Source organism: Peromyscus eremicus, chromosome X, assembly GCF_949786415.1.
Source record: "Peromyscus eremicus chromosome X, PerEre_H2_v1, whole genome shotgun sequence".
Taxonomy (NCBI): domain Eukaryota; kingdom Metazoa; phylum Chordata; class Mammalia; order Rodentia; family Cricetidae; genus Peromyscus; species Peromyscus eremicus.
Window position 1 is genome coordinate 114,447,953 of NC_081439.1, and position 71,370 is coordinate 114,519,322.

The 71,370-nt window shown below is 41.8% G+C and overlaps 3 protein-coding genes across 3 annotated transcripts; all 3 read left to right on the forward strand.

The window, feature by feature from the left end:
- Nucleotides 1-17,882: 17,882 nt before the first annotated feature.
- Nucleotides 17,883-23,063, forward strand: LOC131900204 (cancer/testis antigen 55-like). The gene is made up of 5 exons (XM_059251554.1): nucleotides 17,883-17,964; nucleotides 18,784-18,968; nucleotides 20,947-21,091; nucleotides 21,934-22,046; nucleotides 22,845-23,063. Exons 1-5 carry the CDS (start codon nucleotides 17,883-17,885, stop codon nucleotides 23,061-23,063), a joined length of 744 nt encoding a protein of 247 aa, XP_059107537.1.
- A 10,358-nt stretch (nucleotides 23,064-33,421) lies between these two features.
- On the forward strand, nucleotides 33,422-42,144 carry LOC131899274 (cancer/testis antigen 55-like). The gene is made up of 5 exons (XM_059250695.1): nucleotides 33,422-33,763; nucleotides 34,581-34,765; nucleotides 39,926-40,070; nucleotides 40,913-41,025; nucleotides 41,881-42,144. Exons 1-5 carry the CDS (start codon nucleotides 33,682-33,684, stop codon nucleotides 42,085-42,087), a joined length of 732 nt encoding a protein of 243 aa, XP_059106678.1. The 5' UTR covers nucleotides 33,422-33,681; the 3' UTR covers nucleotides 42,088-42,144.
- A 6,255-nt stretch (nucleotides 42,145-48,399) lies between these two features.
- LOC131899837 (synaptonemal complex protein 3-like) lies at nucleotides 48,400-64,477 on the forward strand. The gene is made up of 9 exons (XM_059251307.1): nucleotides 48,400-48,540; nucleotides 50,081-50,218; nucleotides 50,632-50,698; nucleotides 51,279-51,313; nucleotides 56,533-56,650; nucleotides 58,048-58,147; nucleotides 60,947-61,045; nucleotides 63,448-63,555; nucleotides 63,778-64,477. The coding sequence occupies exons 2-9, from the start codon at nucleotides 50,128-50,130 to the stop codon at nucleotides 63,832-63,834; spliced, it is 675 nt and encodes a 224-aa protein (XP_059107290.1). The 5' UTR covers nucleotides 48,400-48,540; nucleotides 50,081-50,127; the 3' UTR covers nucleotides 63,835-64,477.
- The last annotated feature ends 6,893 nt before the right edge of the window (nucleotides 64,478-71,370 follow it).

The following is a 71,370-nucleotide window of genomic DNA, read 5'->3' on the forward strand; positions in this document are numbered from 1 at the left end:
TAGCAATGGATTTCACATGAATGTTGTGATTTAAAAACATAAATTTTTCCACTTAAAATTTTCCATGATTAAAAAAAAGTAAAAATGACGCTTGTAGACCTGTGAGTCTCATATAGAATTTTAGAAGAAAAAAATATATGGAGAAAATTTTACAATTCTTTCTATTCACAGACTAATAGTTCCCACAAGTGATTCTATGTATCAGGTTTTCATTTACAAAATTTATTTTGTAAGACTCTTGCTGAATTCCCTTTTCTGTGAAGGAGAGCATAATCCTGAAGACTAATAAAATCCTTCATTATTATTTGTTAAGATTTATTTTCTCTTTAATTATGTGTCTCTGTGTGGGGGTGTATGTCACATGTAAGTGTCTGCAGTGCTCAGAAGATGGTGTAGGATATCCTGGAGCTGGAGTTAGAGGCAGTTGTGAGCTGTATAACACGGAACTGGGAAATGGTCTCAAGTCCTCACGAAGAGCAGCAAGCACTTGTAACCACTGAGCCATCTCTCCAACCCCTGTATAATTACTTTTATATCCAAAAATGTGAGGGTACTGGAGAAATGGCTTATCAGTTAAGGCTGATTGCTTCCCTTGTAAATGACCTGAGTTCGGTTCCCAGCATCCTCATGGTAGCTCCTAGCCGTTTATAACTCCAGTTCTGGAGGATCTTACTCCCTCTTTGATCTCTGTGGGCACATACAAGTTATATATACATACATGCATGCAAAACATTCATGTACATCAAATGAAGAAAATCGAAAAAAGTTGTGAAAGGGAAAGATCTGAAATTTAAATACTGTTCATCAGTTGTATAAACTCCTTTTTATATAGTAGTTTGTTAATTCCTTTGTTAAGTTTGTGTATTGCTTCCTTGTTTTTAAGACAGGATCTTACTATGTAGTTCGAGTTGATCTGGAACTTGATCTGAAGCCCAGTCTCGGCTTAAACTGTAGATCTCCTGTGTCAGCTTCCTGGGTGCTAGAATTACAGGCATGAGCTACCACACCCAGTTTGGGAAACGGTATTCTTTTTAGAAGAGTTAATAATAATTGATTCTTTTGTAGGAATTACTGATATCATGAAATTTTCCCAGAGAGTTTTTTTCTGTTTGGTAGTGACAAAGAGTTTGTTTTCTAATCTGTTACATAAATTGAAGGTTATAGATCCTGAAAGTATAAAATTTTATGTCATAGTATGTATAGATTGATTATAGTTACTAAATGGTTACTATTTATGATAGAAAATATATATTCAGCAAACATTATTTAATATATTGAATTTTTATGCACTACTCTACTTAGTAGTAAAATTCCCTGTATAAAAAGCTCCATGAAATTATTTTAAACTATTCCTAAATTTTCTCCATATTTACATGAGTAGTTTTCACTTTTATTTGTGTGTATGTTATACAGGTATGCACCTGTATGAGCAAGTATGTGGATGCATGTGGCAGCCAGAAGTTGAAATTGGAATGTCGTCCTCAGTCACTTCATGGGTGTGTGTGTGTGTGTGTGTGTGTGTGTGTGTGTGTGTGTGAGAGAGAGAGAGAGAGAGAGAGAGAGAGAGAGAGAGAGAGAGAGAGAGAGGGAGAGGGAGAGGGAGAGGGAGGGAGAGGGAGAGGGAGAGGGAGAGGGAGAGGGAGAGGGAGAGGGAGAGGGAGAGAGAGAGAGAGAGAGAGAGAGAGAGAGAGAGAGAGAGAGAGAGAGAGAGAGAGAGTTTTGCGTTCATATATGCATGCACCACAAGCTTGCCTCTTGCCTTCAGAACCAGAAGAAAGAATTTATTCCTCTGGGAATGGAGGTATAGATCGTTGTGAGGCGTCATGTGTGTGTGCGGGGGGAAATGAACCTGAGTTCTCTGGAAGAGCAACCAATGTTGTTAACCACTGAGAAATCTCTCCAGCCCCTCCATTTTTTTGAGACAGGAACTCTTTGTATCTGGACCTCATCATTTCAGAGAGATTGAATGGCCAAGGAGTCCCAAGGAGCTGCCTGACTCTGCCCCTCAGTGCTGTTGTCAGGGACACACAACATCACAGCTGGCTTTTTTTTTTTTTAATTTTTATTTTGCAGTACAACTCAGTTCTACATATCAGCCACGGATTCCTTTGTTCCCCCCACCCACCCCCCTCACCTTCCCCCCAGCCCACCCCTCATTCCCACCTCCTCCAGGGCAAAGCCTCCCCCGAGGACTGAGATCAAACTGGTAGACTCAGTCCAGGCAGGTCCAGTCCCCTCCTCCCAGGCTGAACCAAGCGATCCTGCATAAGCCCCAGGTTTCAAACAGCCAACTCATGCAATGAGCACAGGACCCGGTCCCACTGCCTGGATGCCTCCCAAACAGATCAAGCCAATCAACTGTCTCACCCATTCAGAGGGCCTGATCCAATTGGTGACCCCTTAGCCATTGGTTCATAGTTCATGTGTTTCCATTCGTTTGGCTATTTGTCCCTGTGCTTTTATCCAACCTTGGTCTCAACAATTCTCGCTTATATAAACCCTCCTCATTCTCGCTAATTGGACTCCCAGAGCTCCACCTGGGGCCTAGCCATGGATCTCTGCATCCAGATCCCTCAGTCGTTGGATGGGGTTTCTAGCATGACAGTTAGGGTGTTTGACCATCCCATCACCAGAGTAGGTCAGTTTGGGCTGTCTCTCGACCATTGCCAGCAGTCTGTTGTGGGGGTATCTGGCTTTTATGTGGGTGGTGGGGATTCAAACTCAGGGCCTCATGCTTGGCATAGCAGGCATTTTAAACACTGAGCCATCTCCCCAGAACAAAGCGATTTTTCCATCTTTGGTATTTTGACAATTTTTATAAAAAATATATTTAGGCTTACCATTGACAATATTTTATACAAATATCTTATTGTTTTAAACATGACTTGGATTATAATATTCAAGAGAGTAATTTTATGTATTTTAAAACTTGAGTTATAAGACTATACTTCAGGATCATTTCTGTAATTAAAGTTTGACTTCGAACCACAGTTCAAAAGCTCACTAATATCATTTCAGTGGGACATTATTTTTTTTTAATTTAGAAGTATTTCCCTTCTGCTAAGCTGTTTGTTTGTGAAGTACTTAAAATTTATCCCCAACCTTTTTTCTCCTGGGTTCGTTATTATTGTGCCTAATTTTAAAATTATCTTCCATTAGAAAAATCAGAACTAAGGTAAGTTAGAACATTTCCCATCCAAAATATATAGGGCCAAAAATATTTCAGATTTCAGAGTTTTGTGTATTTTATTTTATTTGCATTGACTTCACTGGTTGTACATCCCTAGTCTGAAAATGCAAAATTCTAAATACTCTAAAGTATGAAACTTTTTGTGCACCATGTTGGTGATATATTTCAATTTAATTTTAAGTGTCATTGATATTGTTTAATAATCTTTAGCCATATCTATATATCTATATCTATACACTTGAATATTTAGGAACAATTGAAGTTATTTGAATATTAACCTTTATTTTCGATATAGATGGGATTAATAATTCTCTTCTTGAAAAGAGAAGAAGAATGCAAATGTACTCTGGAACTGTTTCCAAAAAGAGTAGCTACAAGATGAAACAAGTTTGGGGAACCAAACAACAGCGAATGTAAGTTTGCTGGCATTTTTAAGCGCCAAGTTTATATCATCTCTGAGTATATAGTTGGAATCTCCAGTGAAAATGTTTCAATTGAATTTACTCTAAGCGAGTAGTACTACAACTGTTGATTTTAAATACGGTGCTTTTACTCTGTGAGGAAAGGTCAGGAGGCATGACAAAACCCAGTCTCAGAACTTTATTTTGGGGCCGGACAGAAGAGAGCATGGCAGGCCTATGGAAGAGACACGTGAGGAGAAGGGACAGAGGTGGGAGGAGACAAGAGAGGGGAAGAATCTGTGACCAGCTTTTTAAGGATTTCCCTGCACATGCGCATGTGGGCTTAGGGAACTATGCCATGCATGTGCAGATTACCTGACAGCACTGCACACATTTGTGTAATCGCGCAGCATAGTGATGATGTAAGTCCCCTTGCTTAGCTACTGAACTGCGCATGTGTGGTCATACAACTGGAGGAGTGGCAGAATCCTAACAATAATCCCATGCCTTCATAGAATTGAGACATATTTCTTGGAAGTCAGTGAAGATTACATGCTCTTCCTTCCAAATAACAATTGAGAGAGTTATTATTTTAAAAGTAATTCATGTTCACTCTGGAAAAACATTTATTAAGTAAATGGTAGATGACACAAAAACTATTAAATGTCTTTTAGTTAACTGTGTGGACAATGTAAAATATAGTTCATTTTACATCAAAAATAATTTGTGTTATTTTAATTTACCTAACTGTTCTTTGTACTGAATCGTATCTGTCAAAAGGGCTTAGTAAAATATTTCTACTTAGAAATAATTTATTTTGTGGTTTTTTTTTTTTTGTTATTTGAAACAGGGTTTCTCTGTGTAGCCCTGGCTGTCCTGAAGCTTTCTCTGTAGACCAGGTTGGTCTCGAACTCACAGAGATCTGCCTGCCTCTACCTCCTGAGTGCTGGGATTAAAGATATGTGCCGCCACCACCCAGCTGAAGTAATTTGCTTTTTATTGGAACCTATAGAAAACATGAAAAATTATTTGGAGATGAAATTAATCTTCCCTTGAAATATGTGTGTGTTTATATGTATATGTGTGTATGTATATAGGGATATATATATGATATATGTATCCTTATATTTTATATATACATATATATGATAAAATTTCCTTGGATTTCAAGAGGGAAACCATATGAGAAGACTTTTGTAAGGAAAAGAAGTATTTTTAGAATCTATATTAATCTACTTTTATTTCTTGGGTTCCCACCAGAATATTTAAACTGTTAAACTGTTATGATTTCCTTCTTTTTCATAGTATAAAATATGCCAATTCAATTTTGTTTTAATTATTTTTATATTAGTATAAAATGTGAGCCTTTATTCTTATGTTTTACAGGCTGGAAGTTAACAATAAGTATTACCCGCAGTTTATGGATCTGTTTAAGCAGTGGGATTTGGAGAAGCAGAAATACAAGAAACAGCAAGAAAACCTAATTGTTGGTATCGCAATTAGCTTCATAATTAATCTTTTATAGCAAGATTTCAAGTAGGACTCTAGATGCTTGCCTTCCATTAGGCCTGGGGAACTAACCCAAGGTGCATTACCCACTGTTACCCAGTTCTTGTCCTGCAGAACCATAAACCACAGAAGTATAGGCAAATATACTCACACATTCCACTGGGCTCCTTATAGTAACTGGGATTCTTATCATTTCAAACAAAAGAAACTTTTGAGAGACTGAAGGTGGTTTACTTCTTGCTGTGAAATCAATCGTGGGTAAGTTAGATTCAGGTACAGTTGAATGGAAAACGGGGGGACTTGAGGTACTATCTTTCTTGACGATGTTGTTGCAAGTTCTTCTTGGGGTTACTAAGTTAATCCTTCCAATCCTGTGTTTACTCCAACATTAGAACATGCAGTGGACTGAGACAAACTTTCTCACTACTGCTGGTAGAGCAGCATCACCGAGTTCGTTGTGGTCATTTGCCCATTCCTGAAAAAACACACTGTACTTAGATTATGATTTGGTTTAGCTTTTCTTTCCTTTATTCCTTTCCTCTCTCCCTCCCTCTCTCCCTTCCCTTCTTCCTTTCTTTACTTTCTTTTTCTCTCTTTTCCATCTCTCTCCCTTCTCCATTGCTCCCCCATACCCCTGCTCCCCACTTCGTGTGATTTGAAACTGAAGACAGGGCCTTTTACAGACTAGTGAAGCACACCACAGCCAAACCACAGCACCAGTCCAGAAAACGGTTTACTTTCAATGTCCAGAGCTGTAACACAACTCAAGTCCCACTCACACATTATATAGCTGTATTAGTTATTCTTTATATTTTCTTCTTTCATTGCTTATAATCATCAAAAAATTTATACCTAAGATCTGGGGAAACAGGTCATATCAAATAATTGTGGAGTTCATAGATCAGCTTAGTTTTGCAAATGTTCAATTTGAGGTACACAAGAAAGTTTGTCTAGGAAGATGTTGAACAGGCCACTGGTATATGAATCTGAAATTCAGGAGAGAACGCTGAACTAAAGCTACAAAGTTAAAATTCTCAGCTTAAATGCAGGTTTTTTAACCATAAACCTGGATGAAATCACCAAGGGAGTGACTAAAAATGTAAATAGGAAGTCTGAGGATAGGCCATTAGAGGCCTAGTTGGTAGTAATTAAACTACCCCAAATGAAGGAAGTATTAATAAAGAAAAGACCCTTAGATGTGCCTTACACTGCTTATAGACCACGTAAGCTAGATTTAACAACAGGAAGTCATTAGTGTATTGATATAATGATTTGGTTTTAAAAATGTGTACAAAACTAATTAGAAGCAGGTGTGACAAGTTTAGTTCCAACACTTGCAAGGCCAAGGCAGGTAGATCTCTAAGTTCCAGGCCAGCCTTGTCTACAGAGTGTGCTCCAGACAAGACAGTAAGACTGTCTGAAAAATAAAATGAAAACGAATTAGAATGGGTACAGGACAGAACAGGAAAGAAAGGACTGCTTAGAAGGAGAACAAATGAAACAGAGGTTTGTAGAATTTTTTGTTTGATTTGGCTTTTTGAGCTAAGAGAGAGAACGCTTTTGTGTGTTAATAGGAATAATCTTTTTGTTGTTGTTGTTGTTTTGGTTTTTTGAGAGAGGGTTTCTCTGTGTAACAGCCCTGGCTAACCTGGAACTCCCTCTGTAGACCAGGCTGGCCTCGGACTCACAGAGATCCACCTGCCTCTGCCTCCCAAGTGCTGGCATTAAAGGTGTGTGCCACCACTGCCTGGCAATAGCAATAATCTGTAGAACAAATTAATCATTTACTTTTTTTGTGGCCCTGGGGGCCTGAAATTAGAACCTAGGGTTTCATCCATGGTAGCAAATGCCTCTTAGCACTGAGCTATATCCGCAGACATTTCTTACTTTTCCTTATGAGACAAGGTTTCATGAAATTTCCCAGGCTGGCCTGTGGTTCAGGCATGCCTTGTCCTTGTGATCCTCAGGCTTCATCCCCCCAAGCAGCTGATATGGCAGACTGAAGTTAGCTGGCCTGGCTAGAGAGTCAAATTACAAGTGTAAGGTAGAGGAGGTAAAAGCTGAATTCTTGTGTTTGAATGGGCATGAGACAGAAGTGGTAAAGAGCAAGTATGCTGTATCCTGAGAAATGAGAGCATAGACAGATGCAGGTTGGTAAAGAAGACTCGATGTCTTCTTTATGATGTTTCTGTATACGTAGTGAAATAAGGTCACCAGGTGGTGAAAATGTTTCCACCAAGTAGACTAGCTAGAGTTGAATTTTCCAGACTCGGGGTTTAGAAAAGTAACAGTGAGAGAGTTAAAATTAATTATATTGTAGACATTGAGATTTCAGAGAATGAGCTTTTACTTGGATATGAGGATTTTCTACTGGTTCTCGTGTGGTGGTGCATGCCGGTTATGCCAGATATTTGGGAGACTGAGGAAGAAGTACAAGTCGCAGACAGCATGTGCAATATAGGGTGGCCCTGTATCAAAAAGTTAAATAATTCCTTTTCCATGACTGGTAGGATCATTATATTGCATATTAATTATTTTTAAAATTGCTTAAACTTAGACATAATTTTTTGTCAAAGTAAAATGTTAAATGTATTCATTTTAAAATTATTTCTTTTGACTTCAGTATGGAATTATTCTTTTGCTTTAAGGATGAGAATGTAGCTTAGAGATACAGCGTTCACCTATAATATATAAAGCTTAGAAGAACAACAGAAATATTTTACCAAAATATATAAGCTTCTTTTATATTTGTAGAATATTTTCCACCAGCAGCAAGTGATGCTAAGGCAGTGCAAAATTAAACAGAACCAGAGAATGAAACTAATTATACAGATGGTTACACGATACACACAGGTATGTGGTACACAGAAACGTAACACCTCAGACACTATGTGTATAATGGTTGTTTTTTTTTTGCAATTTGATTAGGGAAACATTTTAATAAGAAATTTCAACTGCTTTTCAGTTTAAATTGTTATGGACAAAAGTGTTAAGTATAGCTGTGGAGCTTTAATTGTTTTGTGATGATTATTCAAGATAGGAAATGCAAATTAGTAATTTTACCTAACAATGTACTTGCCATGCATCATATTCATAGCTGATGAACACTTGAGTCACCATTTTCTGTTTATCTGAGACCAAGTCTGTGAATCATTTCTACATTGTCATCTGTATTTGCATCCCAGTGTTTGTTGAATAGGAAATACTGAATTGAAATTGTGGACTTTTTGTTTTCAAATGTATTGTAGAAGTGCTTTCTGACCTCCTCAGTTCTGGAACTGTTACACTGACCAAAAATGACTGTAATGCTACTTTGTAATCATTAGAGATAACCAGAAAGTACTAGACTGTTGAGGAGATTTTTAGATTGACAGTTGCCTGTTTATACATAAGCATATTACCAAACATGGGTCTCAGTATTAAATAGTTTTAAAAGGATTTTAAAAGGTATGTTTTTAAATTTTTTAAAATATCTTTCATGAAAACAAAAGTTATTTTAAGTGTTTTCAGGCAGAGGACTTGTCAGCTTTCCCTAATGTTCCCTAGGAACAGTTTTTTGATTGGTATCAATATTTGATAAAGCACTAATCAAGCTTTCGCCTAAATAGTATCATCACTAAATGTCCTCATTTACCATTAGGAACATTAGTGTAATGTTTAACTCTTCCATATCTTTTAGGTTCTCAAATTGAGCTTCTGTGCAGTGGCTCATCATTTCGTCAAATCTTTCCTATCGCTATTAACCTTAGTTCATTCTTTCTGCTAGTAAACCTTATCATCTTTGTACTGTGAAAACTCTTAACTGATTTCTGTTCTTCAGTCCATCCTTCATAGGTGTGTCAGGTTGTCTTTCTACAACATCTCTTTCTTCCTGCACATCCATCAGTCATTTCTCAGTTTTTATAAATTTCTTAAATACATTCTAGCTATTTAGATTCCCCATGACTGAGTCTCGTTTTAAGCACCATTTACTACATGTACCTACTATTCCCACCTCTACACAACTGCTTTGTCTGACCCTACAGACTGTACTCCTGTGCTTTGGGAGTGTTTTTCTCCAATATGTTTAATTCCTCCTTATCTATTGATGTCTTGTTCATTTGCCAGCTAAAGTAAAATCATTTACCAATCAATCTATACTCTGTATATACAGAAAGCTGCATTTCTATTTGTATTTTAACTTATTTGTACTGTTGTTTATGTTTTTCCTCATTGAAGAAAAACGAAGCAATCTCCTATTACTATTGTTATTGTTATTATTATTACTACATTAAGTACTTTTGGGGACAATAGGAAGTGGAATAATAGTTTATTGAGTGGATAGTAAAGGTTTAAAATTTATTTCTTCTGGCTGGATGTGATGGTACATGCCTATAATGCTAGTATTAGGGAGGGTAGGATAGGAGGATATCAAATTTGAGGCTTGACTGAGCTACAGAGTGAGACTCTGCCTTAAAAAAATGCTGTATATATATGAAGTTTTTAAGTATAAAAATCCCTGAATGATGAAACGTGATATTTTTGAGACAGGTCTCACTATACAGCCTTATCAGGCCTGGGGTTTGCTATGTAGGCCAGACAAGCCTTGAATTCACAGAGATCCACCTGCCTTGGCCCTCAAGTGCTTGGATTAAGGTTATGCACCACCATATACAGATTAAAAATGTAATTTTTAGTTTATGTAAATTAAAAAGATCTCCACAGTACAGATCATTTTCTTCCCTTAGTGAATTCATGTCACATTTACCACTAGTCCAAATAAAATATAACCTGACATTTGGAAACATACTAGAAAATTTCAAAATTATCATACTGATGGGACCTTGTAGTCTTAATCCTATATCTTTTGCCTTTGCTTTTCTTTGAAACAGGTCCCACTGTGTTGCTCAGGCTTACTTCTAGATCTCTGTTCTCCTTCTTGAGCCTCCAGATACCTAGGAATCATGTGAAACTGCACAGCATTTTTGTTGGTTATTTGTTTGTTTTTGCTTCATCTTGACCTTAACAGTTCATTAAACCACTCTTTGGGGGAAAAGTATGCTAATTTAGCCTCTTTAACAACATTTGATTCATGTCTGATGTATTTTACTTTGTTCTGTATTATTATTATTCATTTCTAATTTACAATGTTTTGAAAAACGGAATTAATAATAACCATTGATGAGTATTAATAAATTCTCACTTGTGAAAATGAATTACACAATTTAGAATCTAAGATGAAACACTATACATTATAAGTGAACTTGCCTTTCGTGTTTTAGATTTTGAAGAACATTGAGAATAAGAATAATAATGTTCAATCGACTGCTTCATTTGATGAACTTAAAAAAGAAATAGCTGAGTATCAAAAGAAATACAGGATGGAAACTGTAAGTTATATTTTAATCTTGAAGTTTTATATATATATATTTTATTTTGTATATTTTTATTTTATAAAATAAAAATTTTATTTTATAAATTTTATTTTATATAATTTTATTATATTATATAAAATTTAGCAGAAGCGCTGAAGTATTTTATTTACTAAACTATGCATAACAACTAAAAATTCATCGTGTTTATTTTCTCCTTCTATGAGACAGCAGCAGCAAGAGATTGCAAATATTCGAAAGTCTCTTCAATCCATACTATTTTCATGATTCTTTGAAGAAATCTTGGACCTGTGTGGAACAATATATTTCTAATGTTAGATGAAAAAGCATGTTTTTATGGTGGAAATTCAAGTTTAAATAAAATGAAAACAGGCACATAGCTAGCACCTATTCTGGTGTTTCCAGGGTTTAACTCTTTTGTTGTTAATTAGTGAGGTTTTTCTCTCCAGCAGTGTGAATTCACTTTTGTGAATAAAGATTAGTTTCATTGTTTTGCCATCAGCATATTGCTTCCTTTTATTTTGGAGACGTGATCTTACCATGTGACCCAGACTAGTCTCCTATTTCTGAGCTCAAGTGATGCTCACAGCTCAGCCTCCAAAGTACCTGTGATTTTTAATTTTGATTTGCTGATATATGTATAGTATTTATGTGTATGTACTATATGTATAATACTTATCTCAAAATTGAACATGTTTATGTGTCTCTTCATGAAAAGGCAGCAGCAAAAGATTGCAAATTCTCAAAAGCTTTTTAAATCTATTATTGTACTGTCCAAATAAAATATAAGAAGGCATGTGACTGGCAGCCGTTCCTCTGTAGCAAGGTTTCAACTCTTTTATTGTAAAAGTGAATTTTTTCTATAACACTGTCAAATCATTTTATCATCAATAAAGAGTATTTAAGTTTTGGCTTTCACATATTTTTTAATCACTCATAACAGGTACAAACGTACTATTATGGAATTTTAAATTGGGCATTGTATTATGTTATAGGTTTTTCTGTTTTGTCTCGTTTTTTGAGACAGATTCTAACCATGTTTCCCAAACCAGTCTTGAACTCCAGGGCTCAAGTGATCTTCACATCTCAGCCTTCTAGATACCTTGTACTACAGGTGTGTGTCACCGTACTGAGCTTCTTTTTTTTTTTTGTTTTTGAAGGAAAAAATTGAAGAACCCCATTTTCCATGTATTCCCTCTTTTTGTGTTTAGTAAAATATCAATCCAATTTGAGGGAAAGAAAATATTCTTCGATTTATAAAATTTACTTTAAAAAACCCTTAAATTGTGTCTAACAATAACTTAAACTGCCATGTGTGCCTGCATGCTGCCATGCTCCCTGCCACAATGATAGTGGACTGAGCCTCTGAAACTGTAAGCGAGCCCCAGTTAAATGCTTTGCTTTATAAGAGTTGCATGGATCCCCTGGGACAGGGAAATAGAGTAGAGTTTGCTGGTGGGGAGGGGAACAGGAGGAATCTGGTTGGGGGTATATGGAGAGAGAGATTGCAGGGAGAGGCAGCTGGAATTGGAGGGAACTTGGTGGGTAGTGTGGAAACCTAGTGCAGTGGAAACTTCCTGAAATCTATGAGGGTGACCCTAGTGAGGACCCCTAGTAATGGAGGATACAGAATCTGAACTGGACATCTTTTGTAGCCAGGCAAGGCTTCCAGTAAGGAGCTGGGATTGCGTTCAGTCAAGTTTTTTGGCTGACGGGGTTCTGTGGAAATCCCCAAACAACCCAGGCTCATGCTAGGACAGAAGGTCACCCTCCAAAAACAGATAGCAGGGTGGCCTTATTACCGAGGACAATATCCACACAGCTCATTGAATGTAGAGAGGTTGAGCTGGCACCTGCATGGAGCCATTACACCTATGGTCTAGTCTCTGGTGTGGGAAGGTGCTTTTCAGGCCACTGAAAGAGAAACGTGGACAACAACCCAGCCACAAAACCTTCAACCTACAATCTGCCTGCAAGATGTGCAGGGGGAGGGGGGAGGGGGGAGGGGGAATGATGGTGCAGAGCTTGTGGGAGTGGTCAATTAATGTCTGGTTTAACTCGAGGTCCATGTCATGAGCAGGAGCCCATGCCCAACAATGCCTGGATAGCCCAGAGACCTAGGATAGAACCAGACATGACAGGCTAAACGAATTCATTCATTCATTCATTCATTCATTCATTCATTTAGAAAAGAAAATAAATAAAATCAATGAAATGATTCTCAATGATATTCTGCTATACTCACCGGAGACACTTCCTCCAGCAGCAGATGGGATCATGTGCAGAGACCCAGAACCAGAAGTATGGATTCTAAATTGGAGGTCTCCATTGGGTCCCTTCCCTGGGAGCTCAAGAAACCCGGTAGAGGAGGGCAAGGAAAGACTGTAGGAGTCAGAGGGGCTGGAGGACACCAGGAGAACATGGCCTACTGAATCAACTATGCTGGGCTCACATGTGCTCACAGAGACTGAAGTGACAAGCACCGGACCTGCACGGGTCTGAGCCAGGTCTTTTGTGTACATGTTATGGCTGTTAGCTTGGTGTTCTTGTGGGACTTCTAACAGTGGGAGTAGGTTGATCTCTGACTCTTTTGTCTGCTCTTGGGACTCTTCAGCCTCCATGAAAGCTTTTGCCTTGGCTTACTGTATCTTGTCATGATTGGTTGTGGTCTCTGGGAGGCCTGCTCCTTTCTGAATGGAAACGGAGGGGGATTAGCATCTGGGAGAAGGGGAGGTTGTGGGGACCTGGGAGAAGAGGAGGGAAGGGAAACTGGTTGGGATGAATTGTATGAGAGATGAATCTACTTTCAATTAAAACAAAACAGAAGTCTTTAGACTATTTATGCACATCTGAAGCCAGTCAATTTTACCACTAATTTTATTGTTGCCCTTGAACATATTCTAAGATGCTCCAAGTTGTTTAATTTGATCATGGATCCCAGGCTTTTCCTTTGTCAATTTATCCAGAAATGGTAGGACCAACCAACCAGTATCATCATTTTCCTTGTTTTTCCACAAATTGTCAAACATTTTCTGTAGAGTCACCAAATCTGTTTCTGCTCACAGCTGGTGAATCAGAATAATGAAATGCATTTGTTTCCTTAAGTCACACCATGGGCTTTCAGAACTCTCTGAGCTTCCAGGAGAGGCTTCAGTGACTACAGGTGTTGACAAATTGGAAAACCTATGCCATATGCTTAAAAAATTATGCCAGGTGGCAGTGGCACATGCCTTTAATCTCAGTACTCAAGAGGCAGAGCCAGGAGGAACTCTGTGAGTTCGAGGCCAGCCTGGTCTACAGAGTGAGATCCAAGACCGGCACTAAAACCTACACAGAGAAACCCTGTCAAAAAACAACAACAACAAAATAATCCTTATATTTCTGTGGCTCTAAAACCTCTTCTGGTACCAAAATCGGCATTAATCATGGTTCTCTAGAGGATCAGAACTTATGGGGATATACATATACATATATTCATGTATATATATGATATATGTATGTATATATATATATATGATTTATTAGAATGGCTTACAGGCTGTGGTCCAGCTAGTCCAACAATGGCTATCTACCAATGGAAGTCCAAGAAGCCAGTGGTTGTTCAGTCCATGAGGCTGGATGTCTCAGCTGGTCTTCAGTATATACCAGAATCCCGGAGTAGTGGGCTCTAATGCCAGCGAAAGAATGGACTTGCTATTAAGAGCAAGAGCAAGCAGGCAAAGAGAGCAAGCTTCCTTCCTCCATGTATTTTATATAGACTGCCAGCGGAAGGTGTGGTCCAGATTAAAGGCGGCTCTTCTCACTCCAAAAGTCTGGATTAAAGATATATCTTCCCACTTCAAATATCCAGATTACTAGTGGGTCTTTACACTTCAGATGATTTAATTAATAAAAGTTCCCTCACAGATGTGCCCATCATTTAGGTCGTAGTTCATTCCAGATGGAATCAAGTTGTCTGGAAAGCAATGATCCTCCAACCACAACTGAGATGGATAGTGAATCAGGATGAAGGGACCAGGGCTCTACACTCTTCAGACTCTAAGAGCCCTTGGTTACTGCGACAATAGGAGGCCACACAGCTAAATTTTTTGTAGATGCTGGGGCAGAGCTGTTTTCATTGGTAACTGGACTTACTGGGTTTTTAAAAACCTGGTCCTCTGGCAGTAGGAGACTGAGCAAAGTGTAAGGATTTAGAACAGTAGGATGAATGATTTCAGTCCATTTATTTACCTCCCAGAGATCCTGAACTGTCTTAATTATCTGAGGTCCCTGGTTTATGGACAGGGAGGAAAGGCATATTCCAAGCCAGCTGGCATGGGGTGAGAATGTTAGCATCTAACAGCCTCTTGATACAAGGAGCAATTCCCAGTCTAGCCTTTTGGTTAATGGGATATTGCTGGATCCTTATAGGTGTGGCTGTAGTCATGATTCTTCCCAGGAGTGGTGGGCGGTGCTCTTCCAAGCATGGATGATTTTTCTCTGCCCATACTTTGAGAAACTGTTATTGCAAGTACTGGATCAGGATTTATTTCTGCTTTGGAGTCTGGAAAGTTGGGAAATATTATTCAGAGAGAGGGGTAGTTTATCTGAGTTGGTAGGCAGCTGCACAGGAAATTTTAGTTTCTTGAGGAGTAAAGGCAATGTTGGTGCCTAATTTTCAAAGCAGATCTCTGCCTAGAAGGTCGAAAGGGCAGTCTGGGACCACCATGAAAGAATGAGTCATCTGTTTGTGGCTCAGGTAAACTGTTATTATAAGTGTGCGGTGATAGTCCTTAATCATACCTGTGGCTCCCTGTCCAGGTCTACACAGTCCTGGACCTTAAGGATACTTTCTTTTCCATTCCCCTGGCACCAGTGAGCCAGCCCATATTTGCCTTTGAATGGAATGATCCAATGCCCATTGAGACTAGCCAGCTAAACTGAACAGGACTACCCAAAAAGTTCAAAAGTTCCCCTATGACTTTTGTAGATGGAATACAAAAATCCTTAATTCAATCCTCATTCAACTCTGCTACAGTACGTAGATGATCTACTGGCAGCAGCCAACACCACTACACGTTCGAAAGACCAAAGGTGTCTCTCTGAAAAAGGCTCAACTTACAAACAGAGGTCTTGTATCTTGGATACAAATTTGCTCTAGGTAGGAGAACTCTCAGTGGCTTCCCAGAAGGAAGCTATCCTCAGGACCACCACTCCTAAAGCAAGAAACAGGCATGCAAAATCCTGGGGGAGTCTGTATATTGTAGGCTCTGGGTTCCTGCTTTTGCTGAAATAGCCCAGCCCCTTTATTTTCCTACTGTGGGAGATGATTCTTGGAAGTGGACTGAAACAGAGGAACAAGCTTTCTGGGAACTAAAGCAGGCTCCAACCTAAGCCCCTGCTTTGGCCCGACCAGATGTCACTAAACTGTTTCACCTTCTCAGTCATGAGACTCAGAGCATTGCAAAGGGCATTTTGACTCAGACCCTAAAACCCTGGTGGTCTCCAGTCGGCCATCCTGTTTGTGTGCCATAGCCCAAACCACTATACCAGGAAGAGAAGCTGACAAACTCACCCTGGTCCAGGTCCTGACTTTAAGGGCTCCACATGCTGTGGAAACCCTCTTAAGAGGGGCAAATGGCTAGTGGGTGTCAAATGCCAGTATCAGGGTCTGTTGCTCCATCTCACAGTTGCTGCTGTGCACAATCTCTACCCTGTGACATTGATGTCTGATGATGACCCTGAGGTCCTACTCCATAACTATGAAGACTTGCTGGAAATTTCTCAGGCCAGTTTTCCAGACCTCCAGGACAGTCCCCTGTCTGAGGCAGAGGCTGATCTCTTTACTGATGGAAGCAGCCTAGTCATTAATGGAGTCAGGAGTACTGGAGCAGCAGTAACTAACCAATGGGACACCATATGGGCACAAGCCTTGCCACAGGGCACATCAGACCAAAACGCAGAGCTGATGGGTCTCACTCAGACCCTACGCTGGGGAAAGTGAACATTTATACAGACCGCAGGTATGTTTTTGCTACCTTTCATGTCCATGTTATGATTTATATAGGAGAGGTGTATAGCATGAATCCTAATTGATCTTAATAATAAAAACCCAGAGCCAGATATTGGGGTAACTGCTGAAAGATCAGAGAGACAAAGGAGCAAGCTATAGCCACCTCTTACCTTGCCAATTCCTCAGCCTGAAGGTGGAGGGGGGCAAGTTCCTGTCTCCACCTGCCTTATATTCTTCGCTCTGCCCAGCCATATCACTTCCTGTTTCCTCCTCCCTAGTGCTGGGATTAAAGATGTGTGCCACCACTGCCTGGCCTCTGTGGTTAACTAGTGGCTAGCTCCACACTCTGATCTTCAGGCAAGCTTTATTTGTTAGGGCACCAACAAAATATCACCACAGATATTAACTGCTGGAAGAAAAACTCTAAAACAGAGAGGAAATTCTAGCTGTCCTTAAAGCAGTCTGGCTCCCTACGTAGGTAGCTGTTATCCATGACAAGGGGCATCAAATGGCAGCACACCTGAAGCTCAAGGAAACTGTAAGGCAGACCAGGTAGCCTGACAGACAGTAGAGATGCCTATGGAGCCCCTTTCTGTCTTGCCCACTACTTTTCCTATTTATAGATCCCTCGCCAGCTCCTCAGCTCTGAGAGGTGGCCACCTCTCTCAATGTCTCTCAGCCTCTCAATGTCTCTCCTGCACACAGGTCAACCCAAAGCAAGGGGTAAAAGGAGTTCCTGCTGTTCGTCTGAACTGACTTGCCCCCGGTGAACAATGGGAAATTGACTTTACAAAGAAGAAAACTCCTCACATGGAGTATAAGTACTGTTAGTGTTTGTGAACACCTTCTCCCGATGGGTGGAAGCCTTTGCTATCTGTAGGGAGACTGCTCTGACAGTGGTCAAGACTCTTTTTACATCCCTAGGTTTAGGAACGAGAGAGGGGGAAGGATGCTAGAGGCTAGAGCAAAAGTAAGATACACAAAAGTAAGGAAAAAAAGCCTAAGGCCGAAAGGTAAATAGGATAGGTTCAGTTAAGAAAAGATGGGTAGAAACAAGCCAAGCTAAGGTTGGACATTTATAATTAAGAATAGGTTGTTGGGCCCCCCCAAAGACCTTCCTATTGATGCACTCACAATGGGTGAGCAGGGCCAAATGCCTGCACCCAGGGCCTCTCATTGGCAGTGATGTAAGCATCCCATTGGCTTTCATTGGCTGGGCAGTGGAAAGAGGTGGACTCTTCCTGGAGAGGGAGCTTGAAGGGAAGCTGCCAGCAGCCAGGCCAGTACCCTGTCCCTGGCTCTCCTGAGGACTGCCCTTTAGCTAATCACTACCATTGCACAGGTCCTGAGAGTCAGAAAAGCAGGCCTGGTGATTCACTGTAACCCTCAGTGTTGCCCAGGCCAATAGTGACACCACCATGATGAACCTTCTATGGAGGATTTCTGTCATCTTTCAGTGGAAGACAGAGTCTGAAGAGACACCACAGGAAAAACCTGCAGGTATGCCTCTTAGAGTCCCTTTATCTGTCATTCAAGAGACTCCTCAAAAAGGGTCTCTCTCCACCATGAGGTGCAGTGGGACAGGGATAGCAGAGAAGGGCCTGCGGCCATCCTGAGTGGCTATTGAGCATGAGAGTGTCCCTGAGTTCCCAAGAGTTAGGCCAACACTGAACTGTGCCCCAAGCTCCCTTGGTGGGCCAAAGCAGGAGGGTGTGTAGACCAACTCAAAGAACACGTGACACAAGTCTTAGCGGGCTGTACTGTCTCTGCCTTTCCCCTTGCAAGACGCCTTTGTGTATTCCCCAGAAAAGGGGAACATCTCACTTGGAGACTGAATTTGGCCTTATTCCCCATGCACACATGTCTCTGAAGCCAGGAGGCAGTCAGTCATAAGCAGGGTACCACGAAGGAAGGTGGCCGGTTGTCCCAGCAGGATACTGGAGCCAGATCCCAAAACATTACTTACCCATTATGCTCATGAAGAATAAAAGACAATTTGGAAACATGTCCTTACTTCTGGACATATCTTTAATGCTTGGTCTGAATTTAGAGCCATGGCTATGCATTTGCTGCTGCTGCTGAGGCAGGCATATACCACTAATAATGGGAGTTTAAAGAGGCTTACTGGGACAGGCCACCCACAGATGCCATGGAGGTGCCATTCAGTAGTCACAATCTTAGGGCCCAGGAATGGTTGTTATGGTCAGAGAAGTGATGATATGTGCTCACATCTACACAGGTGCTCAGAGTAGGACTTCTGTGTAGAGACTGTTTGCATTTGATATGAACCATTGTGCCCTTTGTTTATCTGTGTCATAGATAACTCCAATTTGAAGTCTCTCAGAGGAATTGTGACCTATCTCTGTACCGACTATGCCTGGATTAATGAATCTATCTTTTTCAATACTGACATGTTGTGTGGCAATGTCCCACTGAACATTGGGGCAAGTGTCATTGCTCTAATGGAAGAAAACGAAACAACTCATATCCAAAAAGCAATCAAGGTATGCCTGAATTCACTCAGAGTCTCTTAACCTAGTGCAATTTTGATTTCTCCCTTGGATTAAGACAGACATTAATGTAGACATAGAGTGAGTTTAATGGGTTTGCCCTAATATTTGAGAGGCAGATGCAGATGGAATGTCTCTGAGTTCAAAGTTCGACTGGCTTACATAATATGTTCAGGTCATCCAGGAATACAATATAAGGCCTTGTTTTAAACAAACAAACCACCTGATAAATGATTTTTGCTTACCTATTTGCTCATTTAAGTTTTATGTAACAAAGTCTTCTTCTCTCTATCACATATCCTCAAATTGACTGTGATCCCTTGGCTAGCCTCAATCTTGCAGCCATCCTCCTAGTCTCTGACTCCACGTGCTGGAATTACAGGCCTCATCTACTGTCTATATTCACTCCTATTTCTTTCAGGGATCTATACACATATTGGCATGTAAACATTCAAGTCATCTGAATTTAATATAAGGGTGCTAGAGGATGCACACCTTGCTTTATAACTGGCTTCCAAGTGGTCCTATACCATGAATTGTACCATCCACTCTACTCCATTTGGTTGTGGGTACCAACAGTATCTTAGGATTTTTCTTTACAAGTCTAAGAATTTATCTGTGTTCTTTGCTATGATTGTTAATGGTATTTCTCAGACAGGAGCCAAGTTCTTCACTCCTCAGTGCAAAGGATCCTGGAGAAAGGACCACCCATCTGTCTTGATAACTGGTCATACACCGAGTGGCAGGTGGCAACAGCGATTAGTTAGGTTTTGAAAAGACATGCAACAGCCTTTGACATCAGGGGCTCCAGTTTCATCACAGCTCTGAGTACAATAACCAGCATGATGATTGCATCCAAAGTATCACACGATGAGAAACACAGCTCACTAATTATTATGCATGTACCCATTGTGATTCCAGATGGCCCTTTCTGCCACCTTTTGCTGTGTCTTTATGTGATATTTTGATAGCATGCACAATATTCAGTTTTGATTTTAAAACTGGTAACCAGTCACTTGTTCTGGACAGTGAAATTATCCAGTATGGTTTGTGGGAGATGGTTTTCTGCTTTGTGCTCATGTGGCTATTATATTTTTTGTATAGAGAATGTACATTGTTTAATGAAGAAATGTTCAAAGGGAAACTACCTCCAGTAAGAATCATAATCCTCAATAAGCCAGAATAGTAGTATTCTTCCACACTTAGGTGAATGGAGCCCTGGCATGCCTTGTCTTTGCAATGTCTTGTGATGGGGGTTATTTCTTCCACTTCATCTCCTGCTTCTGTACCCAGGCCCAGATAGGGAATAACATGCTCTCCCTCCTTGTTCTCCAAAATTGTGCTGCTTAATCTTGTCTCTGTCAACTTTATTCTACTCCACTCCCATCTCCCAGGTAACCCATTTCTCTTCCTACGCATACCCCGCAAAGTCCATTTCTCCAATTACACCACCAATGTCACTCGGTCTAATTTTTTTTTCCTGTGCAAATGTATGAAATTCTTTTCTAATTTGAGTTATAGCCATGGCTATAGCGTGCTTAGAAGTATATTTTACACTATTGGATGTTGAGTTCCTGGAAAGCAAGAGCACTGTCTTTCTAAGGTCAGAAGGTGAGTTTGTGAGAACATTAAACATAGGTGTGAAATTCACAGTTGCAAGGCACTTGCCAATCCATGGAGCAAGCACAGACACAATTGATGTCATCATCTCAGATCCATGGTGGATCAGTAATGTATGGTCTAGGTTTGAGAACCTTTGCTTAAAAGATTTCTGCCACAGGAGTGCTATTTTGGCATGACTAATAAAGTCCAGGTCTCTGACAAGGAGTCCTGTGTCCTGCAAGCACCCTTACAACTCTGTTAGGTCAACTCGTTAAAATGCTGTTGTTTTCATGGGGAATCCTTGGTAAGTGTACAATCTCCTGCCTGTAATTTTTATTTTTTCTTCAACCACTGTCTCCTTCTCTTATAGGTGAAAACTGTGACTAACCCTGTGGATGGTACTGAGCAATCAGACCTTGACAGAGAACTTTGTATTAAGTGTGTCAGCTCCGTCACACAGGACAGCATCTATATCGACAAGGAAACATCTTTCCCTGTCCATCTCTTTTCTGGAGGTAAGATTTATAGTTTTAAAAGCAAAGAGCAAGAGTGTGGGAAGTGTCCTTGAAATTGAAAGTGAGGTACCATAAAAATGGGGAAAGTGGGCAATATTTTAAATATCACATAGCGGTCCTGTCCTCCCAATGCCATCATCATGCATCCATGTGGTTTTCACTACTCAATTGATTCATTTGGCTGTTTTGATTTCTCATACAGGGTTCCTCTAAGTTACCTGAAACTCACTATGCATCTGAGAATTGTCCATGACCTTAGCAAACCCATCCCTGACTCTTCTGAGTGCTGAGGTCATAATCTTTCTGCCACTGCATCAGGATACATGCAAAATATCATCAGTGATAGCATCACACAAGTATAAGAGATTTATCTGGAACATACATCCACCATTTCAAAGCAAAGGTGCAGACAGGCCTCTTTCTTTTGTGTCCTCTTTCCAGAATATTCATCCCATAGGCTCTCATATTTTGTCCCTAGCCTAGGTACCAAGGTTGACACATGTGATCCTACTGTGTTCCTGGCTTCCATCCCCAAAAGAGATCTCAAAATGACCACTTGATGAGAAAATCCAGTACTCGTAGCTGTAACTTTCACTCTGAGACACACGGTTTTTAGTTATCCATGTCTGTGAATAAACCATTGTCGGAGAACCAGTGTTTAAAGGGCCTTAAGCATCCCTTCCTGTAGGAAGATATTTGAGATGTCTGTGTAAGTATTTGAAAAAGTTACTTTGCATTCAGGAAATGTTTGTCAGCATATTGCGGTAATGGAGGGTCTTAGGTATTGTGACATGACCTGAGTGCCATAATATTTACACCTCTAATGTTCTTGGCTGTTTTAGAATTCATGCCTTGCAAAGGAGACTTGTTGCTGGTTGAGTATTCCATGAAGCCGGGCACTTCAAACATGAACATCCACACCATGAGCCACTTAAGCTCCCAGAATTCGGATGAGGTAATTTGCTTCCATGTTGCCCTTGTCATGGGCAGGTGGCTGCTTGTTCTTCCTTCCTGGTTAGTTTTTTTGCCCAGGATTTTGTTTGGTATGTTTGGTAGTGTATCCCCTGCCAAAGTGGACAAATTCACTGATTGAAAAGGAAATAAGCGGAAAATAATGTAGAATATACACATTGTTAACTCCTAGCTTGTGCACTTTACTTGATGTTAGGATGTTCTGTGGACAACAGTTAGAAAGCGTCTTGGCTGTGAGGCCATTGTGGGGAAACTTTGAGTGCACTGGGTTTGAAGTGTTCGGCCTGCTAATAAATGTGGATAAGACCTTGGTCAGTACAGCCTGAGAATGAGATGTAAAGTCAGGGAGGTAGAGTGTTTGGTCACATTGTGTAGCATGAAGATCATGTCTTCTCATCACAAAGGAGATAGAGTGTGAGGTCATGTGGTAGCATGAAAATCATGTCATCACACAGGAGACAAGAGTGTGGAGCCATATTGGGTAGCCTGAAGGGCATGTCTTCTCGTCACACAAGAGCTAGAGTGTGAGGCCATGTTGGGTAGCCTGCAGGGCACATCGTTTCGTAAGACACCCAATGTTTGTCTTATTTCTCTGATTTAATAGGAGTGATGTGGGATGGTGACTCATTGTATTAACACAGTACCCAGGCATTCCCTGTGTGTCAAGGATGAGAATCAGTGATGGAGTGAAGGACCTGCTGAGTAGAGCCAAGGGGTTGTTGAGGGCCATCTGTGGTGGGTTATGCTTCTCCATACTCATTGCCTTCATTTTCCATCATAGGTCTGTGTTACCACTATTGATGGAAGAACTGGTGTGGTGGAAGCCAGTATGTTTTTTACTTTGGATTCTCTCCATTCTCATCCTGGTTATACACCTGCATTATATGACGTTGTTAATGTGATTGTAGTAGACAGAATTCAATCACATTACACTCATAGAGTGGTGTCTGTGATTCCCGTGGAGATGTTGTCTATACCAATCATTTTTAATCCTTTTTAATATTACTGTATTGCAGAAACGCCTGGTTAAATAAAGTAGTATGGATGAGCAAAATAAATATATATGCACTCAAGACTTTTTCTTTTGAAGACTCTTGGGTTTTTTTGTTGGTGACATGGATTCACTTTTGGAAGATGCCCTATCCATTCAAAAATGTGCCCAGTTGGTTCTTAAATGTAGAAGAAACAACTTACCATCAGGTCACATTCACAACTGCCCTCATGATAAAGTAAAGTCTGCACTTTGCTGCCAATGTTACCTCTTTCTATGCTAGTATTTCACTTCCATATAAATAAAGGTGGCGAGTGTTTTCCATCTTGCAGCAGTTGGTAAATACTACAGGAGACTGTTAAAGACTTTAGTAATTGAATTCACTGTGCAGTAGTGTTGCACAGGTTCAATAATAATTATTACGTTGCTCAATGTTCTATTAGGAGCTCATTTGCTCATTTAAATGAGAACATTACCATGCATTAAAATATGTTCTGTTCCTGAATTTTAGGAATAGGAGTAGCTTTTCTGTATACATGAATCAGGTGAAAACATCAAAGCCTTTTGCTTGAAGTTCATATTGGTTTTCCTATGGTAAAGGGTCTCAGAACACCTCACATCTATATTCCATGAAATTTCTTCTTTCTCTTTGATGAAATATAAATGCAACCTTGGGTCAGCGGCATTTGAGTGATTCGATGTCACTGAGAAGTGGTTTTGTCTGCACCCCTGGTGCACTTTCTATATGTTGACCATATTTCCTGGCCCCCAGTAAACAGTTTGACTTTGATTTTCCTTCACAAGTCTACTCCCCCCTGCCCACCAGCCAATTTTCCTGCTCAATCTCATAATAAAGGAAGATAGTAAAAGGATATGTCTTGTTGAGTTTTAGCTTTGGCTTACTGATTATTTCCACACATTCTTTAACATTTTTTATTATCTGATGCAGTTCTGTTCAGATGGGGACTAGCCAGCCAAAGTCCTCGAGGCCCCAGCTGCTGGAAAGACAGTCAGCTCTGCCTGATGCAGTTCCACACAGACAGGAATTATCCAGCCAGGAAAGACATCCAAGGCACCAGGCAGGTAGACCTCATTGTGATAAGGAGTTAAGTGGTGGAGAAATGGGAGAGAGAGAGAAAAGTGGAATAGTTCATACGCTGTGGAAAAGACATAGAAAGGAAGAAGTCAAGAGGACGAGGACTAGGCACATTTTGGGGCCTGTTTGCCACCTGGGGCCATGGTGAAGGTGGCCAGGAGTAGATTGAGGGGGGAGGCCGGCTTGACCCCCAGGGCCATGGTGATGTCCAGCCAGGCTCCTGCCAAGGGCCATGTACTGGGTCCCTGGTCCTACAGTAGCCAGGTTCTGTGTTGATATCTATGGCTCCTGTTGCCTTTGAGTGCCACGCTGATTCCAGTGGGCTGGGCCACCTCCTGGGGCTGTGTGTGGTCCATGAGCCACGCTGCCACTGGGGCCTTACTGATCTGGGCAGCCTTTGCTGCCACCTGGGGCCATAATGACAACTGGACGTAGGCTGCTGCAAGGATTGTGTCTAGGTCCGTGGTCCTACCACAGCTAAAATTGATGACGATGTCCACAGCCCACGTTACCACCAAAGGCCACATGAAACCTGAGTTCTGGCCTGCAACCTGTGGCCTTGTTTGGTGTCCAGGAGCCATGCTACTGCCAGAGCCCTCCTTCAGTGAGTGGCCAGGGCTGCCACTTGGAGCTAGGATGTCGACTAGGCCAAGCTGCTGCCTGGGGCCATGTCTGGGTCCGTGGCCCAGCTGCAGGTGGGGTCTGTGTTGAAGTCTGTGGCCTAGGTTGCCACTAGGGCCCACACAGAGGCCTGGGTTCTGGACCAGAGCCTGTGGCTTGGTTGGAGTCTGGGGCCATGCCACAGCAGGGACCATATAGACATGGGTGGCCTGTGCTACCACCCAGGGCCATGGTGTCATCCTATCCCAGGCTGCTGCCCAGGGCCAAGTCTGGATCCGTGGTTCTATAACATCCAGGGTCCAGATTGACGTATGTGGCTCCTGTTGCCATCAAGTGCCATGAGGATGCCCAGGGTCACGTCAGTGACCTGAGTCCAGGTTGGAGTCTGAGGGCCAGGATACATGCAAAACTGAGTGGCCTGCACTGCTACTCAATTTCGTAGTGACACTGGGGCCAGAGCTGCAGCTGAGGGCCATGTCAGGGTCTGTGGTGATGCCTGAGCCTCCTGTTACCATCAAAGGCCATGCAGACACCCGAGGTCGAGGGCCATGTTGGTGTCTCAGGGCCACACAGCGGTGATGCTGAGGACAATGTCAGAATCCATGGTCCTACTGAGGCTGGGGTCTGTGGTGGAGTCCGGGAACTGTATTGCCACCAAAAGTCACATAGAGGCCCAGGGTTGGGGCAGCAACCTGAGGCCTTGATGGTGTCCATTGGCCATGGTGCCACCAGAACCATTCCCACGGAGTGGCCATTCCTTCTATCCAGAGTCAGGATGTTGTCTAGGCCCAAGTTGTTGCCAAGGGCCATGTCCGGGTCCATGGTTCCACTGTAGCTGGGGTCTGCATCAATGTCTATGGCCTGTGCCACCATTTGAGTGAAATCAGAGGGCCATGCGGAACCAGAGCCACCCTTCACTGGCCCTGGGAAAGCTGTTCTTGCCTCTCACTGGACACTAGAGCAAGAGAGCTGGGCCCTGCACTTGTGAGAGATAGCCCCACTACTCACCACAGGCAAGGGTGAACCCGCTCTGATGGCATGCATGTAAGGGAGCTGACTCTGCCCTCCTCCAGAGGTGGGTGGCCCAGTGGCCTGGACTAACCAGCTCAGTTACCACCCAGGCCCGCAGCTGGGCCTTGGGTTGCTCCACTATAGCAACTACCCCATCTAGGACCTGCGGCAGCTTGTGAAGGGACTGGTCCTGTGGAACAATACCTGCAGGATCTCCAAACTCAGGGTGGCCACAGGGTATCCAAGAGGAGTTCCGGTGAGGATCCAGTGATGATGGTGTGCCAGAAACCAGAGGCCTGGAACCAGACCAGAGACTCACGGCAATGAACATTGGCTAGTAAAGCTGATTGGACAAAAGGCTCTATACTGTGTGACACACCGAGGTTCCCAAGGCCACCAGGACAAATGAAGAGGTGCTGGAGAGGCAGGAAAGTGAGAGGACCGAGCAGACATCAGAACAGACTGCTCAGTCTCCTCTAGAGATCAGGCCTCAATTTCAGTTTCCTGAGACTGGACAGGCAGTTTCTGAGGATGAGCCACAAACAAAGGGCAATCAATCACAGGAGCCCCTGACAACAGAGACAAGGGAGATAAGACACACCAAGCCTGGGCCACTGAGCCAGCCCCCACAGTCAGTACATGCTAGGCCAGCCAGCCTCCCAGCAGCTCAAAGTCAAAGCCAGGGACTTGTGCAGGCCTGCCCCCAAATGGATAACTGTAGCCGGACCGGCCTCTAACTATCCCTGGCCATTTAGAATGTTCTAAGATTGTCACTTGCTTGAGCCAATCATATCTAAAATGACCTAACTGCTCCAGGAACTCCCCTTGGCTATGCTTAAAAGGAGCCCACACATCCCTCTTGGGGACTTCTCCATCTTGCTTTTGTGTGGGATGGCAGGCCCCAGCATGCTGGAATAATAAATGCTCTTGCTGATTGTATACATGGATAGTGGTCTTTTGTGGGCCTTTTCCAGGATCCTAACAGAAAGAAGGAGAAAGGAAGAGATTTTTCGTTGTTGTTTTGGTTTTGGTTTAACTTGGGGGGATTTTTGTTTTTGCTTTTGTGTGTTTGTTTACTTTGCTTACTTTGTTTTATTTTCTTTTGAGATGTGTGGCAGGGGTGAAGGAAGGATATAGGGGAACTAGGAGTTGAGCAGAATTGGGGTGCATGATGTGAAAATCCCAAAGAGTCAATAAAGAAGTTAAATTTAAAAGTTTTTATTGTATTTAAATTCATTTGGTAGTGTCATGCAAACACACACACACACACACACACACACACACACACACACACACACCCAAGATGTCACAGTGCTCATCTGGATGTCACAGTACAACCTGTGAGAGTCTGCTATCCCCTGCCGTATGGGCCCCAACAACTGAAATCAGGTCATCAGGCTTGATGGCAAACACCTTTTCAAACTGTTTCAATCTTATTTTGTGTTTACCTAGACACTTCTGAGACTCCCAAACCCTAGTAGCCACATATGCCTTTGAAAGTTTTGGGGACTGTCCAGGACCCCTGACAATAGTCTAGAAGTATTAACCAAAACAACTGATGTTTGTGCAAGCTTAAACATCAAATTAAAATAACCTTAGTTAGTTCCTCTTAAGGAAATGTAAATTAAAAACAATTGCTATGTAGTATCTGGAAATTTTTAGCTTTGCAATAAAACAGATGTTAGTCGGGAACCTCAAATCCATCACTGATGTGCTGCCCTAAAGCACTGATGTATTGTGGCCTTTTTCTTTCAAAACACCATACCCCATACCCCTGACCTTGTGCACTGAGACATTTTGGAGGCATGAGGCTGATCTTGTCCTGGCCATTAATAAAAGGATTCTGATAGTAAAATGGAGGAGCCAGTGAATCCCATGGAGGACTCTGACATTAATATGGAGGAGGAGAGCAAAATGGAGGAGGCAGTGAACAACATGTAGGCCTCTTATAGTAAAATGGAGGAAGCACTGAACCCCATGGAGGCCTCTGACAATAAAATGGAGGAGGCAGAGAACCCCATGGAGGGCCCTCACAGTAAAATGGAGGATGCAGTGACCCCCATGGAAACCTCTGACATTAAAATAGAGGAGGCAGTGAACCCCATGGAGGCCTCTGACATTAAAATGGAAGAGGCAGTGAACCCCAAGGAGGCCTCTGACCCTAAAATAGAGGAGGCAGTGAACACATTGGAGGTCTGTGATAATAAAATGGAGGAGGCAGTGAACCCCATGGAGGCCTGTGATAGTAAATTGGAGGAGGCAGTGAACCCCATGGGGGCACTGACATAAAATGGAGGAGGCAGTGAACCCCATGGATTCACTAACTTTAAAATAAAGGAGTCAGTGAACACCATGGAGGCCTCTGATAGTTAAATAGAGGAGGCAGTGAACCCCATGGAGGCCTCTGATAGTCAAATAGGGGAGGCAGTGAACCAAATGCAAGCACTGAAATTAAAATGGAAGAGGCAGTGAACCCCATTGAGCGATCAAACATTAAAATGGAGGAGGCAATGAACCCCATAGAGTCCTCCGATAGAAAATGGAGGAGGCAGTGCACCCCATGGAGGCCTCTGACATTAAAATGCAGGAGGCAGTAAACCCCATGGAGACCTCTGATAGTAAAATGAAGAAAGTTGTGAACCCCATGGAGGCCTCTGACAATAAAATGGAGGATGCAGTGAACCCCATGTAGGCCTCTGATATTAAAAAGGAGGAGGTAGAGAACCCCAAGGATGACTCTGATAGTAAAATGGAGGAAGCAGTGAACCCCATGGAGGCCTCTGACATTAAAATGGAGGAGGCAGTGACCCCATGGAGGGCTCTGACATTAAAATGGAGGAGGCAGTGAACCCCATGGAGGCACTGACATTAAAATGGAGGAGGCAGTGAACCCCATGGAGGTCTATGATAGTAAAATGGAGAATGCAGTGAACCCCATGGAGGCCTCTGACAATAAAATGGAGAAGACAGTGAACCCCCTGGAGTCCTCTGATAGTAAAATGGAAGAGACATTGAACCCCATGGAGGCCTCTGACATTAAATTGGAGGAGGCAGTGAACCCCATGGAGGCCTCTGACATTGAAATGGAGGAGGCAGTGAACCCCATGGAGGCCTCTGATTAAAATGGAGAAGGCAGTGAACCCCATGGAGGCCTCTGACAGTAAAATGGAGGAAAAAGTGAACCCCATGGAGGCCTCTGACATTAAAATAAAGGAGGCAGTGAACCCCATGGAGGTCTCTGACAGTAAAATGGAAAATGCAGTGAACTCCATGGAGGATTCTTACATGAAAATGGAGGTGGTAGTGAAGCGAATGGAGGCCTCTGACATTAAAATGGAGGAGGCAGTGAACCCCATGATGGTCTCTGATTGTAAAAAGAAGGAGGCAGTGAATCCCATGTAGGACTCTGACATTATATTGGAGGAGGCAGTGAACCCCTTGGAGGCCTCTGATAGTAAAATGGTGGAGGCAGTGAACCCCATGCAGGCCTCTGATATTAAAATGGAGGAGGCAGTGAGTACCATGGAGGTCTCAAACAGTAAACTGGAGGGGTCAGTGAACACCATGTTGGCCACTGACATTAAAAGGGAGAAGGCAGTGAACCCCATGGAGGCCTCTGACAGTAAAATACAGGAGGCAGTGTACCCCATGGAGGCACTGACATTAAAATGGAGGAGGCAGTGAACCCCATGGAGGCCTCTGACAATAAAATGGAAAAGACAGTGAACCCCCTGGAGTCCTCTGATAGTAAAATGGAGGAGACATTGAACCCCATGGAGTCCTCTGACATTAAAATGGAGGAGGCAGTGAACCCCATGGAGGCCTCTGACATTAAAATGAAAAAGGCAGTGAGCACCATGGGGGCTTCTTACATAAAAATGGAGGAGGCAGTGAACCCCATGGAGGCTTCTGACAGTAAAATGGAGGAGGCAGTGAACCCCATGGAGGCCTCTGACATTAAAATGGAGGAGGCAGTGAACCACATGCAGGCACTGATATTAAAATGGAGGAGGCAGTGAACCCCGTGGAGGCCTCTGACAGTAAAATGGAGGAGGCAGTGAACCCCACGGAGACCTCTGAAAGTAAAATGGAAGAGGCAGCGAACCCCCTGGAGGCACTGACATTAAAATTAAAATGGAGGAGGCAGTCAACCCCATGAAGGCCTCTGACAGTAAAATGGAGCAGGCAAGGAACCCCATGGAGGCCTCTGATAATAAAATAGAGGACGCAGTGAACTCCATGGAGGCCTCTGACAGTAAAATGGAGGAGGCAGTGATCCCCATGGAGACACTGACATTATAATGGAGGAGACACTGAACCCCATGGAGGCCTCTTACAGTAAAATGGAATAGGCAGTGAACCCCACTGAGGCCTCTGAAAATAAAATAGTGGATTCAGTGAACCCCATGGAGGCCTCTTACATTAAAATGGAGGAGGCAATAAACCCCATGGAGGCCTCTGATTAAAATGAATGAGGCAGTGAACCCCATTAGGGCCTCTGACATTAAAATGGAGGAGGCAATAAACCCCATCAAGGACTCTGACATTAAAATGGAGGAGACAGTGAACCCCATGGTGTCCTCTGATAGAAAAATGGAGAGGGCAGTGAACCCGATGGAGACCTCTGATAGTAATATGGAGGAGGCAGTGAACCCCGTCAAGAAATCTGATAGAAAATAGGAGGAGGCAGTGAAACCCGTGGAGGAACCTGAGAGAAAAATGGAAGAGGCAGTGAACCCCATGGAGGCCTCTGATAATAAAATAGAGGACGCAGTGAACTTCATGGAGGCCTCTGACAGTAAAATGGAGGAGGCAGTGAACCCCATGGAGACACTGACATTATAATGGAGGAGACACTGAACCCCATGGAGGCCTCTTACATTAAAATGGAGGAGGCAGTAAATCCCATGGAGGCCTCTGATTAAAATGAACAAGGCAGGGAACCCCATTAAGGCCTCTGACATTAAAATGGAGGAGGCAATAAACCCCATTGAGGACTCTGACATTAAAATGGAGGAGACAGTGAACCCAAGTTGTCCTATGATAGAAAAATGGAGAGGGCAGTGAACCCGATGGAGGCCACTGATAATAAAATAGAGGATGCAGTGAACCCCATGGAAACCTCTGACATTAAAAAGGAGGAGGTAGTAAACCCAATGGAGGCTTATGATTAAAATGGAGGAGGCAGTGAACCCCATGCAGTACTCTGATAGAAAAATGGAAGAAGCAGTGAACCCAGGGAGGCTCGGACATTAAAATGGAGGAGGAAGTGAACCCCATGGAGGCCTCTGACATTGAAATGGAGAAGGCAGTGACCCCAAGGAGGCCTCTGACATTAAAATGGAGGAGTCAGTGAACCTGATGGACTCCTAAAACATTAAAATGGAGGAGGCAGTGAACCCCATGGAGGCCTCTGATAATAAAATAGAGGATGCAGTGAACCTCATGGAGGCCTCTGACAGTAAAATGGAGGAGTCAGTGAACCCCATGGAGACCTCAGACATTAAAATGGAGGAGGCAGTGAACCCCATGGAGACACTGACATTATGTCCTTCCTTTTATAGTGCATGATACGGGAATTTAATTTTCTTTGAATATTCTCTTCATCTGAATATGTACTGTAACACTCATTGTTATGTTTTACAGGCAGCAGTTTAAAACTGAAAATACTCAGCAAATTATAACTCTGTTTCAGCAATGGAATTTTGATATAAAACAATTTGGAGACCAAGCAGATAAACTAACTGTTGGTATCACATTTGCTGTTACAATTAATCTCTTATTACTAAGTCTTAAGTGAAAATAGAGAAGCTATTCTTGCATTAGGCACATGAAAATGAGCTGAATTTTGAGACCTGTTACTGGCTTTGTGTTCCATTCATGGTGAACCTTAAACCACAGAAATAGACACGTACAATGCCCGTGAAAGCCATTGGACTTCTGATGTCAGTTAAGATGCTTGCAATTTCAAGCAACAGAAACTTGTAAAAGAATAACTGAAGGACTCAGTTTTATGTAAAAGAAATTGCGGATAGGTTAGTTTCAGACATAGTTGAATGGTGTGCGGAATGCATCACATGGCATTATCTGAGCTGTTTTTGGGTCTTAGTGAACCTACTAAATGCAGTATGGTAAATATTTCATTTTTAGACTTAACTACAAATTTGTTAGCTTCAGTTAACTGAGTCAGTCTTTTCTCAAAGCCCTGGCAGAATATTCTTGTGCAGGAATATCACTGACCTAGTTTTGAACATTTCCCCATTCCTGAACTAATCACTGTGGTCAGAACATGGTTTGCATTTTTTTTCTTCCTCTCCTCTCCATGTTCCTCTCCTTCTTTCCCTCTCCTTTGCCTTCCATCCCCTTTCCTACCTTCTTTCTCTTCTTCCATTTCTCCTTCTGTATCCTTGACTTAACCCTGGGTGCCAGATACAGCAAGAAATCCATGGAGGCTCTTTAAAAGGAAATAGCTAGGTTTAGTATATTAAGGTAGATTATTGTATATACTAGTAAACTATTTTAGTAAAATATCAGCCTTAGATAATTCGCACTGATATGGAGTCTTATATATTGATATAAATGTAAACCATCTTTATAATAGCATTTAAGATAGTTTGTATATTGATACAAATTTAAAACTATAACCATCATATTGTACACATATTCCTACTCCTATTTGAAATAGTTCGTATATTGATACAAATTTAAAACTATAATCGTCATATTGTACACATATTCCTACTCCTATTTGAAATATTTTGTATATTGATACAAATGTAAAACTATAATCGTCATATTGTACACATATTCCTACTCCTATTTGAAATATTTTGTATATTGATACAAATGTAAAACTATATTTGTCATACTGTGTGTATGTTCTTCCTCTATTTAGGATAGTTTAAATATTGATACATATTAAGGATATTGTTATTATATTGCACTGTGCAATTCTACCTCTGTTTAAGATATTTTGTGAATTGTCACAATTTTAAGGTCATTATCTTTATATTGTACATCTGTTTATAGACTGTTTACCTTGTTAATGTGAAGCCTTAGTCCTTAGGTTATTTAGGTAGATAAGACTTACAGAATTATAGTCACCCATGCTTGTCTCCATCCTTTTGGAGGAAGGAACAAAAGAGTTAAGAGGAGACTGGCGGCGGCTCCCTTGATCTTCTGATCTTTCGGGGTTCTTACCCTGATATCTGACTCTCAATTTTTATTGATAAAGAATAATTAGATAATAACTAATTAGATAATAATTAGAGAAGACTATCCTCAAATTTTTATGTTACAGAAGACCAACACACAAACACACACACACACACACACACACACACACACACACACACACACACACTGGCCCTGATTCAAACAAAGCCACAATGTGGATAGTGCTTATTTTATCACCAAGCATAATTTTGGGGGTGGGGGCAGAGCAGGGGCACAGGCTTCTGTCACACCTCCTAAGACAAAACCCATGCTCTATCAGGAAAATGTAGGAAGGAGACCCCATATATCCAAACTGAGTACCCCCAAGGGCACACCTACAAGCGGATTTTCCGTGGACCCTCCTATTGATGTGCTCACAATTGGTGGGCGGAGCCAAAAGTCTCCGCCTAGTGCCTCTCATTGGCAGTGATGTAAACATCCCATTGACTCTCATTGGCTGGGCAGTGGAAAGAGGTGGACTCTCCCTGGGAGCTTGAAGGGAAGCTGCTAGCAGCCAGGCCAGTACCCTGTCCCTGTCATTCCTGAGGGCTGCCCTTTAGCTGGTCACTAGCATCTCACAGAGGCTGGAGAAGATAATCAGAGCTAGATCCTGAGATTCAGAAAAACAGGCCTAGTGATTCACTCACAAGCTACGGCATTGCCCAGGCTGGTGGTGACACCAGTATGCAGAGACTTTGGCGCCGAATGTCAGCTATCTTTCAGTGGAAGACGGGGTCTGAAGAAACACCACAGGAAAAACCTGAAGGTATGCCTCTTGGAGTCCCCTCATTCTTCACTCAAGGAGATTCCTCAGAAAAGGTTCTCCACCATGAGGTGCAGTGGGACACGGATAGCGGGGAAGGGCCTGCCGCCATCCTGAGAGGCTGTTGAGCATGAGAGTGTCCCTGAGTTCCCAAGAGTTAGGCCAACACTGAACTGTGCCCCAAGCTCCCTTGGTGGGCCAAAGCAGGAGGCTGTGTAGACCAACTCAAAGAACACGTGACACAAGTCTTAGCGGGCTGTACTGTCTCTGCCTTTCCCCTTGCAAGACGCCTTTGTGTATTCCCCAGAGAAGGGGAACATCTCACTTGGAGACTGAATTTGGCCTTATTCCCCATGCACACATGTCTCTGAAGCCAGGAGGCAGTCAGTCATAAGGAGGGTACCACGAAGGAAGGTGGCCGGTTGTCCCAGCAGGATACTGGAGCCAGATCCCAAAACATTACTTACCCATTATGCTCATGAAGAATAAAAGACAATTTGGAAACATGTCCTTACTTCTGCACATATCTTTAATGCTTGGTCTGAATTTAGAGCCATGGCTATGCATTTGCTGCTGCTGCTGAAGCAGGCATATACCAGTAATAATGGGAGTTTAAAGAGGCTTACTGGGACAGGCCACCCACAGATGCCATGGAGGTGCCATTCAGTAGTCACAATCTTAGGGCCCAGAAATGGTCACTATGGTCAGAGAAGTGATGATATGTGCTCACATCTACACAGGTGCTCAGAGTAGGACTTCTGTGTAGAGACTGTTTGCATTTGATATGAACCATTGTGCCCTTTGTTTATCTGTGTCATAGATAACTCCAATTTGAAGTCTGTCAGAGGAATTGTGACCTATCTCTGTACCGACTATGGCTGGATTAATGAATCTATCTTTTTCAATACTGACATGTTGTGTGGCAAAGTCCCACTGAACATTGGGACAAGTGTCATTGCTCTCGTGGAAGAAAACGAAACAACTCATATCCAAAAAGCAATCAAGGTATGCCTGAATTCACCCAGAGTCTCTTGGTGTATTATTTACTTTTCTGTTGCTGTGATAAAATACCATGGTGAGAGCAACTTAAGGAAGTGTGTTTGTTTGTTCTTATGGTTCCAGAAAGATGGATGAGTCCATCAAGGCAGGTAGGTGCGGTAGGCAGCAAGCAGCAGGTATGGTAACAGAAGCAGGAAGCTGAGAGCTTACCTCTTCAAATGCAGTCTCAAAGCACAGAGACACAACTAGATGTGTTGCTAGTCTTTACATTTTCAAACTCTTGCAATAAATCCACTGTTAGTTTTTTAGCTGCGTTGTGTTCTTACCCAGCAAGGAAATGCCACGAAACACGACAGAATCCGCTAACAAAGAGTTTTATTAAAGGTAAAGGGACAGAGAGTGAACAGGCCTGCGGGAAACACGTGTGTGGAGAGAGGAGCCGGGAGCATGGCGCCTGATTTTAAAGGCTGGGCGTGGACAGATCAGCGTCACTACTACACGCAAGCGCGCAGATCACATGGCCACGTTGCGCGCTTACGTGGCCAGTGAAACGTCACGCATCTCGGTCACGCGAGATGCCCTGACCCGGAAATGGCTATCCTGACCTGGGCCTGGCTAGGTGGAAGTGTCCGCCAGGCATATGCGAACAAGCCTGACCGTGGGGGCGTGTTGTAAATCTTTCATCCACACCTCTTAAACCTCCCCAAACAGTCCCTCCAACTAGGGACCAAGTTTTCAAACACCTTGAGTCTATTGGGGACATTCTCATTCAAACCACTGTGTTTGATGGGAATGGTGGTGCGTGGCAGTAGTCCTAGGACTCAGCAAGGAGAGGAAGGACATTTTCTCAGTTCAAGGCCAGCCTGATCTATACAGTGAGTCCCGGGACAGCCAGAGTTACATGGTGAAAACCCATTTTTAAAAAAGATTCAGAAAAGAGAAAGGAGTGGATGGAGGCCTAATTGGGAGAGGAGGAAGGAGGGGAAACTGTGTTCATGATGTTATATATGAGAGGAAAAAAAGAAAAGTGTAATACTATTATGCATCTTAGTAACACTTTGATCAAATTACATTGTAAATATGAATAAAAAATTAGAGATGTACAGTTTCTTGCTGAAAATAGATAAAAACGTTTCCTTGCTTTTTTTTATAGCATAAACTTTAATAACCTTAAAACTTCTCTTCTATGTATAAATAAATTTTTCACCAAAAAAAGATTAAGAAAATGTTGATGTGTGGTCAAAGTTGACATCCCACTTCTCTGAGCTTAGTGGATTTGATGTTATAGTATTTGAATGCAATGATGCTTATTCTGTTTCTAAATATTTTGTGTCCGTTCTCTTAATATTTGAAAAACATGGAATTGATTCTGTATAACCCTACAACTTCCATCATATAGTGGCCAGTCATTTTCTATTCAGTACCCAAACTAGAAGAATTGATATGACAAAGACTGTATTGTTCACACTCTTTTCTGTGTCAATTAGTGTATGTGTTTATTTGCTTTATTTTTTTTAGATTTCTTTTTATTATGTTATGTGCATGAGTGTTTGGCCTGCGTGTACATCTGTGTACCACATGTGTCCCTGCTGCCTGAGGAGGTGCTGAGCCTCCATGTGGGTTCTGTAATCATCACTTCCATTCAGCTCTTTACATATTGATGGCTGTTGTCAAATTACTCTTACTTATGTTGTTCTGATTGAGAGTCTCAACAGCAGGCCACAGAAGATACCTTTGCCAGTATCGGAAAACACCGGAAGACTGTTATTGTAAAATCATGGTAAAAATTGAAAAGCTGAAGCAGGCTCCTGATCTTATTTTGAGATTTTTATCATCTTAATGATAAAGTTATCATTTTCACTTCTTGTTCTTCTCACACATAGATCCATCCTAGACCTTTCCACAATTGTAAGAATATATTAATTAGGAAAATAGGAATGTGTTCCCCCACTGATTTTTTTTAAAAATCCCAGTTTTTTGTTTTTCAAATATTTTAAAAATATCAATTATGTCATTAGTGCCCTCTGTCAGGAACATAGGTGAACACTTGTGTCTTTCACAATGTCAGAATTTATTGAATGACAATAAATTCATAAGACATAGTAGTTTCAATGGCAGCAATTTGCAAGAAAATCCTGTTTACTTTGGTAATCTGGACAAGATTACACAGGTTTTTTTTTGGTTTGTTTGGTTTTTGGTTTTTTGAGACAGAGTTTCTCTGTGTAGTTTTGGTACCTGTCCTAGATCTCACTCTGCAGACCAGGCTGTCCTCGAACTCACAGAGATGTGCCTAGCTCTGCCTTCCAAGTGCTGAGATTAAAGGCATGTGCCACCACCGCCTGGCCGCAGGTTTTTTTTTTTATTTCAGTCTTAGTTGCTATTCCTAATTCTCATATATCACACCACAGTCAATATGTAATACACAGAAAATACAGGCTACATGATGAGTACAACTGGTTAAAGAGGCTGGAGCAGAGTTTCAGGAGGTTTCAAATGGATGGAAAAGATGTAAATGGAGTAGGGTCCCAAAAGCCAGTAAATGAGTTGAAGACAGCCCTGGTTACCACTGTTAGGAGTCCCACAAAAGGACCAAGCCACACAACTGTAACATACGTGCAGAGTGCCTATGTTAGTCCCACGCAGGCTCCCTGGTTGTCGGTTCAGTCTCTGTGAACCCCTATGAGCCCAGGTTGATTGATTCTGTGAGTTTTCTTGTGGTGTCCTTGACCCCTCTGGCTCCTACAATCCTTTCTACTCCTCTTCTGCAGGATTCCCTGAACACTATCCTAATGTTTGACTGTGGGTCTGCATCTGTTTTTCCATCAGTTGTGAGATGAAGCCTCTCTGGTGACAATTGAGCTAGGCACCAATCTGGTCACAGAAGATGGCCAGTTCAGGCTACGTTATCTGCTGTTGCTTAAGAGTCTTAGTTGGGGTCATCCTTGTAGATTCCTGGGAGAGTCCCTTGTGCAGGTTTTTAACCTGACCCCCAAATGCACCCCATTTCCAGTAATCACTTTCAGTGTAAATGTACCATATTTTCTTTATCCATTTCTTGGTTGAAAGTCATCTGGTTGGTTTCTAGGTTCTGGCTGTTATGAATAAAGCTACTATGAACGTAGTTGAACATGTGTCTTTGTGGTATGATTAAGCATTCCTTGAGTATATGCCCAAGAGTGGTGTAGCTGGGTCTGTGGTAAACTGAGTCCCAATTTTCTGGGAAACCACCACACCGACTTGCAAAGTGGCTGTAAAAGTCTGCATTCACACCAGCAATGGAGGAGTGTTCCCCTCTCACCACGTGCTCTCCAGCATGAGCTGTTGCTTGTGTTTTTTTGTCTTAGTCATTCTGACATCTGTAAGATGGAATCTCAGAGTCATTCGATTTGCATTTTTCTGATGGCTAAGGATATTGAACATCTTTTTAAGTTTTTCCCGGCCATTTGAGATTCTTGTGTTGATAATTCTCTGTTTAGATGTACTCCATTTTTTAATTGAATGGTTATTTGGTTTGTTGATATCTAGGTTCTTGAGTTCTTTATATCTTTTGGAAAACAGCCCTCTGTCGGAGGTGGGGTTAGTGAAGACCTTTTCCCATTCTGTAGGGTGCTGTTTTGTCCTATTGATGGTGTCTCTTGCCTTACAGAATCATTTCAATTCCATAAGGTCCCATTTATTAACTGTTGATCATGGTGCCTGCAAGATGGGTGTTCTGTTCAGGAAGTTGTCTCCTGTTCCAGTATGTTCAAGACTATTTCCCACTTTCTCTTCTGATTCCTTGTCCAGCCTTACTACATGGGCAGATCCTTAGTCTTACTGCAACTAGATATGCTGTTTGTTGATACTCATGGGAGGCCTGTCCTTTCGTGAATAGAAACAGATGAGTGAATTGGGGGAGGGCAGAGGGGAGGTAGAGGGATGGATTGGGAGGAAAGGACAGAGGAGAAACAGAGGTCGGGATGTAAAATAAATTAAAAAATAATTTTTCAAAAATGTAAATACAGTCTTTATTGATAAGAATAGAAACTGAAACACGCTTTAGTGAAGGAGCTGTTTTTGTACTATCAATTGTTGTGGACCAGGGAGTTTTCATCAAAAATACAGATGTATGTCCAGATCCAGATGCAAAAACCAGAACATTCTCCCGGTTCAAGAGTGGGTAGACTGAATGAGTGAAGACACCGAGGGTATTCAGAGGGGCTGGGAAAGGCAGATAAGTAGGCCTTATCACCAGCAAGGTCTGAGCTCAGCTGAGGACACAGGACTTTCTCTGTTTGTCCATGTCTGTCCTTGGCTAACACATCAAGTATCAGTTAACAGGTGAGTGGGGGCCATCACCACCATAGTGATAGGTGTACACTTTGTTCTGTGGTTCAAATGGAGGGAGTTGCACCTTTTCTTTGCTCTGGTGTGTGTGGTAAGTTCCTAGGCTTGGTTTTCCTTTGCAGTCTCTTGCGATGGGGGTTATTTCTTTCACTTAATCTCCTGCTTCTGCACCTAGATCCAAATAGGGAAAAACAGCTCTCCCTCCTTGTTCTCCAAAAGTGTGCTGCTCATTCTTGTCTCTGTCAACTTTATTCTGCTCCACTCCTATCTCCCAGGTAACTCATTTCTCTTCCTTCAAATACCCTGCAAAGCCCATTTCCTCAAATTACGCCACCAATGTCACTCAGTGTAAAAATTATTCTGAGTTACAACCATGACTACAGCTTGTTTAGAAGTATATTTTAAACATATTTTACACTCTTGGTTGTTGAGTTCCTGGAAAGCAAGAACATTGTCTTTCTAAGGTCAGAATGTGGGTTTGTGAAAGCATTAAACATAGGTGTGAAATTCACAGATGCAAGGCACTTGCCAATCCATGGTGCAAGCACAGACACAATTGATGTCATCATCTCAGGTCCATGGTGGATCATTAATAGTAAATGTATGGTCTAGGTTTGAGAACCGTTGCTTAAAAGATTTCTCCCACAGGAGTGCTATTTTGGCATGACTAATAAAGTCCAGGTCTCTGACAAGGAGTCCTGTGTCCTGCAAGCACCCTTACAACTCTGTTAGGTCAACTCCTTAAAATGCTGTTGTTTTCATGGGGAATCCTTGGTAAGTGTACAATCTCCTGCCTGTAATTTTTATTTTTTCTTCAACCACTGTCTCCTTCTCTTATAGGTGAAAACTGTGACTAACCCTGTGGATGGTACTGAGCAATCAGACCTTGACAGAGAACTTTGTATTAAGTGTGTCAGCTCGGTCACACAGGACAGCATCTATATCGACAAGGAAACATCTTTTCCTGTCCATCTCTTTTCTGGAGGTAAGATTTATAGTTTTAAAAGCAAAGAGCAAGAGTGTGGGAAGTGTCCTTGAAATTGAAATTGAGGTACCATAAAAATGGGGAAAGTGGGCAATATTTTAAGTGTCACATAGCAGTCCTGTCCTCCCAATGCCATCATCATGCATCCATGTGGTTTTCACTACTCAATTGATTCATTTGGCTGTTTTGATTTCTCATACAGGGTTCCTCTAAGTTACCTGAAACTCACTATGCATCTGAGAATTGTCCATGACCTTAGCAAACCCATCCCTGACTCTTCTGAGTGCTGAGGTCATAATCTTCTGCCACTGCATCAGGATACATGCAAAATATCATCAGTGATAGCATCACACAAGTATAAGAGATTTATCTTGAACATACATCCACCATTTCAAAGCAAAGGTGCAGACAGGCCTCTTTCTTTCTGTGTCCTCTTTCCAGAATATTCATCACATAGGCTCTCATATTTTGTCCCTAGCCTAGGTACCAAGTTTGACGCATGTGATCCTACTGTGTTCCTGGCTTCCATCCCCAAAAGAGATCTCAAAATGACTACTTGATGAGAAAATCCAGTACTCTTAGCTGTAACTTTCACTCTGAGACACACGGTTTTTAGTTATCCATGTCTGTGAATAAATCATTGTCAGAGTACCAGTGTTTAAAGGGTCTTAAGCGTCCCTTCCTGTAGGAAGATATTTGAGATGTCTGTGTAAGTATTTGGAAAAGTTACTTTGCATTCAGGAAATGTTTGTCTGCATATTGTGGTGATGGAGGGTCTTAGGTATTGTGACATGACCTGAGTGCCATAATATTTACACCTCTAATGTTCTTGGCTGTTTTAGAATTCATGCCTTGCAAAGGAGACTTGTTGCTGGTTGAGTATTCCATGAAGCCGGGCACTTCCAACATGAACATCCACACCGTGAGCCCCTTAAGCTCCCAGAATATGGATGAGGTAATTTGCTTCCATGTTGCCCTTGTCATGGGCAGGTAGCTGCCTATCCTTCCTTCCTGGTCACTTTTTGCCCAGGATTTTGTGTGGTACGTTTCGCAGTATATCCCCTGCCAAAGTGGACATGTTCACTGATTGAAAAGGAAATAACCAGAAAATGATGTAGAATATACACAAGTTAGCTCCTAGCTTATGTGCTTTACTTGACGTTAGGATGTTCTGTGGACAACAGTTAGAAAGCGAGTTGGCTGTGAGGCCATTGTGGGGAAACTTTGAGTGCACTGGGTTTGAGGTGTTCAGCCTGCTTATAAGGATGGATAAGATCTTGTCTAGTACAGCCTGAGAATAAGATGAAAACTCATGGAGATAGAGTGTGAGGCCACATTGTGTAGCATGAAGAGCATGTCTTCTCTTCACACAGGAGAGAGAGAATATGGAGCCATGTTGAGTAGCTTGAAGATCATGTCTTCTCATCACAGGAGGTAGTGTGGGTCCATATTGGGTAGCATGAAGTGCATGTCTTCTCATCACACAGGAGATAGCATGTGAGGCCATATTGGGTAGCCTGAAGGGCATGTCTTCTCACCACACAGGAGATAGTGTGGGTCCATATTGGGTAACATGAAGAGTAGAGCCTTTCATAAGTCACCCAATATTTGTCTTATTTCTCTGATTTAATAGGAGTGATGTGGGATGGTGACTCATTGTGTTAACACAGTACCCAGGCATTCCCTGTGTGTCAAGGATGAGAATCAGTGATGTGTTGAAGGACCTGCTGAGTAGAGCCAAGGGGTTGTTGAGGGCCATCTGTGGTGGGTTATGCTTCTCCATACTCATTGCCTTCATTGCTCATCTTAGGTATGTATTACCAGTACTGATGGAAAAACTGGTGTGGTGGAATCCTGTGTCTTTTTTACTGTGGATTCCATCCAGAAGCCTTCTGATTATACTCCGGAGTTGTATGACATCGTGAATGTGGTCGCTGTGGACAGCATTCAACCAAACTGTTCTTGGAGAGCAGTGTCAATGATCCCAGTGGAAATGTGCATTGACCAAGCCTTGTAATTCACCATTATTTATAAGGCTCTGGTTTAATAAAACAAAATGAGCATGTAATCTAAAGATATGAACTAAGACTCTTCTTTTAAACATCCTGGTGACTTAATTAGGAACATGAAGTCACTTTAGGAAGGTACCTTGCTAATTCAAAACCATGCCCTATTGGAACATGATGTTACCAAAGAAATGGCCCTGCACTCAGGGTAAATGCATCATTTTCCAAAAGCAAGAGAAGCTTCTGTGTTGGCACTGGCCTTGTGGGCCATTAAGCAGCATGGAGAAGCAAAGCATTTAAGTCAAGATTCCAGGAGCAAGCAGGCGAATGTGACCAGGTATGATTTAACATTACAGCTTGCCTTCTAGCTTGAGTCTCTTTATGCCTTTCTAAAGTTTATTTCTCTACAATATCTTTTATTTCCTACCAGCTACTCCATTTGGTAAACTTAGTGTTTATCTGTGGATCCTCTTCCTATGATAGTGTACCAAATATGCCAATGCAGAGAAATGAAAGACCAGACTCAGGTCTACTTCAAACAGAAAGATGAGAGTACACTCTTAGTAGTCTGATTGGTGGTGCGCCGCAAAGTCCTTTCTATACTGAGGAGGACCTTCTGTGAAGTTAACTGGCCCTCCTTCCACAATTCTTGCCCTTTTGAAGGAATCCTGGACCTTTCCAACATCTGCAGAGTGAAGGATGCCTGCACTGGGGAGCCAGGCCACCTGGACCAGTTTCCTTACATCAATATCTGGTGTAGTCTGGCCCTCTACCCACAAGACAGAGTTCAATTCCATGCCTCTTGCGTATCCACTGCAGTCCTGATCTCTAAGAGAGTTTCAACCCCGAAAAAGCCACCTATCTTCCAGTTAGAGGATCAAGATTTGCAACTTCCACCTCTACCCCTTCTCCTGAGGGTGCCCATCCCCACCCCCGCCCCGCTAAGAATTCAGAACACAAAGTGGCAATGTCTGCTTTGTATCCTGACTTCCCGTCTGATGGCTCATGCCACAGCTGCCATTGGCCCCTTTTCCCACAGAGCGCTGGAGGGTATCCTCCACCTCAGTATGCTTAAGGTCCAGGTCTCTTGAAGGCTTCCCAGTGACCAGCCATCGAGTGCCCTGTGCCTGTGGTGTCAAACTCCATGGCCAGCCAACCTCCAGGAGGACGGGATTCTCAGACCAGACCCAGTTCAATATGTTTATCAGCCATTCACCACTACTGATCTCGTGAACAAGTGATATCACACCCCACCATACCTAGAGCAGCCATAAAGTGTTGTAGAATATCATTTTAAGGTGTGTTACTTTTGTTTATGTTGCATTTGTATCACTCTGAGAAGCTGTGTTACTGTGCCTGTCTAAAACACCTGGTGGTCTAATAAAAAGCTGAACAGCCAATAGCAAGGCAGGAGAAATGATAGGCGGGGCTGGCAGGCAGAGAGAATAAATAAAACGAGAAAATCTGGGAGAAAAAGAAGAAAGAGCAAGAGAACAAGGAGAGGAGGGTGTTGGGGGCCAGCCGCCCAGCTACCCAGCCACCCAGCCGCCCAGCCACCCAGCCACCCAGCTACCCAGCCAGCCATGGAGTAAGAGTGAAAGTAAGATATACAGAAGTAAGAAAATAAAAAAGCCCAGAGGGAATAGGTTGACGGGATAATTTAAGTTAAGAAAAGCTGGATAGAAACAAGCTAAGGCAGGGCATTTAAAAGTGAGAAAAAGCCTCTGTGTATTTATGTGCGAACTGGGTGATGGGCGCCCCAAAAGAGTAGAAAAAGCAACCAACAACAGTCAACCTTATGTCTACCATTATGCACAGCCACTAACTTACTTGGGACAACTGCCAACAGCTCCTTATTGCCCTTTTTACCTCCAGATACAGAGTGTAGGGTCTAGTAGGCAGCACCTGCCTGGCTGATCATTCAAGCTTACCAAACACTAGTAACCTGAAGTGATTTGCTGACACCTTCCTTCCTGATAAGTGTCCCAAATGTAACCCCAATACACCAGAGGTCTTCCAGGCACTTCTCAGAACGATAAGTCGGGCTGGAGGAGTTCACAATGGAGATTGTGGAGTCACAATCTTGGTCAAAATTTGAAAAGTCACTCAGTGCTCTGATGAGTCCCTGAACCAATTCTATGACCAGCTCTGTGACAGTTAAGGGCAGTACACCCCTTTTGTCTTAGAGGCTCCTGTGCACTGGACAGTGGTCAACACAGCTTTTGCCCAACAAATGATACCAGATGTTCACTGGAAGCCCCAAATCCTAGAGGGATTTACAGACACATCCTGAGCAATTTATAGACATCACCATCAAAGTGGATGTTAACTAGGAAAAGGCTGCAAAAAAATGATGGTGTTCACATTGGGACTAGAGAAAATTCAGCTTCCCAGAAATTCCTGCAACAGTTGGTTTCCATATGAAGGTTAAAATAACTGGTGCCTTTTCTGATACCAGACATGAAAATTAAGATGAACAAAAATGAAAATAAAATCCTTACAGACATTATGAGGGAATATGTTATTTTATTTTACTTATTTTTATTGAAAATAGATTCTTTTTGGCAAAGACCAAGATAGCCAGGAGACTCTCTGCCTTCAAGATGCCTGGGTGAAGGAGCCAGTGATGGTGGTGTCTGGGCCTTGCTATAATTATGCCCACTGCCAGCCCTTACACCAAGTATGCAGTTTTGATCAACCAGGCCACACCCACCCTACAACTACCCAGTGCCTGTGCAAAATAATGGGAACATGCCTGATGAACCCAGCCACTCCCAGGACCCTCAGGGCCCATGCCTGGAAAGGCTGACGAACCTGCAAATAATCCCGCTGATGGATGATGACCCTTCCTTGTTGCCCCCCAATAAAAATGTGAAAACCAACTCCCCCCCAAAAGAAAAGAAAACAGATTCTCCTCTCATACAATAAATCCCTCCCACAGTTTCCCTTCTTCCGCTCCTCCCAAGTCCCCACCACCTCCCCTCTCCTCCGGATCCACTCCCACTCAGTCTCCCATAAGAAAAGAGCAGATCTGCAAGAGACAACAAAACAAGATACAATAAGACAAGGCAGAAGCCCTCACACCGAAGCTGGACAAGGCAACCCAATAGAAGGAAAAGAGTCATAGGAGATTATTTTATTTTTTTTAAATTTATTGCCAGGTGGTGGTTGAAAGGACCAAGCAGATGCCACAACAGGCTGCTCAGTCTTCTCTCAGAGATCAGGCCTCAATTTCAGTTTCCCGAGACTTGAGCAAGCAGTCTCTGGGAAGGCCATGAACAAAAGACATAGTCCTTGCAGTAGCTCCCTTTCTGCACGTACTCATACTCTGCTCAAAGTTCAGCCAGTTGTTTACTGTCTGGGACCTTTCACCAACTTAGAGTTATGTGCGTGAGTCAAGGAGAGAGCCTGGACAACTGAGCCAGCCCCCACAGTCAGTACGTGCTAGGCAAGCTGGCCCCCTGGCAGCTCAAGGACAAAGCCTGGGACTTGTCCTGGACAGTCCCCAAAATGATAATTGTAACCCCCAACCAGTAAATTCAAAAGTTACATACCCTCATCCAATTAAAAGCGAACAGAGATAAAAATAAACCAATCTGAGTTGCACCTGTGCCAACCCCCCCACAACCGCCCTGAAACGCTTGTAGTTTTTGCCTTTAAATAGCTAGCCTCACAAAGAAAGAGCAATTCCTCCCTGCCTCACTGTATTGGGTGTAGGAATCAGTTCCCTGCCTAGGCTTGTATCTACAGAATAAATCTTGCTGTTGCATTCTGGACATCCACGGTCTTCACTGGTCTCTTTGGGGTCGTGATCTGGGCATAACAGTGGTGGTGTACACCTTTAATGCCAGCACTTGGGAAGCAGAGACAAGTGAATCTCTGAGGTCAAGGCCAGCCTGGTTTCTAGAGTGAGTTTCAGGATGGCTGGGGCTACGCAGAGAAACCCTGTCTTGAAAAACCAAAAAGGGGAATTGCATTTTGTGTGTATGGGTGTTTTGCATGCATGTATTCATGTGTACCAAATGTGTGTGCTTGGTATCTTCCAAAGAGGCCAGAAGAGGGCACCAAATCCCTTTAGACCCCATAGTAGAGGGGAATCATTTTATGATTCATGGTAGTTTTCTTTAAAACATATAGAGGCGAATACTCAGCATACAGAACTACAAATTAGCTGGTGATGTAGCTCAGTGGTAGAGCGCAGTGTAAAAAACATGAGTTTGGTGAGTTCGAGGCCAGCCTGGTCTACAGAGCAAGATCCAGGAAAGGTGCAAAGCTACACAGAGAAATCCTGTCTCGAAAAACCAAAAATCAAACAAACAGACAAACAAACAAAAACATGAGTTTGATCTTCAGTGGTGAAAAAACCAGCAATAAGCACTACAAATCTAAAGTTGATGTATGCAATTCATACAGTTAAGTCCAAACTGTAAAGTGAGCAAAAACCCAATTAGCTGTTTTGAGAAAACAGGAACAAAATCATCGCTAACATTTTCCGTGCCTAATCTAAGGAGTGATTAGAGAAATACAAGCAAACAATGGCAGTAACAACAAAACAAAACTCACAGAGTGGGGCTAGGGAGATGGCTCTTTTGGTAAAGTTCTTGCCTTGCAAGCGTATGGACTTAAAGTGGGAGCCCTGGAATCCACTCTAAAAATCCAGGCTGGCAGGCCATTGCTGGTAGGTGGAGACAGGCAGATAGATCCCTGGAGCTTGCTGGCTAGCCAGGCTAGTGGAATTGGTGACCTGCAGGTTCAGTGAGCCCCTGTCTCAAGATTTAAGATGGAGAATGATGAGGATATGCATGATATCTGCCTACACACACACACACACACACACACACACACACACACACACGAGAGAGAGAGAGAGAGAGAGAGAGAGAGAGAGAGAGAGAGAGAGAGAGAGAGAGAGAAACATATGTGTACTCACAGGAACATGTGGGCACACATACTCATAACTCAAAGTTTTTTTACTTAGTGGGAAAAGTCACTTTTTTTCTCATTAGGATGTTGCAAAATTATCAGGATGTCATTTTTTTCTTAATCAATTTATAAGATTAAAGTAGTCCCTGTAAAAACTACGTCAATTATTGTCTTTTTCTGGACACAAAGTGTTACAAAAAGGGCCATTAAAATTATTTCCTTTTTTCGCAAGAAAAAAAAAAAAAAAAAAAAAAAAAGAAGGCCGGGCGGTGGTGGTGCACACCTTTAATCCCAGCACTCGGGAGGCAGAGCCAGGTGGATCTCTGTGAGTTCGAGGCCAGCCTGGACTAGCAAGTGAGTTCCAGGAAAGGCGCAAAGCTACACAGAGAAACCTTGTCTCGAAAAACCGTAAAAAAAAAAAAAAAAAAAAAAAAAAAAAAAAAAAAAAAAAAAAAAAAAAAAAAAAAAAATTTCCTTTTTTGTGATTATACTATAATTACATAACTTCCCCCTTCCTTTTCCTCCCACTGTACCATCCCATAGAGCTCTCTTTGCTCTTTTCAAAGTTTAGCCTTTTTTTTTAAACAGTGCACAAGTAGGAAAACAGTGAAAGCAAACAGCTTTTGGGAGAAATGCCCTAGCTCACATAAAGTGCGTACAAGACTGGTCTGGAGAAATGGCTCAGCTGTTAAGAGCACTTCCTGCTATTGCAGAGGACTCCGGTTCGAAGCTCCCAAATGATGGCTCCCAATTATGCATAACTCCAGTTTCAGAGGATCAGTGCTCTCTTCTGGCTTGTGAGCATCAGGCATGCATGCATGTAGTTCATAGACATACATGCTGGCAAACACTCATAAACATGTCAGAGGGGGAGAGAGAGAGACAGAGACAGAGAGAAAGAGAGAGAGAAAGAGAGAGAGACAGAGAGAGAGAGAGAGAGAGAGAGAGAGAAGAGAGAGAGAGAGAGAGAGTAATCAGTCTCAGTAGGTAGAGACAGGAGGACCAGAAATGTGGTGTGCATATGTAAATGCAGAAAAAAAACATACGCAATAAATATATACATACATAAATCAAAAATAAAAATTCATACAAGGGCCTCTACAGTTGAAATAAAGTAGCAGTGTCATGCTTTGTATTTTACACGTTTTCCTTTAACTTTCAAGCATGTAAAGGAGTATAAACCTAGAAACTGACAGAGTATCGTGCTTCGCTTCGCATTTTCCATGTTTTCTTTTAATTTTCAAGTGTGTAAAGGAGTATACACCTAAAACTGGAAAACATTTGTCCTGAAGTCGGTAGTCCATCCCAGTGCCTGAAGACGCCATCAGGATAAACCAGTTTGCCCTTGAACCAGAGTCAGCCTGGCACTCTCTGTGCGCATGTGCGGGGCCCATTCAGCCAATCAGCGAGCTCCCTGTGGGAGCCTGCCTTTCCTCCCGCTCAAATCACAAAGGTCCTCGGAGGCCGGCAGAGCAGCTTTCACGGTCGAGGCCCAAGTGCTGGAGGGCGCTGACGTGAGGTGCTCACCTGTCCGACGACCAGTAAGCCGTGTTCGCCTGCCGAGGGTTGGGGGTCACGTGAGGAGACGGTGTTTAGTGAGGAAACTCCTCCTGATGGGCAGTGACTTCTGACAGGGGTCGTTCCTGTGACTTCCGACAGGGGTCGTTCCTGTGACTTCTGACAGGGGTCGTTCCTGTGACTTCTGACAGGGGTCGTTCCTGTGACTTCTGACAGGGGTCGTTCCTGTGACTTCTGACAGGGGTCGTTCCTGTGACTTCTGACAGGAGTCGTTCCTGTGACTTCTGACAGGGGTCGTTCCTGTGACTTCTGACAGGGGTCGTTCCTGTGACTTCCGACAGGGGTCGTTCCTGTGACTTCTGACAGGAAAAGGGAGGCAGAGACCTCACTAAAGGGATGAACAGGCTGTGGAGGATGGGGAGCCCTTGCAGGACATGGTCACAGAGCCTGGGGATAGAAGCCGACAGTGGGGTGGGGTGAGGGACAGGGGTGGGGTGTGCAGGACCGGGGTCTATGGAACAGGAGCCCTGGGCGAGGAGCTGTAGGCTGCCTCCATGCTTCTGGGTGGTGCCCAGAATCCCTTAGAAACCAACTGAGGACCCATCTTCGTCTTCCTCCATAGGGTGTGCTAGTTTGATACGGACTGTCTGGATGTTGGAGAGAGGGGAGGGCAAAGGAAAAGAGAAAAAAAGAGGAGACATTGCAAGGGATTAATAAGTAACCCAGGGTGGGTTCTAACCACTGATCCTCCAGGCTCAATCACCCACGTACTGGGATTACAGCCCTGCACCACCACGTTCAGTTTTTTCTGTCAGTTTTGGTTTGTTTCTGTAGGGTGGGATCTCCCTTTGTAACTCAGGCCCTGTCTAGCTTGGGCTGGCCTTGAACATGTAATCTTCTGATGTTTGAAATCCCCAGCTTCTCAAATAGCAGGTCTTTCTGTGTGAGTGGTGGTAATGGTGGTGGGTGTTTGTTGTGAATAGAGCATAAGCTCTTTTACCATGAATACATATTTGCCCACGTTGATTATCTTTCTGGATAGCACCATGATTTTACTTTAAAACTGAGATACAGACTTGCTCAATTTTTTAAAAAGAATCTGTGAGACATAGGACCAAAATTCAGATGTCCTAGAGGTTAAGAACTGACACATTTTGCTCTTTCTTTTTTTTTTTGGGGGGGGACTCATATACTGTAGGTTGTGGCCAATGTTGCACTTTTAAAATTGAGAAATGACAAATTGTTTACTTTGGTTCAAAAGTATACTTTTTAAAAAAAAAAAAAAAACCAAAGTTCAGAGAGAGACATGTTGAGTAGGATACAGGAGGAGATGGAGAGGGGGAAATGTGTATATATATCACATTTCATTGAATATGTGTATGAAATTCTCAGTAGTAAAGGAAAATTATTAAAAACAATGTAAAAAGAGGAAAAAGCTTACTTTCAATGAACTAAGATAATTCTTATTTGATTTTTTGACATTTTAAATTTAGCCATTTATTTAAATGATACCATTGGATTCACATGACTTGTGAGATTCTTTTCCTTTGTATTTTAACTAAGAAAACATCTGACCTTTTGCCAACAGAAGAAGGAATTTTGGTAGAGTTATGTCGGTACGAAAGCAGGAGCACTTAGTGCTTTTTGAATTTGATGATGAAGAAGATGGTCTGAGTGTTTTGAAGAAGGCTCGGTCTGAAGGTACAGCGTATCCAATGTTGGGCATTGATTGTGTCCTGGAGTTCATCTGATTGTTACCTAGTCTCAGATTTTCTGATACTTTCGTTTCTAATTTTAGATGTACATTTCTGTACCAGTTTTAGTGATGCATATTGCTTCTCTTGGCTCTGTAGTCCCAGTATATTGAGAAATGATTAATAACTTAAAATGATTTTACCCCAGGAAGACTTGAAAAGTGTTCCTATAAAATGTTGGCAAATTGTGAATTGATTTCATAAAATCTGCAAAGAAATTATTTCATTTCTATAGCTACTTCAAAAATTTACATTGAGAAAAGTTCCAGAGAAACGCAAATGAAGATAGCACTTTGCTAACTATTACTAATATAACATAATTAATTTCCAATATGTTTTTCATCTGTATTGTTAATACAGAAAAGAGCCCAGTGTTTAACAAAGATGAGAGGAAGTGCCCTCCTGCAGAAGTAGATGAAGCTATGGGGTAATATTTTCAAATAATTTTTTGCCAGTTCAATAGAGTACTTCAAATGTAGTGCCTGTAATTCCTGCTCTAGAGAGGTGAATGCAGGAAGATCAGAAATCCAAGGTCATCCTCAGCTATATAGTTATTTCAAGTCTAGCCTGGACTCCTTGAGACCTCGTAATCACAAACACATAGCGACTATGGCTACCTGCATAAGACCTTCACACACACACACACACACACACACACACACACACGCACGCACGCACACACACACACGCACACACACATACACTCACACGAGAATAGGAAGGAGACTAGTTGGGAAGAAAGAGTTCAGCAAGAGTGGGAGACAAATAAAAGAAAGTAATGGGGATATACTTGTATGACTTGTCAGCACTAAGGTAATAACAAAGGTTTACTTTAGTTGTCTAAGAAATATGTTATGTTATGTTGCATGTGACATTTGTTCCAACCCATATGCTATATATTATAATAATTAAAAGAACTTTTGTGTAAAGTTTTGTGTGTGCTAGGCAAATGATCTACCACTGAACTATATTTCCAGCTTTAATTTTTTATTGTAATTTCTTCACAGAGATGAAATACACACTATGTTGGATAAATTCGGAGGTATGTTTTTGGAGATAAGTATGTTAACAAAAAATTGTTTAAAACTATATATTAATTTATGTGAAAGGAAATGTTAATCAGTGTTCTTTATAACTGTCATTTAATGCTCACTTAGCAATGGATTTCACATGAATGTTGTGATTTAAAAACATAAATTTTTCCACTTAAAATTTTCCATGATTAAAAAAAAGTAAAAATGACGCTTGTAGACCTGTGAGTCTCATATAGAATTTTAGAAGAAAAAAATAGATGGAGAAAATTTTACAATTCTTTCTATTCACAGACTAATAGTTCCCACAAGTGATTCTATGTATCAGGTTTTCATTTACAAAATTTATTTTGTAAGACTCTTGCTGAATTCCCTTTTCTGTGAAGGAGAGCATAATCCTGAAGACTAATAAAATCCTTCATTATTATTTGTTAAGATTTATTTTCTTTTTAATTATGTGTCTCTGTGTGGGGGTGTATGTCACATGTAAGTGTCTGCAGTGCTCAGAAGATGGTGTAGGATATCCTGGAGCTGGAGTTAGAGGCAGTTGTGAGCTGTATAACATGGAACTGGGAAATGGTCTCAAGTCCTCACGAAGAGCAGCAAGCACTTGTAACCACTGAGCCATCTCTCCAACCCCTGTATAATTACTTTTATATCCAAAAATGTGAGGGTACTGGAAAAATGGCTTATCAGTTAAGGCTGATTGCTTCCCTTGTAAATGACCTGAGTTCGGTTCCCAGCATCCTCATGGTAGCTCCTAGCCATTTACAACTCCAGTTCTGGAGGATCTTGCTCCCTCTTCTGATCTCTGTGGGCACATACAAGTTATATATACATACATGCATGCAAAACATTCATGTACATCAAATGAAGAAAATCTAAAATACAAGTTGTGAAAGGGAAAGATCTGAAATTTAAATACTGTTCATCAGTTGTATAAACTCCTTTTTATATAGTAGTTTGTCAATTCCTTTGTTAATTTTGTGTATTGCTTCCTTGTTTTTTTTTTTTTTTTTTAATTTTTATTTTGCAATACAATTCAGTTCTACATATCAGCCACAGATTCCCCTGTTCTCCCCCCTCCCGCCCCCCTCACCTTCCCCCCAGCCCGCCCCCCACTCCAATCTCCTCCAGGGCAAAGCCTTCCCCACAGACTGAGATCAACCTGGTGGACTCAGTCCAGGTAGGTCCAGTCCCCTCCTCCCATGCTGCGCCAAGGGACCCTGCATAGGCCCCAGGCTTCAAACAGCCAACTCATGCAATGAGCACAGGACCCGGTCCCACTGCCTGGATGCCTCCCAAACATATCAGGCCAATCAACTGTCTCACCCACTCAGAGGGCCTGATCCAGTTGGTGACCCCTCAGCCATTGGTTCATATTTCATGTGTTTCCGTTTGTTTGGCTATTTGTCTCTGTGCTTTATCCGACCTTGGTCTCAACAATTCTCTCTCATATAAACCCTCCTCATTCTCGCTAATTGGACTCCCAGAGATCCACCTGGGGCCTAGTCATGGATCTCTGCCTCCAGGTCCATCAGTAGTTGGACGAGGTTTCTAGCACGACAATTAGGGTGTTTGGCCATCCCATCACCAGAGTAGGTCAGTTCGGATTGTCGCTCGACCATTGCCAGCAGTCTGTTGTGGGGGTATCTTTGTGGATTTCTGTGGGCCTCTCTAGCACTTTGTTTCTTCCTATTCTCATGTGGTCTTCATTTACCATGGTCTCCTATTCCTTGTTCTCCCTCTCTGTTTTTGATCCAGCTGGGATCTCCCACTCACCCAAGCTCTCTTTCCCTCGACCCTCGCCCTTCACTACCCCCACTCCTGTCCAGGCTGTTCATGTAGATCTCATTCCATTTCTCTGTCGTTGGGCGATCCCTGTGTCTTTCTTGGGGTCCTGTTTTCCAGGTAGCCTGCCTGGTGATGTGAGTAGCAGTCCAGTCATCCTTGTTCCACATCTAGTATCCTGTTATGAGTGAGAACACACCATGTTTGTCTTTCTGAGTCTGGGATACCTCACTCAGGATGATTTTTTCTAGATCCATCCATTTGTCTGCAAACCTCATGATGTCATTGTTTTTCTCTGCTGAGTAGTATTCCATTGTGTATATGTACCACATTTTGTTTATCCATTCTTCAGTTGAAGGGCATCTAGGTTGTTTCCATGTTCTGGCTATTACAAACAACGCTGATATGAACATAGCTGAACACGTGCTCTTGTGGTGTGGTTGAGCATTCCTTGGGTATATGCCCAAGAGTGGTATAGCTGGATCTTGGGGGAGATGGATTCCCAATTTTCTAAGAAATCGCCATATTGATTTCCAAAGTGGTTGTACAAGCTTGCATTCCCACCAGCAGTGGAGGAGAGTTCCCCTAGCTCCACATCCTCTCCAGCATAAGGTGTCTTCAGTGTTTTTGATCTTAGCCATTCTGACAGGCGTAAGGTGGTATCTCAGAGTTGTTTTGATTTGCATTTCCCTGATGATTAGGGATGTTGAGCAATTCCTTAAATGTCTTTCAGCCATTTGAGTTTCCTCTGTTGAGAATTCTCTGTTTAGTTCTATAGCCCATTTCTTAATTGGACTGTTAGGCATTTTGATGTCTAATTTCTTGAGTTCCTTATATATTCTGGATATCAGTCCTCTGTCAGATGTGGGATTGGTGAAGACAGGATCTTACTATGTAGTTCGAGTTGATCTGGAACTTGATCTGAAGCCCAGTCTAGGCTTAAACTGTAGATCTCCTGTGTCAGCTTCCTGGGTGCTAGAATTACAGGCATGAGCTACCACACCCAGTTTGGGAAACGGTATTCTTTTTAGAAGAGTTAATAATAATTGATTCTTTTGTAGGAATTATTGATATCATGAAATTTTCCCAGAGAGTTTTTTTCTGTTTGGTAGTGACAAAGAGTTTGTTTTCTAATCTGTTACATAAAGTGAAGGTTATAGATCCTGAAAGTATAAAATTTTATGTCATAGTATGTATAGATTGATTATAGTTACTAAATGGTTACTATTTATGATAGAAAATATATATTCAGCAACATTATTTAATATATTGAATTTTTATGCACTACTCTACTTAGTAGTAAAATCCCCTGTATAAAAAGCTCCATGAAATTATTTTAAACTATTCCTAAATTTTCTCCATATTTACATGAGTAGTTTTCACTTTTATTTGTGTGTATGTTATACAGGTATGCACCTGTATGAGCAAGTATGTGGATGAGTGTGGCAGCCAGAAGTTGAAATTGGAATGTCTTCCTCAGTCACTTCATGGGTGTGTGTGTGTGAGAGAGAGAGAGAGAGAGAGAGAGAGAGAGAGAGAGAGAGAGAGAGGGAGAGGGAGAGGGAGAGGGAGAGGGAGAGGGAGAGGGAGAGGGAGAGAGGGAGAGGGAGAGGGAGAGAGAGAGAGAGAGAGAGAGAGAGAGAGAGAGAGAGAGAGAGAGAGAGAGAGAGAGTTTTGCCTTCATATATGCATGCACCACAAGCTTGCCTCTTGCCTTCAGAACCAGAAGAAAGAATTTATTCCTCTGGGAATGGAGGTATAGATCGTTGTGAGGCGTCATGTGTGTGTGCGGGGGGAAATGAACCTGAGTTCTCTGGAAGAGCAACCAATGTTGTTAACCACTGAGAAATCTCTCCAGCCCCTCCATTTTTTTGAGACAGGATCTCTTTGTATCTGGACCTCATCATTTCAGAGAGATTGAATGGCCAAGGAGTCCCAAGGAGCTGCCTGACTCTGCCCCTTAGTGCTGTTGTCAGGGACACACAACATCACAGCTGGCTTTTTTTTTTTTAATTTTTATTTTGCAGTACAACTCAGTTCTACATATCAGCCACGGATTCCTTTGTTCCCCCCACCCACCCCCCTCACCTTCCCCCCAGCCCACCCCTCATTCCCACCTCCTCCAGGGCAAAGCCTCCCCCGAGGACTGAGATCAAACTGGTAGACTCAGTCCAGGCAGGTCCAGTCCCCTCCTCCCAGGCTGAACCAAGCGATCCTGCATAAGCCCCAGGTTTCAAACAGCCAACTCATGCAATGAGCACAGGACCCGGTCCCACTGCCTGGATGCCTCCCAAACAGATCAAGCCAATCAACTGTCTCACCCATTCAGAGGGCCTGATCCAATTGGTGACCCCTTAGCCATTGGTTCATAGTTCATGTGTTTCCATTCGTTTGGCTATTTGTCCCTGTGCTTTTATCCAACCTTGGTCTCAACAATTCTCGCTTATATAAACCCTCCTCATTCTCGCTAATTGGACTCCCAGAGCTCCACCTGGGGCCTAGCCATGGATCTCTGCATCCAGATCCCTCAGTCGTTGGATGGGGTTTCTAGCATGACAGTTAGGGTGTTTGACCATCCCATCACCAGAGTAGGTCAGTTTGGGCTGTCTCTCGACCATTGCCAGCAGTCTGTTGTGGGGGTATCTGGCTTTTATGTGGGTGGTGGGGATTCAAACTCAGGGCCTCATGCTTGGCATAGCAGGCATTTTAAACACTGAGCCATCTCCCCAGAACAAAGCGATTTTTCCATCTTTGGTATTTTGACAATTTTTATAAAAAATATATTTAGGCTTACCATTGACAATATTTTATACAAATATCTTATTGTTTTAAACATGACTTGGATTATAATATTCAAGAGAGTAATTTTATGTATTTTAAAACTTGAGTTATAAGACTATACTTCAGGATCATTTCTGTAATTAAAGTTTGACTTCGAACCACAGTTCAAAAGCTCACTAATATCATTTCAGTGGGACATTATTTTTTTTTAATTTAGAAGTATTTCCCTTCTGCTAAGCTGTTTGTTTGTGAAGTACTTAAAATTTATCCCCAACCTTTTTTCTCCTGGGTTCGTTATTATTGTGCCTAATTTTAAAATTATCTTCCATTAGAAAAATCAGAACTAAGGTAAGTTAGAACATTTCCCATCCAAAATATATAGGGCCAAAAATATTTCAGATTTCAGAGTTTTGTGTATTTTATTTTATTTGCATTGACTTCACTGGTTGTACATCCCTAGTCTGAAAATGCAAAATTCTAAATACTCTAAAGTATGAAACTTTTTGTGCACCATGTTGGTGATATATTTCAATTTAATTTTAAGTGTCATTGATATTGTTTAATAATCTTTAGCCATATCTATATATCTATATCTATACACTTGAATATTTAGGAACAATTGAAGTTATTTGAATATTAACCTTTATTTTCGATATAGATGGGATTAATAATTCTCTTCTTGAAAAGAGAAGAAGAATGCAAATGTACTCTGGAACTGTTTCCAAAAAGAGTAGCTACAAGATGAAACAAGTTTGGGGAACCAAACAACAGCGAATGTAAGTTTGCTGGCATTTTTAAGCGCCAAGTTTATATCATCTCTGAGTATATAGTTGGAATCTCCAGTGAAAATGTTTCAATTGAATTTACTCTAAGCGAGTAGTACTACAACTGTTGATTTTAAATACGGTGCTTTTACTCTGTGAGGAAAGGTCAGGAGGCATGACAAAACCCAGTCTCAGAACTTTATTTTGGGGCCGGACAGAAGAGAGCATGGCAGGCCTATGGAAGAGACACGTGAGGAGAAGGGACAGAGGTGGGAGGAGACAAGAGAGGGGAAGAATCTGTGACCAGCTTTTTAAGGATTTCCCTGCACATGCGCATGTGGGCTTAGGGAACTATGCCATGCATGTGCAGATTACCTGACAGCACTGCACACATTTGTGTAATCGCGCAGCATAGTGATGATGTAAGTCCCCTTGCTTAGCTACTGAACTGCGCATGTGTGGTCATACAACTGGAGGAGTGGCAGAATCCTAACAATAATCCCATGCCTTCATAGAATTGAGACATATTTCTTGGAAGTCAGTGAAGATTACATGCTCTTCCTTCCAAATAACAATTGAGAGAGTTATTATTTTAAAAGTAATTCATGTTCACTCTGGAAAAACATTTATTAAGTAAATGGTAGATGACACAAAAACTATTAAATGTCTTTTAGTTAACTGTGTGGACAATGTAAAATATAGTTCATTTTACATCAAAAATAATTTGTGTTATTTTAATTTACCTAACTGTTCTTTGTACTGAATCGTATCTGTCAAAAGGGCTTAGTAAAATATTTCTACTTAGAAATAATTTACTTTTTTTTTTTTTTTTTTTTTTTTGTTATTTGAAACAGGGTTTCTCCGTGTAGCCCTGGCTGTCCTGAAGCTTTCTCTGTAGACCAGGCTGGCCTCGAACTCACAGAGATCTGCCTGCCTCTGCCTCCTGAGTGCTGGGATTAAAGATATGTGCCGCCACCACCCAGCTGAAGTAATTTGCTTTTTATTGGAACCTATAGAATACAAGAAAAATTATTTGGAGATGAAATTAATCTTCCCTTGAAATATGTGTGTGTGTTTAAATGTATATGTGTGTATGTATATATGGAAGATATATATATATATATTTGATATATGTATCCTTATATTATATATATATATATGTGTAATTATGATAAAATTTCCTTGGATTTCAAGAGGCAAACCATATGAGAAGACTTTTGTAAGGAAAAGAAGTATTTTTAGAATCTATATTAATCTACTTTTATTTCTTGGGTTCCCACGAGAATATTTAAACTGTTAAACTGTTATGATTTCCTTCCTTTTCATAGTATAGAATATGTCAATTCAATTTTGTTTTAATTATTTTCATATTGGTATAAAATGTGAGCCTTTATTCTTATGTTTTACAGGTTGGAAGTTAACAATAAGTATTACCCGCAGTTTATGGATCTGTTTAAGCAGTGGGATTTGGAGAAGCAGAAATACAAGAAACAGCAAGAAAACCTAATTGTTGGTATCGCAATTAGCTTTATAATTAATCTTTTATAGCAAGATTTCTAGTAGGACTCTAGATGCTTGCCTTCCATTAGGCCTGGGGAACTATCCCAAGGTGCATTACCCACTGTTACCCAGTTCTTGTCCTGCAGAACCATAAACCACAGAAGTATAGGCAAATATACTCACACATTCCACTGGGCTCCTTATAGTAACTGGGATTCTTATCATTTCAAACAAAAGAAACTTTTGAGAGACTGAAGGTGGTTTACTTCTTGCTGTGAAATCAATCGTGGGTAAGTTAGATTCAGGTACAGTTGAATGGAAAACGGGGGGACTTGAGGTACTATCTTTCTCGACGATGTTGTTGCAAGTTCTTCTTGGGGTTACTAAGTTAATCCTTCCAATCCTGTGTTTACTCCAACATTAGAACATGCAGTGGACTGAGACAAACTTTCTCACTACTGCTGGTAGAGCAGCATCACCGAGTTCATTGTGGTCATTTGCCCATTCCTGAAAAAACACACTGTACTTAGATTATGATTTGGTTTAGCTTTTCTTTCCTTTATTCCTTTCCTCTCTCCCTCCCTCTCTCCCTTCCCTTCTTCCTTTCTTTACTTTCTTTTTCTCTCTTTTCCGTCTCTCTCCCTTCTCCATTGCTCCCCCATACCCCTGCTCCCCGCTTCGTGTGATTTGAACCTGAAGACAGGGCCTTTTACAGACTAGTGAAGCACACCACAGCCAAACCACAGCACCAGTCCAGAAAACGGTTTACTTTCAATGTCCAGAGCTGTAACACAACTCAGGTCCCACTCACACATTATATAGCTGTATTAGTTACTCTTTATATTTTCTTCTTTCATTGCTTATAATCATCAAACAATTTAAACCTAAGATCTGGGGAAACAGGTCATGTAAAAAATTGTGGAGTTCATAGATCAGCTTAGTTTTGCAAATGTTCAATTTGAGGTACACAAGAAATTTTGTCTAGGAAGATGCTGAATATATGAATATATATTCAGATTCACTGGTATATGAATCTGAGATTCAGGAGAGAATGCTGAACTAAAGCTACAAAGTTAAAATTCTGAGCTTAAATGCAGGTTTTTAACCATAAACCTGGATGAAATCACCAAGGGAGTGACTAAAAATGTAAATAGGAAGTCTGAGGAGAGGCCACTAGAGGCCTAGTTGGTAGAAAAGAAATTACCCCAAATGAAGGAAGTATTTATAAAGAAAAGACCCTTAGCTGTGCTTTACACTGCTTATAGACCACGTAAGCTAGATTTAACAACAGGAAGTCATTGGTGTATTGGATAGAATGATTTGGTTGGAAAAATGAGTACAAAACTAATTAGAAGCAGGTGTGGTAGTGACAAGTTTAGTTCCAACACTTGCAAGGCCAAGGCAGGTAGATCTCTAAGTTCCAGGCCAGCCTTGTCTACAGAGTGTGCTCCAGACAAGACAGTAGACTGTCTGAAAAATAAAATGAGAACGAATTAGAATGGGTACAGGACAGAACAGGAAAGAAAGGACTGCTTAGAAGGAGAACAAATGAAAGAGAGGTTTGTAGAGTTTTTTGTTTGATTTGGCTTTTTGAGCTAAGAGAGAGAACGTGTTTGTGTGTTAATAGGAATAATCTTTTTGTTGTTGTTGTTGTTTTGGTTTTTTGAGAGAGGGTTTCTCTGTGTAACAGCCATGGCTAACCTGGAACTCCCTCTGTAGACCAGGCTGGCCTCGGACTCACAGAGATCCACCTGCCTTTGCCTCCCAAGTGCTGGGATTAAAGGTGTGTGCCACCACTGCCTGGCAATAGGAATAATCTGTAGAACAAATTAATTATTTACTTTTTTTGTGGCCCTGGGGGCCTGAAATTAGAACCTAGGGTTTCGTCCATGGTAGCAAATGCGTCTTAGCACTGAGCTATATCCGCAGACATTTCTTACTTTTCCTTATGAGACAAGGTTTCATGAAATTTCCCAGGCTGGCCTGTGGTTCAGGCATGCCTTGTCCTTGTGATCCTCAGGCTTCATCCCACCAAGCAGCTGATATGGCAGACTGAAGTTAGCTGGCCTGGCTAGAGAGTCAAATTACAAGTGTAAGGTAGAGGAGGTAAAAGCTGAATTCTTGTGTTTGAATGGGCATGAGACAGAACGTGGTAAAGAGCAAGTATGCTGTATCCTGAGAAATGAGAGCATAGACAGATGCAGGTTGGTAAAGAAGACTCGATGTCTTCTTTATGATGTTTCTGTATACGTAGTGAAATAAGGTCACCAGGTGGTGAAAATGTTTCCACCAAGTAGACTAGCTAGAGTTGAATTTTCCAGACTCCGGGTTTAGAAAAGTAACAGTGAGAGAGTTAAAATTAATTATATTGTAGACATTGAGATTTCAGAGAATGAGCATTTACTTGGATATGAGGATTTTCTACTGGTTCTTGTGTGGTGGTGCATGCCGGTCATACCAGATATTTGGGAGACTGAGGAAGAAGCACAAGTCGCAGACAGCATGTGCAATATAGGGTGGCCCTGTCTCAAAAAGTTAAATAATTCCTTTTCCATGACTGGTAGGATCATTATATTGCATATTAATTATTTTTAAAATTGCTTAAACTTAGACATAATTTTTTGTCAAAGTAAAATGTTAAATGTATTCATTTTAAAATTATTTCTTTTGACTTCAGTATGGAATTATTCTTTTGCTTTAAGGATGAGAATGTAGCTTAGAGATACAGCATTCACCTATAATACATAAAGCTTAGAAGAACAACAAAAATATTTTACCAAAATATATAAGCTTCTTTTATATTTGTAGAATATTTTCCGCCAGCAGCAAGTGATGCTAAGACAGTGCAAAATTAAACAGAACCAGAGAATGAAACTAATTATACAGATGGTTACACGATACACACAGGTATGTTGTACCCAGAAACTTAACACCTCAGATAATATGTGTATAATGTTTTTTTTGCAATTTGATTAGGGAAACATTTTAATAAGAAATTTCAACTGCTTTTCAGTTTAAATTGTTATGGACAAAAGTGTTAAGTATAGCTGTGGAGCTTTAATTGTTTTGTGATGATTATTCAAGATAGGAAATGCAAATTAGTAATTTTACCTAACAATGTACTTTCCATGCATCATATTCATAGCTGATGAACACTTGAGTCACCATTTTCTGTTTATCTGAGACCAAGTCTGTGAATCATTTCTACATTGTCATCTGTATTTGCATTCCAGTGTTTGTTGAATAGGAAATACTGAATTGAAATTGTGGACTTTTTGTTTTCAAATGTATTGTAGAAGTACTTTCTGACATCCTCAGTTCTGGAACTGTTACACTGACCAAAAATGACTGTAATGCTACTTTATAATCATTAGAGATAACCAAGAAAGTACTAGACTGTTGAGGAAATTTTTAGATTGAGAGTTGCCTGTTTATACATAAGCATATTACCAAACATGGGTCTCAATATTAAATAGTTTTAAAAGGATTTTAAAAGGTATATTTTTAAATTTTTTAAAATATCTTTCATGAAAACAAAAGTTGTTTTAAGTGTTTTCAGGCAGAGGACTTGTCAGCTTTCCCTAATGTTCCCTAGGAACAGTTTTTTGATTGGTATCAATATTTGATAAAGCACTAATCAAGCTTTCGCCTAAATAGTATCATCACTAAATGTCCTCATTTACCATTAGGAACATTAGTGTAATGTTTAACTCTTCCATATCTTTTAGGTTCTCAAATTGAGCTTCTGTGCAGTGGCTCATCATTTCATCAAATCTTTCCTATCGCTATTAACCTTAGTTCATTCTTTCTGCTAGTAAACCTTATCATCTTTGTACTGTGAAAACTCTTAACTGATTTCTGTTCTTCAGTCCATCCTTCATAGGTCTGTCATGTTGTCTTTCTACAACATCTCTTTCTTCCTGCACATCCATCAGTGATTTCTCAGTTTTTATAAATTTCTTAAATACATTCTAGCTATTTAGATTCCCCATGACTGAGTCTCGTTTTAAGCACCATTTACTACATGTACCTACTATTCCCACCTCTACACAACTGCTTTGTCTGACCCCACAGACTGTACTCCTGTGCTTTGGGAGTGTTTTTCTCCAATATGTTTAATTCCTCCTTATCTATTGATGTCTTGTTCATTTGCCAGCTAAAGTAAAATCATTTACCAATCAATCTATACTCTGTATATACAGAAAGCTGCATTTCTATTTGTATTTTAACTTATTTGTACTGTTGTTTATGTTTTTCCTCATTGAAGAAAAATGAAGCAATCTCCTATTACTATTGTTATTGTTATTATTATTACTACATTAAGTACTTTTGGGGACAATAGGAAGTGGAATAATAGTTTATTGAGTGGATAGTAAAGGATTAAAATTTATTTCTTCTGGCTGGATGTGATGGTACATGCCTATAATGCTAGTATTAGGGAGGGTAGGATAGGAGGATATCAAATTTGAGGCTTGACTGAGCTACATGGTGAGACTCTGCCTTAAAAAAATGCTGTATATATATATGAAGTTTTTTAAGTATAAAAATCCCTGAATGATAAAACGTGATATTTTTGAGACAGGTCTCACTATACAGCCTTATCAGGCCTGAGGTTTGCTATGTAGGCCAGACAAGCCTTGAATTCACAGAGATCTACCTGCCTTGGCCCTCAAGTGCTTGGATTAAGGGTATGCACCACCATATACAGATTAAAAATGTAATTTTTAGTTTATGTAAATTAAAAAGATCTCCACAGTACAGATCATTTTCTTCCCTTAGTGAATTCATGTCACATTTACCACTAGTCCAAATAAAATATAACCTGACATTTGGAAACATACTAGAAAATTTCAAAATTATCATACTGATGGGACCTTGTAGTCTTAATCCTATATCTTTTGCCTTTGCTTTTCTTTGAAACAGGTCCCACTGTGTTGCTCAGGCTTACTTCTAGATCTCTGTTCTTCTTGAGCCTCCAGATACCTAGGAGTCATGTGAAACTGCACAGCATTTTTGTTGGTTATTTGTTTGTTTTTGCTTCATCTTGACCTTAACAGTTCATTAAACCACTCTTTGGGGGAAAGTATGCTAATTTAGCCTCTTTAACAACATTTGATTCATGTCTGATGTATTTTACTTCGTTCTGTATTATTATTATTCATTTCTAATTTACAATGTTTTGAAAAACGGAATTAATAATAACCATTGATGAGTATTAATAAATTCTCACTTGTGAAAATGAATTACACAATTTAGAATCTAAGATGAAACACTATGGATTATAAGTGAACTTGCCTTTTGTGTTTTAGATTTTGAAGAACATTGAGAATAAGAATAATAATGTTCGATCGACTGCTTCATTTGATGAACTTAAAAAAGAAATAGCTGAGTATCAAAAGAAATACAGGATGGAAACTGTAAGTTATATTTTAATCTTGAAGTTTTATATATATATATATTTTTTATTTTATATATTTTTATTTTATTTTATAAAATAAAAATTTTATTTTATAAATTTTATTTTATATAATTTTATTATATTATATAAAATTTAGCAGAAGCGCTGAAGTATTTTATTTACTAAACTGTGCATAACAACTCAAAATTCATTGTGTTTATTTTCTCCTTCTATGAGACAGCAGCAGCAAGAGATTGCAAATATTCGAAAGTCTCTTCAATCCATACTATTTTCATGATTCTTTGAAGAAAACTTGAACCTGTGTGGAACAATATAATTCTAATGTTAGATGAAAAAGCATGTTTTTATGGTGGAAATTCAAGTTTAAATAAAATGAAAACAGGCACATAGCTAGCACCTATTCTGGTGTTTCCAGGTTTAACTCTTTTGTTGTTAATTAGTGAGATTTTTCTCTCCAGCAGTGTGAATTCACTTTTGTGAATAAAGATTAGTTTCTTTCTTTTGCCATCAGCATATTGCTTCATTTTATTTTGGAGACGTGATCTTACCATGTGACCCAGACTAGCCTCCTATTTCTGAGCTCAAGTGATGCTCACAGCTCAGCCTCCAAAGTACCTGTGATTTTTAATTTTGATTTGCTGATATATGTATAGTATTTATGTGTATGTACTATATGTATAATACTTATCTCAAAATTGAACATGTTTATGTGCCTCTTCATGAAAAGGCAGCAGCAAAAGATTGCAAATTCTCAAAAGCTTTTTAAATCTATTATTGTACTGTCCAAATAAAATATAAGAAGGCATGTGACTGGCAGCCGTTCCTCTGTAGCAAGGTTTCAACTCTTTTATTGTAAAAGTGAATTTTTTCTATAACACTGTCAAATCATTTTATCATCAATAAAGTGTATTTAAGTTTTGGCTTTCGCATATTTTTTAATCACTCATAACAGGTACAAACATACTATTATGTAAGGTTAAATTGGATATTGTATTATGTTATAGGTTTTTCTGTCTTGTCTCGTTTGAGACAGATTCTAACCATGTTTCCCAAACCAGTCTTGAACTCCAGGGCTCAAGTGATCTTCATGTCTCAGCCTTCTAGATACCTTGTACTACAGGTGTGTGTCACAGTAGTGAGCTTCTTTTTTTTTTTGTTTTTGAAGGAAAATATTGAAGAACCCCATTTTACATGTATATCCTCTTCTTTGTGTTTAGTAAAATATCAATCCAATTTGAGGGAAAGAAAATATTCTTCGATTTATAAAATTTACTTTAAAAAACCCTTCAATTGTGTCTAACAATAACTTAAACTGCCATGTGTGCCTGCATGCTGCCATGCTCCCTGCCACAATGATAGTGGAATGAGCCTCTGAAACTGTATGCGAGCCCCAGTTAAATGCTTTGCTTTATAAGAGTTGCATGGATCCCCTGGGACAGGGAAATAGAGTAGAGTTTGCTGGTGGGGAGGGGAACAGGAGGAATCTGGTTGGGGGTATATGGAGAGAGAGATTGCAGGGAGAGGCAGCTGGAATTGGGGGGAACTTGGTGGGTAGTGTGGAAACCTAGTGCAGTGGAAACTTCCTGAAATCTATGAGGGGGACCCTAGTGAGGACCCCTAGTAATGGAGGATACAGAATCTGAACTGGACATCTTTTGTAGCCAGGCAAGGCTTCCAGTAAGGAGCTGGGATTGCGTTCAGTCAAGTGTTTTGGCGGAAGGGGTTCCGTGGAAATCCCCAAACAACCCAGGCTCATGCTAGGACAGAAGGTCACCCTCCAAAAACAGCAGGGTGGCCTTATCACCGAGGACAATATCCACACAGCTCATTGAATGTAGAGAGGTTGAGCTGGCGCCTGCATGGAGCCATTACACCTATGGTCTAGTCTCTGGTGTGGGAAGGTGCTTTTCAGGCCACTGAAAGAGAAAGGTGGACAACAATCCAGCCGCAAAACCTTCAGCCTACAATCTGCCTGCAAGATGTGCAGGGGGAGGGGGAATGATGGTGCAGAGCTTGTGGGAGTGGCCAACTAATGTCTGGTTTAACTCGAAGTCCAGGTCATGAGCAGGAGCCCATGCCCAACAATGCCTGGATAGCCCAGAGACCTAGGATAGAACCAGACATGACAGGCTAAACGAATTCATTCATTCATTCATTCATTTAGAAAAGTAAATAAAATCAATGAAATGATTCCTAATGATATTCTGCTATCCTCACTGGACACACTTCCTCCAGCAGCAGATGGGATCATGTGCAGAGACCCAGAACCAGAAGTATGGAGTCTAAATTGGAGGTCTCCATTTGGTCCCTATCCTGGGAGCTCAAGAAACCCGGTAGAGGAGGGCAAGGAAAGACTGTAGGAGTCAGAGGGGCTGGAGGACACCAGGAGAACATGGCCTACTGAATCAACTATGCTGGGCTCACATGTGCTCACAGAGACTGAAGTGACAAGCACCGGGCCTGCACGGGTCTGAGCCAGGTCTTTTGTGTACATGTTATGGCTGTTAGCTTGGTGTTCTTGTGGGACTTCTAACAGTGGGAGTAGGTGGATCTCTGACTCTTGTCTGCTCTTGGGACTCTTCAGCCTCCATGAAAGCTTTTGCCTTGGCTTACTGTATCTTGTCATGATTGGTTGTGGTCTCTGGGAGGCCTGCTCCCTTCTGAATGGAAACGGAGGGGGATTAGGATCTGGGAGAAGGGGAGGTTGTGGGGACCTGGGAGAAGAGGAGGGAAGGGAAACTGGTTGGGATGAATTGTATGAGAGATGAATCTACTTTCAATTAAAACAGAACAGAAGTCTTTAGACTGTTTATGCACATCTGAAGCCAGTCAATTTTACCACTAATTTTATTGTTGTTCTTGAACTTATTCTAAGATGCTCCAAGTTGTTTAATTTGATCATGGATCCCAGTCTTTTCCTTTGTCAATTTATCCAGAAATGGTAGGACCAACCAACCAGTATCATCATTTTTTCCTTGTTTTTTCACAAATTATCAAACATTTTCTGTAGAGTCACCAAATCTGTTTCTGCTCACAGCTGGTGAATCAGAATAATGAAATGCATTTGTTTCCTTAAGTCACACCATGGGCTTTCAGAACTCTCTGAGCTTCCAGGAGAGGCTTCAGTGACTACAGGTGTTGACAAATTGGAAAACCTATGCCATATGCTTAAAAAATTATGCCAGGTGGCAGTGGCACATGCCTTTAATCTCAGTACTCAAGAGGCAGAGCCAGGAGGAACTTTGTGAGTTCGAGGCCAGCCTGGTCTACAGAGTGAGATCCAAGACCGGCACTAAAACCTGCACAGAGAAACCCTGTCAAAAAACAACAACAACAAAAATATCCTTATATTTCTGTGGCTCTAAAACCTCTTCTGGTAACAAAATCGGCATTAATCATGGTTCTCTAGAGGATCAGAACTTATGGGGATATACATATACATATATTCATATATATATACATATATATATATATATGATTTATTAGAATGGCTTACAGGCTGTGGTCCAGCTAGTCCAACAATGGCTATCTACCAATGGAAGTCCAAGAAGCCAGTGCTTGTTCAGTCCATGAGGCTGGATGTCTCAGCTGGTCTTCAGTATATACCAGAATCCCGAAGTAGTGGGCTCTAATGCCAGTGAAAGAATGGACTTGCTATTAAGAGCAAGAGCAAGCAGGCAAAGAGAGCAAGCTTCCTTCCTCCATGTATTTTATATAGACTGCCAGCGGAAGGTGTGGTCCAGATTAAAGGCGGCTCTTCTCACTCCAAAAGTCTGGATTAAAGATGTATCTTCCCACTTCAAATATCCAGATTACTTGTGGGTCTTTACACTTCAGATGATTTAATTAATAAAAGTTCCCTCAGAGATGTGCCCATCATTTAGGTCTTAGTTCATTCCAGATGGAATTAAGTTGCCTGGGAAAGCAATGATCCTCCAACCACAACTGAGATGGATAGTGAATCAGGATGAAGGGACCAGGGCTCTACACTCTTCAGACTCTAAGAGCCCTTGGTTGCTGCAACAATAGGAGGCCATACAGCTAAATTTTTGGTAGATGCTGGGGCAGAGCTGTTTTCATTGGTAACTGGACTTACTGGGTTTTTGAAAACGTGGTCCTCTGGCAGTAGGAGACTGAGCAAAGTGTAAGGATTTAGAACAGTAGGATGAATGATTTCAGTCCATTTATTTACCTCCCAGAGATCCTGAACTGTCTTAATTATCTGAGGTCCCTGGTTTATGGACAGGGAGGAAAGGCATACTCCAAGCCAGCTGGCATGGGGTGAGAATGTTAGCATCTAACAGCCTCTTGATACAAGGAGCAATTCCCAGTCTAGCCTTTTGGTTAATGGGATATTGCTGGATCCTTATAGGTGTGGCTGTAGTCATGATTCTTCCCAGGAGAGGTGAGCGGTGCTCTTCCAAGCATGGATGAATTTTCTCAGCCCAAACTTTGAGAAACTGTTATTGCAAGTACTGGATCAGGATTTATTTCTGCTTTGGAGTCTGGAAAGTTGGGAAATATTATTCAGAGAGAGGGGTAGTTTATCTGAGTTGGTAGGCAGCTGCACAGGAAATTTTAGTTTCTTGAGGAGTAAAGGCAATGTTGGTGCCTAATTTTCAAAGCAGATCTCTGCCTAGAAGGTCGAAAGGGCAGTCTGGGACCACCATGAAAGAATGAGTCATCTGTTTGTGGCTCAGGTAAACTGTTATTATAAGTGTGCAGTGATAGTCCTTAATCATACCTGTGGCTCCCTGTCCAGGTCTACACAGTCCTGGACCTTAAGGATACTTTCTTTTCCATTCCCCTGGCACCAGTGAGCCAGGCCATATTTGCCTTTGAATGGAATGATCCAATGCCCATTGAGACTAGCCAGCTAAACTGAACAGGACTACCCAAAAAGTTCAAAAGTTCCCCTATGACTTTTGTGGATGGAATACAAAAATCCTTAATTCAATCCTCATTCAACTCTGCTCCAGTATGTAGATGATCTACTGGCAGCAGCCAACACCACTACACGTTCGAAAGACCAAAGGTTTTTCTGCTCCAGACTTTGGGACAACATGTCTCTCTGAAAAAGGCTCAACTTACAAACAGAGGTCTTGTATCATGGATACAAATTTGCTCTAGGTAGGAGAACTCTCAGTGGCTTCCCAGAAGGAAGCTATCCTCAGGACCACCACTCCTAAAGCAAGAAGCAGGCATGCAAATTCCTGGGGGAGTCTGTATATTGTAGGCTCTGGGTTCCTGCTTTTGCTGAAATAGCCCAGCCCCTTTATTTTCCTACTGTGGGAGATGATTCTTGGAAGTGGACTGAAACAGAGGAACAAGCTTTCTGGGAACTAAAGCAGGCTCCAACCTAAGCCCCAGCTTTGGCCCGACCAGATGTTACTAAACTGTTTCACCTTCTCAGTCATGAGACTCAGAGCATTGCAAAGGGCATTTTGACTCAGACCCTAAAACCCTGGTGGTCTCCAGTCGGCCATCCTGTTTGTGTGCCATAGCCCAAACCACTATACCAGGAAGAGAGGCTGACAAACTCACCCTGGTCCAGGTCCTGACTTTAAGGTCTCCACATGCTGTGGAAACCCTCTTAAGAGGGGCAAATGGCTAGTGGGTGTCAAATGCCAGTATCAGGGTCTGTTGCTCCATCTCACAGTTGCTGCTGTGCACAATCTCAACCCTGTGACATTGATGCCTGATGATGACCCTGAGGTCCTATTCCATAACTATGAGGACTTGCTGGAAATTCCTCAGGCCAGTTTTCCAGACCTCCAGGACAGTCCCCTGTCTGAGGCAGAGGCTGATCTCTTTCCTGATGGAAGCAGCCTAGTCACTAATGGAGTCAGGAGTACTGGAGCAGCAGTAACTAACCAATGGGACACCATATGGGCACAAGCCTTGCCACAGGGCACATAAGACCAAAACGCAGAGCTGATGGGTCTCACTCAGACCCTACGCTGGGGAAAGTGAACATTTATACAGACCGCAGGTATGTTTTTGCTACCTTTCATGTCCATGTTATGATTTATATAGGAGAGGTGTATAGCATGAATCCTAATTGATCTTAATAATAAAAACCCAGAGCCAGGTATTGGGGTAACTGCTGAAAGATCAGAGAGACAAAGGAGCAAGCTATAGCCACCTCTTACCTTGCCAATTCCTCAGCCTGAAGGTGGAGGGGGGCAAGTTCCTGTCTCCACCTGCCTTATATTCTTCGCTCTGCCCAGCCATATCACTTCCTGTTTCCTCCTCCCTAGTGCTGGGATTAAAGATGTGTGCCACCACTGCCTGGCCTCTGTGGTTAACTAGTGGCTAGCTCCACACTCTGATCTTCAGGCAAGCTTTATTTGTTAGGGCACCAACAAAATATCACCACAGATATTAACTGCTGGAAGAAAAACTCTAAAACAGAGAGGAAATTCTAGCTGTCCTTAAAGCAGTCTGGCTCCCTACGTAGGTAGCTGTTATCCATGACAAGGGGCATCAAATGGCAGCACACCTGAAGCTCAAGGAAACTGTAAGGCAGACCAGGTAGCCTGACAGACAGTAGAGATGCCTATGGAGCCCCTTTCTGTCTTGCCCACTACTTTTCCTATTTATAGATCCCTCGCCAGCTCCTCAGCTCTGAGAGGTGGCCACCTCTCTCAATGTCTCTCAGCCTCTCAATGTCTCTCCTGCACACAGGTCAACCCAAAGCAAGGGGTAAAAGGAGTTCCTGCTGTTCGTCTGAACTGACTTGCCCCCGGTGAACAATGGGAAATTGACTTTACAAAGAAGAAAACTCCTCACATGGAGTATAAGTACTGTTAGTGTTTGTGAACACCTTCTCCCGATGGGTGGAAGCCTTTGCTATCTGTAGGGAGACTGCTCTGACAGTGGTCAAGACTCTTTTTACATCCCTAGGTTTAAGAACGAGAGAGGGGGAAGGATGCTAGAGGCCAGAGCAAAAGTAAGATACACAAAAGTAAGGAAAAAAAGCCTAAGGCCGAAAGGTAAATAGGATAGGTTCAGTTAAGAAAAGATGGGTAGAAACAAGCCAAGCTAAGGTTGGACATTTATAATTAAGAATAGGTTGTTGGGCCCCCCCAAAGACCTTCCTATTGATGCACTCACAATGGGTGAGCAGGGCCAAATGCCTGCACCCAGGGCCTCTCATTGGCAGTGATGTAAGCATCCCATTGGCTTTCATTGGCTGGGCAGTGGAAAGAGGTGGACTCTTCCTGGAGAGGGAGCTTGAAGGGAAGCTGCCAGCAGCCAGGCCAGTACCCTGTCCCTGGCTCTCCTGAGGACTGCCCTTTAGCTAATCACTACCATTGCACAGGTCCTGAGAGTCAGAAAAGCAGGCCTGGTGATTCACTGTAACCCTCAGTGTTGCCCAGGCCAATAGTGACACCACCATGATGAACCTTCTATGGAGGATTTCTGTCATCTTTCAGTGGAAGACAGAGTCTGAAGAGACACCACAGGAAAATCCTGCAGGTATGCCTCTTAGAGTCCCTTTATCTGTCATTCAAGAGACTCCTCAAAAAGGGTCTCTCTCCACCATGAGGTGCAGTGGGACAGGGATAGCAGAGTAGGGCCTGCGGCCATCCTGAGTGGCTATTGAGCATGAGAGTGTCCCTGAGTTCCCAAGAGTTAGGCCAACACTGAACTGTGCCCCAAGCTCCCTTGGTGGGCCAAAGCAGGAGGGTGTGTAGACCAACTCAAAGAACACGTGACACAAGTCTTAGCGGGCTGTACTGTCTCTGCCTTTCCCCTTGCAAGACGCCTTTGTGTATTCCCCAGAGAAGGGGAACATCTCACTTGGAGA

What these genes read in the sequence shown, in the direction of transcription:
- LOC131899274 (XM_059250695.1), top strand. Translation starts at nt 33,682, where the DNA reads ATGCAGAGACTTTGGCGCCGAATGTCAGCTATCTTTCAGTGGAAGACG. An exon ending in TGTCCATCTCTTTTCTGGAG is followed by an intron (nt 40,071 to 40,912) that starts GTAAGATTTATA and finishes TGGCTGTTTTAG; the next exon opens with AATTCATGCCTTGCAAAGGA. An exon ending in GCTCCCAGAATATGGATGAG is followed by an intron (nt 41,026 to 41,880) that starts GTAATTTGCTTC and finishes TGCTCATCTTAG; the next exon opens with GTATGTATTACCAGTACTGA.
- LOC131900204 (XM_059251554.1), top strand. Translation starts at nt 17,883, where the DNA reads ATGATGAACCTTCTATGGAGGATTTCTGTCATCTTTCAGTGGAAGACA. An exon ending in ACCACAGGAAAAACCTGCAG is followed by an intron (nt 17,965 to 18,783) that starts GTATGCCTCTTA and finishes TCTGTGTCATAG; the next exon opens with ATAACTCCAATTTGAAGTCT. An exon ending in ATATCCAAAAAGCAATCAAG is followed by an intron (nt 18,969 to 20,946) that starts GTATGCCTGAAT and finishes CTTCTCTTATAG; the next exon opens with GTGAAAACTGTGACTAACCC.
- LOC131899837 (XM_059251307.1), top strand. Translation starts at nt 50,128, where the DNA reads ATGTCGGTACGAAAGCAGGAGCACTTAGTGCTTTTTGAATTTGATGAT. An exon ending in GAAGTAGATGAAGCTATGGG is followed by an intron (nt 50,699 to 51,278) that starts GTAATATTTTCA and finishes ATTTCTTCACAG; the next exon opens with AGATGAAATACACACTATGT. An exon ending in AGAAATACAGGATGGAAACT is followed by an intron (nt 63,556 to 63,777) that starts GTAAGTTATATT and finishes TCTATGAGACAG; the next exon opens with CAGCAGCAAGAGATTGCAAA.